The sequence below is a fragment of the Aythya fuligula genome, chromosome 5, assembly GCF_009819795.1.
Source record: "Aythya fuligula isolate bAytFul2 chromosome 5, bAytFul2.pri, whole genome shotgun sequence".
In the NCBI taxonomy this organism is placed as follows: Eukaryota; Metazoa; Chordata; class Aves; order Anseriformes; family Anatidae; genus Aythya; species Aythya fuligula.
In genome coordinates this window covers 29,070,212-29,142,300 of record NC_045563.1, presented here as the reverse complement: position 1 = coordinate 29,142,300, position 72,089 = coordinate 29,070,212, and the positions used below count along the sequence as shown (strand labels likewise).

The window sequence follows — 72,089 nt, the reverse complement described above, 5'->3', positions numbered from 1 at the left end:
CATTATTTTTTTTTTCTGTGCTAAAAGGCCACCCTAGATGCATAGCATATAAGGATGTTTATAGCACACACTGTAAACTGCTCTCGGACACATTCACCGCAAATGTATTTCCAAAAATGAAAAATGGCTTAGGACCAAAAAGAAATTTAGGGATTTGAGATCATTGTTTTTACATACCTCATAATATCCTTGGCATTATCTAAGCATGGGCTTGTGAGAAAACACTGAGGAAAAGCATATCAAATTTTAACTCTAAAAAATGATTTCTATCAGCTCATTCTTCACTCTTCTTCAGTTCTATTTCTTTCTAGAAAGAAAAATAAAAACTCTGTAAAATTCTGTCTTCTATTTTTAGCCTCTGTAAATCAGAGACCATAGAGGCTCAAGGAATGAACAGAGGAACTTCCCACGCTTGTTCTGGGAACAATTAAGCATCAAATATTCAAATAACACTGTTCAATTTAATCACAGAACCATTCAACAGAAGAGTTTTTCAAAGATTGGTAAATGACAGCTCCATTAGGTCTAGAACTTGTGGCAAACCCAGAGTGAGATGTATTCTGGGTGGGGGCAGAGTCATGCGGTCTGAAATGAAAAACTGGACTGTATTTGTGCTGGTGTGACACTTGTGAAGGGCTGTGCTTTTAGCACTGACTCCTTTTCATAAGTTTCTGTACTTGTATGACTTGCCAAGTCATATAAAGGCAAATAATGTGTACCATTGGGATAGCCATAAAAAACTTCTAAGAACTTTTCATTCCAGAATTCCTGAAAGCTCTCAATGACTTTGAAGACTGATGATCATCAGATGCCTTCCACAGACAATAGCCTCACGGATAAAATTCAGCAAGCACTTAGCAGACACAGGAGTTTGGAACAGGAGATAAAATGCACAAACTAGAGGGCCAGGGCAGATGGCTGCTTCTCTGTGACTTTATTCAGAACCTAAGATTTGACCCCCAGCTGTTGCTGAAATGCCATGGGCTTCCATCAAAGAAACTCAGTGCCTTTCTTCCTGTTAAGAACAGCTCAGGATCATGCCCCTAAGAAAAGCAGATTCTTTTCTGTCTATACATCATCCATGTGTTTTGTATTTCACTTTAGAGTACTGTGACTAGACTGCTTTTCTTACTAATAAAAATATATATTTTTTTTTAATAAAATTAAAAAAATAGATAAAATAACAGCGAAGTCTTTGGAAGTTCCTTGTATGAGGCTTCAACAACCACTGTTTTGTTAAATTCTGGTGGATACCAGATTATCCCACAGTCCCAACCTGGTGACTCATTTCATCATTGTTGCACATCAAAGTGCACCCCTGTTAATCAGGCTAACCAAATTAATGCAGTTGTGTTATGACTTGCCAAGTCTGGAATCTTTTTTATTTTTAATATATAGTGTTGTATTTATTGTGATTGAGTCTGTAGAATGCTTTTATTGTCCAAATACACAGTGTATTCATGAAATATGAAGAAAGAACCTACATGAATATTAAAATTTATGATATTAAGAAGGAGAGGAGAATTAACATAGCAAAATCACTGTAGTAAAATTTTTATGGACCATTTAAAAACTGCATGTTATTTCATATTTAGAGTTGTCCAGAAATGTACATGAAATGCCAAGCTCCTAGATATTAATATTCTTCTTAACAGTCAAGATTTTCATTTCTCAGAGCTGCTGTGTTGGTATAAAGAAATAAAGAAATGGTACTGTTGACATAATTTGTGGGTAATGTTATATCTAAAGATTCTAAAACTTCATAAGGCTGATCTCGGGACAGGCAGATATAGATCCGCTAAGGAGCCTAGGCAGTTTCTGTTTTCCTCCATATGATTATAAAAAGGATCTCTCTGCAAACTTACCCTTTTGACATTTTTACTCTTTGGGGGAGTTGTGGATCTGACAGAGGGTCACACTCGGTAACCTGTACACCAGATGATCCAATTAATGCTGCCCCATATGTTGCCTGTTTACTCCTGTTTGCATGATATAAGTATCTGAGTACACCATAGCCACACAACCCTAAATACATAACCAATATTGGTGCAGGCCAGAGCTCACTCCACATTATGTGAGTGTGAGCTGGTTATGATTCCTAAAGAACTACAACCCAACCCTGATTTCTCCAAAGACAGCTTTCTTCTCTACCAGCATGATGGCTTTCAGCTTCAGGACCAGAAGCGCATTGGAGAAGCTGCACTATAATTGTTGATAAATGTATGTTGCTGTCACTGAGTTGTGAATCAGAAGCTATCAAATGAAACACTTTGAAGGAAATTAGGTTCCCAAGCATAAACTCAAAAGTAATTCACATAACCATTAGATTAATCAAAAGTTTTTCCATCTCACTGTTTCAGACTGAATTTAATCTCTCCAGGTTTTCTCAAGACCAGTGTTTGTTCAAGCCACATGCAGTGATATTTTCTCAGTAACTTTCATTTATCCTGGATCCTGTCCTGGTTTCAGTTAGCACAGAATTAATTTTCTTCCTAGTAGCTGGTGGAATGCTGTGTTTTGGCTTAGAATGAGAAGAGTGCTGATAACACCCCGATGCTTTAATTGTTGCAGAGCAGTGCTTATACTAAGCCAAGGACATCTCAGCCTTTGCTCTGTCCTGCCAACGGGCAGGCTGGGGGGTGCAGTAAGAGCTGGGAGGGGACAGACCCAGGACAGGTGACCCAAACTAGCCAAAGGGGTATTCCATACCATCTGACGTCATGCTAAACAATATATAGGGGTGGCTAGCCGGGGGGAGGGGGCCGGACTGCTCGGGGTTAGGCTGGGCATCGGTCAGCGGGTGGTGAGCAATTGCATTGTGCATCACTTGTTTGTACATACTATTATTACTTTCGTATTATCACCATTGTATCATCATTATTATTATTATTATTATTATTATTTTCCTGTCTTATTAAACTGTCTTTATCTCAACTCACGGGCTTCACTTTCCATTTCTCTCCCCCGTCCCAGAGAGGGAGGGGGGAGGGTGAGCGAACGGCTGCGTGGTGTTTAGCTGCCAGCCGGGTTAAACCACGACAGTCTTTTTGGCGCCCAACGTGGGGCACGAAAGGTTGAGATAACGGCAGATCTGACCAGAGTGTGTTAAACTAAAATTGGTATAAGTATTAGACCTGCTTAATAGTCACTTGTCATAATGCTGATTGCTTTAATCTCAACTGTGCTGCGCCTGTTTTCCAAATTGAGTATTATAGCACGTTATTTTCCGTATGTGCTCTCTGTCATGTTGTTTATCCTCTCCGGGCCCTGGTTTCAGACCATTATGGTACTGTGTGTTGTATCAGTGGCTTATGAGATGATGAAATATCTGGCCATGACTCTAACCTGGTATTTGTACTCAGTAACATCTTCGATTCTATACTTTGGAAACTGTATTTTGGAAACTATTAGCAATTGTATCTGTTGCCTTTTTTCATTAGGGAGTCAATCTGTGGAGGGGAAAGGGGAAGATAATTTTTCTTACTTGATCACTCTCCCTTCCTCCTTCACCACCCTCTTATCCTCCGAGTTTATTACAATAGCTCTCCAAGATATTGAATATCCTTGGGATACTCAGACCAGCATAGTCCTGTTGTTCTGCCTCCTGAATGCACTTCAGGTTCTGCTTAAAGTTAAACAACTACTTAGGAAGCTCATCCGGAGATCTGCCCGGAGGCAGTACAGTTGTGGGTGGCAGGGAGTATGGGAGGATATGGGCAGGCATCTAGACCAGTTGGCACCCCCAGTGTTTTGGAAATTCACCCCTGAACAAGTGCAAAATCCTCAAAACTGGCAGAATGCTTGAATAAAAGGTGTCGCGATTCGGGAAGTTCCAAAGTAACACAAATCATTGTAACATGCTGGGGCCTGGCTTACGCCTATCGAGCTGCCATGGATACTGCTATCAACTTAGTGACAGACCCTGCGGCCACTCCAAGTCCCGTGACAGATCCAACGGCCACTGTGACCCCTACGGTGGACTCTGCAGCCGCTCCAGTCCCAGCTTCTGCAGATGCTCCAGTCCCAGCTTCTGCAGATGCTCCAGTCCCAGCTCCTGCAGCCACTCCAGCCCCAGCTCCTGCAGCCGCTCCAGTCCCAGCTCCTGCAGCCGCTCCAGTCCCAGTTCCTGAAGCCGCCCCAGTCCCAGCTCCTGAAGCCACCCCAGTCCCAGTTCCTGCAGTCGCTCCAGGTCCAGCTCCGGCCGCTACTCCAGTCCCAGTTCCTGCAACTGCTCCAGTCCCAGCTCCTGAAGCTGCTCCAGCTCCAGCTCCTGAAGCCGCTCCAGCTCCAGCTCCTGCAGCTGCTCCAGTCCCAGTTCCTGCAGTCGCTCCAGTTCCAGCTCCGGCCGCTACTCCAGTCCCAGTTCCTGCAACTGCTCCAGTCCCAGCTCCTGAAGTCGCTCCAGCTCCAGCTCCTGAAGCCGCTCCAGCTCCAGCTCCTACTGCTGCTCCAGTCCCAGCTCCTGCAACTGCTCCAGCTCCAACTCCAGCTCCTGTAGCCGCTACAGCTCCGGTTCCTGCAACTGCTCCAGCTCCTGTAGCCGCTCCAGCTCCTGTGGCCGTGTCAGAGAAACGAGCTGTAGCAGTGCAAGTTGACCCTGCAGAGGGCATTCCAACCCCTGTGGCAGACCCTGTAACAAAGTCAGAGAAACGAGCAGTAGCAGTGCAAGCTGCCCCTGTAGAGAAGGTGAAAATATGGTATAGAAATTCAAGTCGTTTAGAATGCAGAGAGTCTTCTGCCAATCCAGGTAAGGCTTCTGCCAAAACTAAGTATAGAGATGACGAAGATGATGACGACGCTGGGCCGTCAAGGATTCAGGAGGAGGAAGATGAGGATGCCGAAAGAGCAACAGTAACTACCCGAAGCCTAAACGAGCGCGAGCTACGAGATGTGCGAAAAGATTTTGGTCGCTGTATAGGTGAGCAGCTTGTCACCTGGCTGCTCCGGTGCTGGGACTCTGGAGCCAATTGTGTGGAATTAGACGGCAGGGAAGCCAAGCGGCTGGGATCCCTTGCTCGAGACGCCGGCATTGACAAAGCAATTGCAGATGGAGCATGACCCACCAGCCTCTGGAGGCGTCTCCTCTCAGCTGTGAGGGAAAGGTATCCCTTCAAGGAAGATATTTTATGTCTACCAGGCAAGTGGACCACTATGGAGAAGGGAATCCAGTACCTGAGGGAATTAGCCGTACGGGAAGTGATTTATGAGGATCCAGACCTCAAACAAACATCCACAGATCCAGATGAAGTCAAGTGTACACGACCCATGTGGCGGAAGTTTGTACGGAGTGCACCATCATCATATGCCAGCTCATTGGCAATAATGGCCTGGAAAGAGGATGAGGAACCCACAGTGGGTGAAGCGGCTAAACAACTCCGGCAGTACGAAGAAAGTCTCTCCTCTTCCTTACAGGCCTGCGTCTCAGCTGTGGAGAAACTTTCTGAAAAGGTTCACCAACTTGAAGAGAATCTATTGTCCTCCCCACCTGAACCAACCAGTGCCCACCGACCAAAGGAGAACACTTGGGAGAAACTTTCTGAAAAGGTTCACCAACTTGAAGAGAGATTATTCTCCTTCGCACCTGTACAAAGCAGTGTCTCAGCTGTCAGGGGTAGGCGTTCACCCACACAAGGAAGACGATATGGTGGGTACTCACCCCGTGCCACCCTGTGGTTTTACTTACGAGACCATGGAGAGGACATGAGAAAGTGGGATGGAAAATCTACCGCGACCCTAGAGGCACGGGTACGTGAGTTGCAAAAGAAAACAATCAGGAAAAAGGGATTCTCCGAAAAGTTTGCTGCTCCAACTTCCAGCAGACAGTCCTTCAAACACAGAAATGAGGAAGATTCTGACCAGGATTAGGGGGGCCCTGCCTCCAGCCAGGGGGAGGAAAGGGACAATCGAGTTTATTGGACTGTGTGGATTCGATGGCCTGGCACATCACGCGCACAGAAGTATAAGGCTTTAGTAGACACCGGTGCACAATGTACTATAATGCCATCGAGCTATAAAGGACCAGAGCCCATCTATATTTGTGGAGTGACAGGGGGATCTCAGCAGTTGACTGTATTGGAGGCTGAAGTGAGTCTGACTGGGAATGAGTGGGAAAAGCACCGCATTGTGACTGGTCCGGATGCTCCATGTATCCTTGGCATAGACTATCTTAGAAGAGGATACTGCAAGGACCCAAAAGGGTTCCGGTGGGCTTTTGGTATTGCTGCCTTAGAGACAGAGGGCATTAAACAATTATCTACCTTGCCTGGTCTCTCAGAGGACCCTTCTGTTGTGGGGTTGCTGAGGGTCGAAGAACAGCAAGTGCCAATTGCTACCACAACTGTGCACCGGCGGCAATATCGCACCAACCGAGACTCCCTGATTCCCATCCATAAGCTAATTCGTCAATTGGAGAGCCAAGGAGTGATCAGCAAGACTCATTCACCTTTCAATAGTCCCATATGGCCAGTGCGAAAGTCTAATGGCGAGTGGAGACTAACAGTGGACTATCGCGGCCTGAACGAAGTCACGCCACCACTGAGTGCTGCAGTGCCGGACATGCTGGAACTTCAGTATGAACTTGAATCGAAGGCAGCCAAGTGGTACGCCACAATTGATATCGCTAATGCATTTTTCTCCATCCCTCTAGCAGCAGAGTGCAGGCCACAATTTGCCTTCACTTGGAGGGGAGTCCAATATACCTGGAATAGGCTGCCCCAGGGGTGGAAACACAGCCCTACCATTTGCCATGGGCTGATCCAGTCTGCACTAGAGCTGGGGGAAGCTCCTGAACACCTGCAGTACATCGATGACATTATTGTGTGGGGTGACACAGCAGAGGAAGTTTTCGAGAAAGGGAAGAAAATAGTCCAAATCCTTCTGAAAGCCGGTTTTGCCATAAAACAAAATAAAGTCAAAGGACCTGCACGGGAGATCCAGTTTTTAGGAATAAAATGGCAAGATGGACGTCGTCAAATCCCAATGGATGTGATCAACAAAATAACAGCTATGTCTCCACCAACTAACAAAAAAGAAACACAGACTTTCCTAGGTGTTGTGGGGTTTTGGAGAATGCACATCCCAAATTACAGTCTGATTGTAAACCCACTCTACCAAGTAACTCGTAAGAAGAATGAGTTTGAATGGGGCCCTGAACAACGACAAGCCTTTGAACAAATCAAGCAGGAAATAGTCCATGCAGTAGCCCTTGGGCCAGTTCGAACAGGACCAGATGTAAAGAATGTGCTCTACACTGCAGCCGGGGAGAACGGCCCCACCTGGAGCCTCTGGCAGAAAGAACCTGGGGAAACTCGAGGTCGGCCTCTGGGGTTTTGGAGTCGGGGATACAGAGGATCTGAGGCCCGCTATACTCCAACTGAAAAGGAGATATTGGCAGCATATGAAGGAGTTCGATCTGCTTCGGAGGTGGTCGGTACTGAAGCGCAGCTCCTCCTAGCACCCCGATTACCGGTACTAGGCTGGATGTTCAAGGGAAGGGTCCCCTCTACGCATCATGCAACTGATGCTACATGGAGCAAGTGGGTTGCACTGATTACTCAGCGGGCTCGAATAGGAAACCCCAGTCGCCCAGGAATATTGGAAGTGATCATGGACTGGCCAGAAGGCAAATACTTTGGGATATCATCAGAGGAGGAGGTGGGTCGTGCTGAAGAAGCCCCACTGTACAACCAGTTGCCAGAGAATGAAAAGAAATATGCCCTGTTCACTGATGGGTCCTGTCGTATTGTGGGGAAGCATCGGAGATGGAAGGCTGCTGTATGGAGTCCTACGCGACGAGTTGCAGAAGCTGCTGAGGGAGAAGGTGAATCGAGTCAGTTTGCAGAAGTGAAAGCCATTCAGCTGGCTTTAGACATTGCTGAACGAGAAAAATGGCCAGTTCTCTATCTCTACACCGATTCATGGATGGTAGCAAATGCCCTGTGGGGATGGTTACAGCAATGGAAGCAAAACAACTGGCAGCGTAGGGGCAAACCTATCTGGGCTGCTGCATTGTGGCAAGATATTGCTGCTCGGGTAGAGAACCTGGCTGTGAAAGTACGCCACGTAGATGCTCATGTGCCCAAGAATCGGGCTACTGAAGAACATCAAAACAACCAGCAGGTGGATCAGGCTGCTAAGATTGAAGTAGCTCAGGTGGACCTGGATTGGCAGCATAAAGGTGAATTATTTATAGCCCGATGGGCCCATGACACCTCAGGCCATCAAGGTAGAGATGCAACATACAGATGGGCTCGTGATCGAGGGGTGGACTTGACCATGGACGCTATAGCACAGGTTATTCATGACTGTGAAACATGTGCTGCAATCAAGCAAGCCAAACGGTCAAAGCCTCTTTGGTATGGAGGACGATGGCTGAAATATAAATATGGAGAGGCCTGGCAGATTGATTACATCACACTCCCTCAAACTCGCAATGGCAAGCGCCACGTACTTACAATGGTGGAAGCAACCACCGGATGGCTGGAAACATATCCTGTGCCTCATGCTACCGCCCGGAACACCATCCTGGGCCTTGAAAAGCAAGTCCTATGGCGACATGGCACCCCAGAAAGAATAGAATCAGACAATGGGACTCACTTCCGAAACAACCTTATAGACACTTGGGCCAAAGAACATGGTATTGAATGGGTGTATCACATCCCCTATCATGCACCAGCCTCCGGGAAAGTTGAACGATACAATGGCCTGTTAAAGACTACCTTGAAAGCAATGGGCGCTGGGACGTTCAAAAACTGGGATACGCATTTGGCAAAGGCCACCTGGTTAGTCAATACTAGGGGATCTACCAACCGAGCTGGACCTGCCCAATCAAACCTGTTACGTACTGTAGATGGGGATAAAGTTCCTGTAGTGCATGTAAAAAATATGCTGGGTAAAACAGTCTGGGCTACTCCTGCCTCAGGAAAAGGCAAACCTATTCGTGGAATTGTTTTCGCTCAGGGACCTGGATATACTTGGTGGGTAATGCAAAAGAACGGAGAGGTCCGGTGTGTACCTCAAGGAGATTTAATACTGGGTGAGAATAGCCCATGAACTGAATTGCACCATGTTAAATAGTATATTATACTGTATATTATCACTACCATGATTACTATAGGTGACTAATTAGAATGTATGGAAAAGAGTGTAACCTGAGCATGACATAAATGGTATGGAATAAGGGGTGGATAGATGTCCTGGTTTCAGTTAGCACAGAATTAATTTTCTTCCTAGTAGCTGGTGGAATGCTGTGTTTTGGCTTAGAATGAGAAGAGTGCTGATAACACCCCGATGCTTTAATTGTTGCAGAGCAGTGCTTATACTAAGCCAAGGACATCTCAGCCTTTGCTCTGTCCTGCCAACGGGCAGGCTGGGGGGTGCAGTAAGAGCTGGGAGGGGACAGACCCAGGACAGGTGACCCAAACTAGCCAAAGGGGTATTCCATACCATCTGACGTCATGCTAAACAATATATAGGGGTGGCTAGCCGGGGGGAGGGGGCCGGACTGCTCGGGGTTAGGCTGGGCATCGGTCAGCGGGTGGTGAGCAATTGCATTGTGCATCACTTGTTTGTACATACTATTATTACTTTCGTATTATCACCATTGTATCATCATTATTATTATTATTATTATTATTATTTTCCTGTCTTATTAAACTGTCTTTATCTCAACTCACGGGCTTCACTTTCCATTTCTCTCCCCCGTCCCAGAGAGGGAGGGGGGAGGGTGAGCGAACGGCTGCGTGGTGTTTAGCTGCCAGCCGGGTTAAACCACGACAATCCTACTTACAGACAAATGAAACCTGTCTAAACAGTAGGTACTGGAAAGCTGTCTGACCTTGCCCAGGTGGCATACTTCATTTTAAGCAGATAGATGCTTTAGCTGAGAGAGGAGTTTGTGTATTTCTTAAGATGATAAGAAGAGTATGTTTAAGACCCAGTTTACCAGAAAGTCGGTTTCATTTAGTGCCATCCTTGCCAATAATAAAACCATTATTTTTCAAACAGCAATGTGATATTTTCAAGTACTTAATTCTCTTCTTTTTGAAGATATCTCTTTAGCTGCCAGTCAACTGCTTTTTGAAGATATCTCTTTAGCTGCCAGTAAGAATGCTAAGGCAGTAGGACATCTCACCCTGAAAAATGTTACAGAAGAGTTTTTAAACTCCTAGACACGCAAATTTGAATTCTGGAATACTTCACGTAATAGTTCAGGGGAAAGCATTGTGCTAATCCCTAGTGAAATGAAAACCCCATATGAGAAAAAAACAACAGGAAAAATCCTTTTGTTTTCTAAATATATTATGAAAATCTTAATTCAATGATATTTGACTAGGCATATTTTGTCTCCATTTCTGCTGAATATAGTCTCAGTAGACTCCACATACTTTCACAATAACTCCATGATGATTTCCCTGCTATGGTTTAATATTTTATCCAGATTATTAAATACAGTATTAACTTCTGCTCATGTAAAATCTTATGCACAGTCTCTGCTTTTGTCTGTCTGCTTGCACAGGAACACTGATGCAATTTGACGGTGTAGTAATCAATATTTTGTTTTTCCATACACCTGTAAAAGCTCAGACTTCAGTTTAAACCAAGATGGTAGATGGCTGGAATCAGAGGACAGGAGGAGAAAGGAAGAATTCTATATTTGAAATCAGAACTAGATTAAATACATAAAAGGTATTTTCATTTCTTTATTACAGCCAACGGTTATTCTTGATGCTGATCACACACAAACTGTACTATGCAAAAAAACACAGCCAGGCCAGAATTTGATCTGGCACTAGTACAGCACTTACAAATAATTGAATAATCATTATCATATAATACACTATATTATTACCATTCATTAAGGGTGGATTCCAATTCAAGTTTTTGATATAGTTAATTCTAGTGCTAGAACACAATGCTTCATTTTAAAGGCATTTCAGGTGGGGTTATTTGTGTACTATTTTTGTTCTTTTACCCCAGTTATATACCCCACAAACCACCTACCCAATTTGACAGGCTGAAATGTGCAATTCCCTGTGTTGTTTTATTCTGACAAAGGTAGTCAAAATGCATTTCAATTTTTAGAAACAATCTGCCAGTGTCTAATTGTGGAGGTAAATTTTTAAAGTTATGGAAACTGGGAAAGATCAATACATGTCTTAATGCATTCACACAGGACTCTGGAGACTTGGTGTTTGGAAGATGAACATAGCAGATGCCAAACGTAAATTTTTAAATTATGCTTCCTAATTTGTAAATGTAATTTTTCCCTTGGTCTTCAGTATATGAAACAAAACATTTATGAAGCTGGAATAAGAAAAAAAAAAAAATAAAAAAATATGAGCTGCATAGTTTCTGCTTTGTTGTTATTTAATTACATGATCTCATTGAGCTTAAAATTATGGTTGCTCGATTTTGACCAAGATCGCATAAAGGTCATTACGTTTTAAGCTTTTAGGCATCTATAAATTGTACTAAAATACACACTTTAAAGATTATCTTCCAAAAACTTTAAACCAAACAAGACAAAATAGGAAGCAGGTTCCTGATCTAAATCTACCTTATATCCCCACCATCCCAAGATCATCAGCACCAGGCTCAGGGCTGTCAGGATAAACCCTTGTCTTTTCCAGAGTGTAAAATTTGTTTTGCAACTGGGCAATGTGTATTTTCAGACAACAGGGGAGATGGACTTGCACAAGACATTCAATGGGGCCATAGTTTTAGTCAAGTGCTGAAAAGCATTCAGACAAAAAAGCCTCATTAGACAACTCAGGTTCCTTTTTCAGGAGTGCAGTCAGCTCCTCGCATGAGACACAGGATACAAGTTTTTCTGACAGAGGTTAAATTTTTCTGTGTAACTGTATCACTTGTGGATTCAAATGGAAAAAGGAAAGGTATGTGAAATGCTGTGACAGAAGCAGAGATTTCCCAGGCCACTAACTATTCCTCAGTAATAGCAACAGTTTATGTTTTCAACTGGAGCTGTTCTAGTAAGATTCGTTCCCATTTTTCTTTCACACAGGGAATTATTTTTCCTAAATACTTGCAGATATAACATAAAATGTTAACAGCTCCAGTTTTAGTGTCCTCCAATTTGTTCTCCCAGTGAAATTGTAACCCAGATAATAAAATATCATGACTTTTCCCAAAAAGAAGAATTTTGAATGAGTCAAAGTATTATCCATCTATAAGAAAGAAAAATGGCTGAGCAGCATTCAGAAATGGACAATAGATTATTGTCTTATGTTTTTCTTGAGTACACTGTTTTGTTCCTAATATTTGATGCCTGCCAAAAGGAAATGGGAGCGCTGGTTTAGATAAAACATATTAAATAAGTCTAAGTTTTTCCTTGCTGTTGAACGTAAAATAAGATGAAATTTTTAAGGCTTAGAAAATGTGGGAATTATGTTAAAAAAATAAATTAAAATGTTCTAGTAATGTGCTCCATTTTGGAAAGGAAAACAATGCTTTGTTTTGTTTTGTTTTGTTTTTCATTACTACAGCACAGTCCACTATTTTGTATGGATGGGAAGGGTTCAAAAAGCCCGAAATACACTAAATAATGTTTTAAAGCAATCCAAAGTATGTTTAAAGAGTGGGATGGTACTGAAAAACAAGGGTAAAAAATTGATAAATCAGAAATTAGCCTAAAATGGAGACTGAAAGGGTAAGAGGGCGTACCACTGGGAAACTGGGAAAAGTGATCAGAACTAAAAGCAATTCTTGGAGGATCCTGTAGTGATGACACAACTGGTTTATCACTTTTCTCAATACTACATGTACTCAAAAGCCTTAAGAAACAAAATTTAAACCACTAAGATACTGAAGACCCCTGATAACCTTCATCAAAGAACAAGGATGAAATACATCTAATTTGTCTTCCTTTCTATTTCTTTCTTTGTTCTTTTCTATGTATCTTCTTCATATCCTCTTTATTATTTTATCAAAATTTTTCCTCTTTTTCTTTTTTTTTTTTAATTTTTTTTTTTTTTTTTTTTTTAATTTTTACACTGTTTTGAGAACAATTGCAAGGTATAAAACAAGCCTTCTTGAATGGGAATGTTCACTTCAGCCTAAAAATGCTCTCTAAAGGACAAGCATCCCAGTCAGCTAGGATGTCCTACAATGGGAAGTTTTGGACCTACTGTGCTTGTTCTATTTTGATCTCTACTCGTCCAGTAAATTCAATGTTTTGGGGAAAATATTAAAGTTGTTTTCTATTTTACACTTGCCTCACACCATTAAACTGATGTATGTGTGATCAATGCAGGCATCTGAGACCTTCAGATGGGCTAGAACTATTTTGCAGTAATTATACATCTAGAAATCCTGGATAATAAATAAATAAATAAATAAGGTCAAATTCCTTCAGACAGCATTTCCCACCAGGGAATGAGAACATGTCCAGTGCTATTGCAATTGCTTCTCTCCCTGGTTTGTCAGAAGCTGGAAAGTATTCTTACACTCAGTTGGCTGCAATAGAAATAATCCTCTGGTTTCCACAAAGATTCCTAGTTAAACAGGGAACTATTTTTGCACACTCTCTCTCACACACACGAAAAAAAAAAAAAAGAAAAAAAAGAAAAAAGAAAAAAAAAAAGCCTCAAAGATGTTTTGATAAAATTTCTCTTCGAGAAATTGTGTGTCTGTCTTGTTCTTAAGACAGAGAATTTGTGGCATTACATTTTTTTTTGTGTGTGTGTGATACAGAAACACCAATTACCACATAAAATTGAACTTTCTCTAACATTTTCCCAATGAGTTTTTCTGTTGCTAAGACCCAGAATTAGCTTTTTATTTATTTTTTTTTCTACAAAAACCAAATGTCAACATCATTTCAGGCAGCTCAACAGAACTGTTCTTTATCCTTCATCTTTCCTCTTTATTTTTTTTTAACTGCTAAAATATATGTCAGCCAGAATTTTAAAAATAATATGGTTTCTCCTACTCTTAATATTATTTAATGTTTTTTCTTTGTTCAGACAAGCACATGAGAAATTTTCTATAAAGTTCTGAAAATAGGCTTACTGGCTAAAAGTAACTGTGAATTTGACTCTTCACATTTACAAAACGCTTGACATAAAGCACAGAAGGCTGTACCCTGATGTGGTTTTTAGAATGAAGAAAGCAGCTGCAGGGGCTGCAGCTCTGGTTCGGAGTTTTTTTTTTCCAGCAAGGAAACCTGTATCACTGAGAATCTATAGGACAGTACCAGTTTCCTACTTGACTTGAATGAGTTCAGCTTCTTCTTATAAACTTTTACTTCCTATAAAGGGATTTCAGTAATGGTCTCACTTACTAAAACCTGACCAATCCTGTTCTTTTTCAGTGTAGTGTATCATTGTGAAACCGTAAAAACAAACTGACAGACACATGAGAAAAAAAAAAAAAAAAAAAAAACACTTTAAAAGAACAGATTCATAATGCTTATAATGCCTGAGGTTTGGGGAGTTGTTCTGTTCTCCTTCCAAGTCTTTAAATGACATTTTCAGGCCAGAAGGGTTATTAACAACTTAGTTCCAAAGCTCTTAAAAATCCAAACACTGACTGGATTAACTACAAGGGTGCAAAGGACACATTTCTGTTTCTGACTCCAGCCCCTCCCATGTCTGTCAGCATGTCTGAATTAGAGCTGAATCTGATTATTGTGTTAAAATGTAGAGTACCAATAGAAGCAGATGAACTGCTGGCTCCAGGTAGTCTCTGGAGTTACGTATACATCCACAGTCCTGCCATTGCATCTCTGTTTTTACAAAGCTCTGGCGATGTGAAAGAATCAAAAGTTCTGGGCCTACAACAATATTAGTGTCTTGTTTATGCTGACGCTCTCCTCTGACAGCTAGGTAAATCACATATATCAGCAGCACTACTATTTGTCCAGTGATGGGATCAGATAGAAAAAAGGCACCCTCCCTACCACCAGCTTTTAGCAAATTGTGTGCAGTGTCTCACAGAGTTATTAAATTATAAGCCAGTATGATGGGTTTGTTGTTTTTTGTTTTTTTTTTTTTTTTTTCAGGAGGTTTTAACACTTCATAACTTGTCTTTCTAAGTATACTGTAAGAGTACATTTACACTGAAAAGAAAAAAAAATAGCAGGATTTTGAAGTTTTAGTGCATGCTAAAATCAGCACAGACTGGAATGTAAGACATAACCCTGTACTCCATTCCTGCAGTGGAGAAGTAAATTTAGATTAGAAATTAGCAAGGAAGGACAGCTAAAGAAAAAACAAACAAACAAACAAACAAAACATTCTGGCAAATGTGATAAACCACAGGTAAGCTTTTTTTTTTTTCCTTTTTAAGTATTGAACTGTGCCTATGTACGTGTAAGTGAGATAAGGTTTTGTAAGGTGAAGTGATCAGCAAAATGCAGGAAGGACAGATATTTTCAGGTACACAAAACCCTCTTTTCAGGTTTGAAACAGCAAAGAGTTGAGGACTGTGAAGATATAATATATGTGAAGATATACAATTGGGAACAACTTCTAATGTGGTTATGTTACTTAATGAGGCAGGCTGACACAAAAAGATGTCTGGCACCTAGGGAGAAGATGGTGGTGTTATTTAGAGAAGAAATGATAGGGTAGGAATCTACTGCGTGAGAGTTAGGCTGTGCACAGATATTAAAAACAAAACACTTTAATAGGCAAAAACTTTAAGTGGTTAGAAACTCAGAATTTGATTCAGTTGCTTGACTGGACCTAGTAATCTAGAAAATGGGCTGTAACCAAAATCCCTCTACAAATACCCTTTTAGTTCATTTAAGGTCCTGGACATATACACATCTTTGGTGACTTACAATGCCTCTGTTGAAAATGGAAGAAGGAAGATAAGCATCTAAACGACAATTAAAATTAACATTGGTGTCTTAACATCAAGCATGGGATTAATTGCAAACTGAACACTGTGGGTTAGATTTAGTTAGATAAGATTAATTCATTGGATTTGAAACATCAGTGAGGTCTCCTCGCTGATGGTTTCTTTGTGATCTAAGAGAGAGGAACAAATCTGTGCAGGAAGCTTTGGGGATAAACTGCACCTAAACTAGACTTTGAAAAATATGCTTGTTTCCCCTTGTTCCCACCCCCTCTAACAATTTGTGACAAGATGATGTAAAGCAGCATTTACCAACAACTTGTAAGAGATTAGGCAGTTGTCAAAAGAGACGTCAATACAGGCTTCAATGATTGCTTCCTGAGAGATTTCAGAGAACCATTAAGCTGCAGTTGGGTTTTGATAGCTCTCTACAGCTGTGCACAGCTGGTCAGATGCTATGTTTACCTGAATCTTTAGTGCTGGCTTGGTAAGTGATGGCTGGGTTGACAGTGAGGTATAATAACCATCCTTTATCTCTGTATATTATGAATTAGATGTCATCCATTATGAACCACCTCATCCCTCTCTCTAATTTTTCTTCACAACCGTATGTCGTGATTCCCACAAATAAAACCGTAATTACTGCTGCTTTTGTTTAACATGATTTATAATTGCCATAATGGTAAGGTCTCCCCTGGTAACAGTCAGTGCTCACCGCTGACTTGCAGTACAGCTTTTCTGCAGCAAGCTTTCCCTGCTTGAGACACATTGTCTCTAAAACAGACCTTTTTCTATTGTATGACAACACCAAAAAAAAGTAGATGACCAATGCAGTTTAATTTTTCCAGATGATGACAATAGTCTCATAAATACTTTGGTTTAAGCAATTAGTCTTAACATGGGATTGTTTGAAGTGAATGATACAAGATACTCTTTGAGAGAAGGACAGTTATTTACAAGGGAAGCACACCAGGTTCAATTTCCCCCAAAACAGTAGTAAAGAAGGACAGCATGGGGCTTACTTTCTGATTTTTATTTTTTTATTTTTGTCTTGCTTATGATTTCCAGCTCTGCACAAGCTTGTACCTAAGGAGGTCTGGACACAGATAGGATCACTTGTGCATCTGTAACTCCAAATTGCCTTCTAGTTTTCTTTCCAGTTTCCTAGTTCCTAGTATTCACAGCTCACCAAGGACTCCCCAAATTCTGGGATTCTCAGCCAGTCTCAGGAAAAAAGAAAAAAAGAAAAAAAAAAAAAGGCATCTAGAAAACACAGCTAGGCTGATATAACTAACCGTTAGCAGCCATCTAAAGGAGGTCCTATTTCCCTCACTCCCAGCTTCCAGCTGTCTGTTCTCATCCGTCCTTTACACTCAATCAATCATCCATCCAACCACACTGTGAGACTGTTCAAGGAGTCAAACCAGTAGAAAACTCTATTTACTTTCCTCTTCTACTTTTCTGCCATTTTGTGTTCCTGAATCAGTTTACAGCATGGCTAGATAACTATCAAAGGTGGCAAAAGGGAATCCATGGGAACACATGGTTACAGTTTGAGGGTAGACAGGCTCAAAGTTAACATAAGTAGTATTGCCTCCCCGGGCAATAGACATTTTGTAGCTTTCCCTTTCCACAACACCCATTTCATTTAACAGAAAGAATATTTACCACTATTCCCAGTTTCTGAAAAAGCACTGAGCATTGGAGGTCAGTTGGTTTTGCTGTTGCTGCATTATTTTTTGGCCAGCTCAGTTGTCAGCCTAGTTCATCACTACTCCACACCAATGTGCTGGTCCTGGGACAACAGAGAAGGTGAAGCAATAGAGGTAGTCAGTGGGAAGGAGGACAGAGGGAAGGGACTTATCTTTTCATGAGCGCAGCCCAGGAGAATTAAAGGTGAAGTATTATACCCAACAAGGCAAGTGATAATATGAAAAGAAAATTTAAGAAATAGTTTGGAAAGTTCACTGTAATCCAAAATTTTTGGTGTTGAGTATAGATAGGACCAGACAAAATCACCACATTTGCAGAAAGAAAAGTAAATTTTATGATTCAAGCATGGATTCAAAGACTTTTTTTTTTTTTTTAGCCTGTTTTTATTATGTACCCAACTAAGATCCTTAAATTTCTCATTCTTCGTGTACAGAGGCTTGAAAGTCTACCAGTGAGCAAAGAGACACAGAAAGGAAACACCAAAGATTTTTCAAAGGAAAAAAACAAAACAAAACAAAACAAAACAAACAAACAAACAAACAAAAATGGGTGGAGGGAAGGTGTAAGATTCTTTGTCACAATACTAATCATCAATACTATTGCATCATTATATGATGCAATTCCATAAATTTATTTGGAAGTATGGCTATGGATAATCTAAACGGGAAACTGACACTTGCTGAGGCTTTGTCATTGCTGTACCTCAGGCATTTATTTTCAGTAATTCTTGACTTGAGTAAGATTTCAAAGAATGAATTAGATCCCACCTTCTCAGAGGATGTATTAGCAGTATTTAAATTGTAGGACATTAGAACTTTTTAGCACATAGCCCTAGTTTTATTCCTTCACATTTTTAGTTTTCCCCTTATTTTACCACCCTACTTGGAGGAGATAATGATGAAATTAATCCTGTTATTGAGTTGTCACTCTCTGGAAAGATCATTTCACATTTGTGGAGGAGTGGGAACAAATCAATCTGCTTATCGATTGATTAAAGGTGGGTTTTTGTAAGCAGAATTTTTAGAGGGCAGAGAAGATCAGAAGGACTTTGGGGAAGTGTCCTGGTTTCAGTTAGCACAGAATTAATTTTCTTCCTAGTAGCTGGTGGAATGCTGTGTTTTGGCTTAGAATGAGAAGAGTGCTGATAACACCCCGATGCTTTAATTGTTGCAGAGCAGTGCTTATACTAAGCCAAGGACATCTCAGCCTTTGCTCTGTCCTGCCAACGGGCAGGCTGGGGGGTGCAGTAAGAGCTGGGAGGGGACAGACCCAGGACAGGTGACCCAAACTAGCCAAAGGGGTATTCCATACCATCTGACGTCATGCTAAACAATATATAGGGGTGGCTAGCCGGGGGGAGGGGGCCGGACTGCTCGGGGTTAGGCTGGGCATCGGTCAGCGGGTGGTGAGCAATTGCATTGTGCATCACTTGTTTGTACATACTATTATTACTTTCGTATTATCACCATTGTATCATCATTATTATTATTGTTATTATTATTTTGTTATTTTTTTTTCCTGTCTTATTAAACTGTCTTTATCTCAACTCACGGGCTTCACTTTCCATTTCTCTCCCCCGTCCCAGAGAGGGAGGGGGGAGGGTGAGCGAACGGCTGCGTGGTGTTTAGCTGCCGGTCGGGTTAAACCACGACAGTCTTTTTGGCGCCCAACGTGGGGCACGAAAGGTTGAGATAACGGCAGATCTGATCAGAGTGTGTTAAACTAAAATTGGTGTAAGGATTAGACCTGCTTAATAGTCACTTGTCATGATGCTGATTGCTTTAATCACAACTCTGCTGCGCCTGTTTTCCAAATTGAGTATTATAGTACATTATTTTCCGTATTTGCTCTCTGTAGTGTTGTTTCTCCTCTCCGGGCCCTGGTTTCAGACCATTATGGTACTAAGTGTTATAGCAATGGCTTATGAGACGATAAGATATCTGGTCATGACTCTAACTTGGTATTTATACTCAGTAACATCGTGGACTCTGTACTTTGGAAACAGCATCTTGGGAACTATTAGCAATTATACCTATTGTTTTTCTCCATTAGAGAGTCAATCTGTGGAGGGGAAAGGGGAGGATATTTTTCCTTACTTGCTTACTCTCCCTTTCTCCTTCACCACCCCTGTATCCTCCTGGGTCACTCTGCCTTCCTCCTTCACCACCCTCTTATCCCCTGAGCTTGTCACAATAGCTCTCCAAGATATTGAATATTTCTGGAATACTCAGAATACCATAGTCTTGTTGTTCTGCCTCATGAATGCACTTCAGATTCTGCTTAAAGTTAAACAACTACTTATGAAGCTCATCCGGAGATCTGCCCGGAGGCAGTATAGTTGTGGGTGGCAGGGAGTATGGGTGGATATGGGCAGGCATCTAGAGCAGTTGGCACCCCCAGTGTGTTGGAAATTCACCCCTGAACAATGGCAAAATCCTCAAAAACTGGCAGAATGCTTGAAAAAAAGGTGTAATGATTCTGGCAGTTCCAAAGTAACACAAATCATTGTAACGTGCTGGGGCCTGGCTCATGCCTATCGAGCTGCCATTGATACTGCTGTCAACTTAGTGACAGACCCTGCGGCCACTCCAGTCCCAGCTCCTGCAGCCGCTCCAGTCCCAGCTCCTGCAGCCGCTCCAGTCCCAGCTCCTGCAGCCGCTCCAGCTCCAGCTCCTGCAACTGCTCCAGTCCCAGCTCCTGAAGCTGCTCCAGCTCCAGCTCCTGCAGCTGCTCCAGTCCCAGTTCCTGCAGTCGCTCCAGTCCCAGCTCCTGCAGCTGCTCCAGTCCCAGTTCCTGCAGCCGCTCCAGTCCCAGCTCCTGCAGCCGCTCCAGCTCCAGCTCCTGCAACTGCTCCAGTCCCAGCTCCTGAAGCTGCTCCAGCTCCAGCTCCTGCAGCTGCTCCAGTCCCAGTTCCTGCAGTCGCTCCAGTTCCAGCTCCGGCCGCTACTCCAGTCCCAGTTCCTGCAACTGCTCCAGTCCCAGCTCCTGAAGCCGCTCCAGCTCCAGCTCCTGAAGCCGCTCCAGCTCCAGCTCCTACTGCTGCTCCAGTCCCAGCTCCCGCAACTGCTCCAGCTCCAGCTCCTACTGCTGCTCCAGTCCCAGCTCCTGCAACTGCTCCAGCTCTAACTCCAGCTTCTGTAGCCGCTACAGCTCCGGTTCCTGCAACTGCTCCAGCTCCTGTAGCCGCTCCAGCTCCTGTGGCCGTGTCAGAGAAACGAGCTGTAGCAGTGCAAGTTGACCCTGCAGAGGGCATTCCAACCCCTGTGGCAGACCCTGTAACAAAGTCAGAGAAACGAGCAGTAGCAGTGCAAGCTGCCCCTGTAGAGAAGGTGAAAATATGGTATAGAAATTCAAGTCGTTTAGAACGCAGAGAGTCTTCTGCCAATCCAGGTAAGGCTTCTGCCAAAACTAAGTATAGAGATGACGAAGATGATGACGACGCTGGGCCGTCAAGGATTCAGGAGGAGGAAGATGAGGATGCCGAAAGAGCAACAGTAACTACCCGAAGCCTAAACGAGCGCGAGCTACGAGATGTGCGAAAAGATTTTGGTCGCTGTATAGGTGAGCAGCTTGTCACCTGGCTGCTCCGGTGCTGGGACTCTGGAGCCAATTGTGTGGAATTAGACGGCAGGGAAGCCAAGCGGCTGGGATCCCTTGCTCGAGACGCCGGCATTGACAAAGCAATTGCAGATGGAGCACGACCCACCAGCCTCTGGAGGCGTCTCCTCTCAGCTGTGAGGGAAAGGTATCCCTTCAAGGAAGATATTTTATGTCTACCAGGCAAGTGGACCACTATGGAGAAGGGAATCCAGTACCTGAGGGAATTAGCCGTACGGGAAGTGATTTATGAGGATCCAGACCTCAAACAAACATCCACAGATCCAGATGAAGTCAAGTGTACACGACCCATGTGGCGGAAGTTTGTACGGAGTGCACCATCATCATATGCCAGCTCACTGGCAATAATGGCCTGGAAAGAGGATGAGGAACCCACAGTGGGTGAAGCGGCTAAACAACTCCGGCAGTACGAAGAAAGTCTCTCCTCTTCCTTACAGGCCTGCGTCTCAGCTGTGGAGAAACTTTCTGAAAAGGTTCACCAACTTGAAGAGAATCTATTGTCCTCCCCACCTGAACCAACCAGTGCCCACCGACCAAAGGAGAACACTTGGGAGAAACTTTCTGAAAAGGTTCACCAACTTGAAGAGAGATTATTCTCCTTCGCACCTGTACAAAGCAGTGTCTCAGCTGTCAGGGGTAGGCGTTCACCCACACAAGGAAGACGATATGGTGGGTACTCACCCCGTGCCACCCTGTGGTTTTACTTACGAGACCATGGAGAGGACATGAGAAAGTGGGATGGAAAATCTACCGCGACCCTAGAGGCACGGGTACGTGAGTTGCAAAAGAAAACAATCAGGAAAAAGGGATTCTCCGAAAAGTTTGCTGCTCCAACTTCCAGCAGACAGTCCTTCAAACACAGAAACGAGGAAGATTCTGACCAGGATTAGGGGGGCCCTGCCTCCAGCCAGGGGGAGGAAAGGGACAATCGAGTTTATTGGACTGTGTGGATTCGATGGCCTGGCACATCACGCGCACAGAAGTATAAGGCTTTAGTAGACACCGGTGCACAATGTACTATAATGCCATCGAGCTATAAAGGACCAGAGCCCATCTATATTTGTGGAGTGACAGGGGGATCTCAGCAGTTGACTGTATTGGAGGCTGAAGTGAGTCTGACTGGGAATGAGTGGGAAAAGCACCGCATTGTGACTGGTCCGGATGCTCCATGTATCCTTGGCATAGACTATCTTAGAAGAGGATACTGCAAGGACCCAAAAGGGTTCCGGTGGGCTTTTGGTATTGCTGCCTTAGAGACAGAGGGCATTAAACAATTATCTACCTTGCCTGGTCTCTCAGAGGACCCCTCTGTTGTGGGGTTGCTGAGGGTCGAAGAACAGCAAGTGCCAATTGCTACCACAACTGTGCACCGGCGGCAATATCGCACCAACCGAGACTCCCTGATTCCCATCCATAAGCTAATTCGTCAATTGGAGAGCCAAGGAGTGATCAGCAAGACTCATTCACCTTTCAATAGTCCCATATGGCCAGTGCGAAAGTCTAATGGCGAGTGGAGACTAACAGTGGACTATCGCGGCCTGAACGAAGTCACGCCACCACTGAGTGCTGCAGTGCCGGACATGCTGGAACTTCAGTATGAACTTGAATCGAAGGCAGCCAAGTGGTACGCCACAATTGATATCGCTAATGCATTTTTCTCCATCCCTCTAGCAGCAGAGTGCAGGCCACAATTTGCCTTCACTTGGAGGGGAGTCCAATATACCTGGAATAGGCTGCCCCAGGGGTGGAAACACAGCCCTACCATTTGCCATGGGCTGATCCAGTCTGCACTAGAGCAGGGGGAAGCTCCTGAACACCTGCAGTACATCGATGACATTATTGTGTGGGGTGACACAGCAGAGGAAGTTTTCGAGAAAGGGAAGAAAATAGTCCAAATCCTTCTGAAAGCCGGTTTTGCCATAAAACAAAATAAAGTCAAAGGACCTGCACGGGAGATCCAGTTTTTAGGAATAAAATGGCAAGATGGACGTCGTCAAATCCCAATGGATGTGATCAACAAAATAACAGCTATGTCTCCACCAACTAACAAAAAAGAAACACAGACTTTCCTAGGTGTTGTGGGGTTTTGGAGAATGCACATCCCAAATTACAGTCTGATTGTAAACCCACTCTACCAAGTAACTCGTAAGAAGAATGAGTTTGAATGGGGCCCTGAACAACGACAAGCCTTTGAACAAATCAAGCAGGAAATAGTCCATGCAGTAGCCCTTGGGCCAGTTCGAACAGGACCAGATGTAAAGAATGTGCTCTACACTGCAGCCGGGGAGAACGGCCCCACCTGGAGCCTCTGGCAGAAAGAACCTGGGGAAACTCGAGGTCGGCCTCTGGGGTTTTGGAGTCGGGGATACAGAGGATCTGAGGCCCGCTATACTCCAACTGAAAAGGAGATATTGGCAGCATATGAAGGAGTTCGATCTGCTTCGGAGGTGGTCGGTACTGAAGCGCAGCTCCTCCTAGCACCCCGATTACCGGTACTAGGCTGGATGTTCAAGGGAAGGGTCCCCTCTACGCATCATGCAACTGATGCTACATGGAGCAAGTGGGTTGCACTGATTACTCAGCGGGCTCGAATAGGAAACCCCAGTCGCCCAGGAATATTGGAAGTGATCATGGACTGGCCAGAAGGCAAATACTTTGGGATATCATCAGAGGAGGAGGTGGGTCGTGCTGAAGAAGCCCCACTGTACAACCAGTTGCCAGAGAATGAAAAGAAATATGCCCTGTTCACTGATGGGTCCTGTCGTATTGTGGGGAAGCATCGGAGATGGAAGGCTGCTGTATGGAGTCCTACGCGACGAGTTGCAGAAGCTGCTGAGGGAGAAGGTGAATCGAGTCAGTTTGCAGAAGTGAAAGCCATTCAGCTGGCTTTAGACATTGCTGAACGAGAAAAATGGCCAGTTCTCTATCTCTACACCGATTCATGGATGGTAGCAAATGCCCTGTGGGGATGGTTACAGCAATGGAAGCAAAACAACTGGCAGCGTAGGGGCAAACCTATCTGGGCTGCTGCATTGTGGCAAGATATTGCTGCTCGGGTAGAGAACCTGGCTGTGAAAGTACGCCACGTAGATGCTCATGTGCCCAAGAATCGGGCTACTGAAGAACATCAAAACAACCAGCAGGTGGATCAGGCTGCTAAGATTGAAGTAGCTCAGGTGGACCTGGATTGGCAGCATAAAGGTGAATTATTTATAGCCCGATGGGCCCATGACACCTCAGGCCATCAAGGTAGAGATGCAACATACAGATGGGCTCGTGATCGAGGGGTGGACTTGACCATGGACGCTATAGCACAGGTTATTCATGACTGTGAAACATGTGCTGCAATCAAGCAAGCCAAACGGTCAAAGCCTCTTTGGTATGGAGGACGATGGCTGAAATATAAATATGGAGAGGCCTGGCAGATTGATTACATCACACTCCCTCAAACTCGCAATGGCAAGCGCCACGTACTTACAATGGTGGAAGCAACCACCGGATGGCTGGAAACATATCCTGTGCCTCATGCTACCGCCCGGAACACCATCCTGGGCCTTGAAAAGCAAGTCCTATGGCGACATGGCACCCCAGAAAGAATAGAATCAGACAATGGGACTCACTTCCGAAACAACCTTATAGACACTTGGGCCAAAGAACATGGTATTGAATGGGTGTATCACATCCCCTATCATGCACCAGCCTCCGGGAAAGTTGAACGATACAATGGCCTGTTAAAGACTACCTTGAAAGCAATGGGCGCTGGGACGTTCAAAAACTGGGATACGCATTTGGCAAAGGCCACTTGGTTAGTCAATACTAGGGGATCTACCAACCGAGCTGGACCTGCCCAATCAAACCTGTTACGTACTGTAGATGGGGATAAAGTTCCTGTAGTGCATGTAAAAAATATGCTGGGTAAAACAGTCTGGGCTACTCCTGCCTCAGGAAAAGGCAAACCTATTCGTGGAATTGTTTTCGCTCAGGGACCTGGATATACTTGGTGGGTGATGCAAAAGAACGGAGAGGTCCGGTGTGTACCTCAAGGAGATTTAATACTGGGTGAGAATAGCCCATGAACTGAATTGCACCATGTTAAATAGTATATTATACTGTATGTTATCACTACCATGATTACTATAGGTGACTAATTAGAATGTATGGAAAAGAGTGTAACCTGAGCATGACATAAATGGTATGGAATAAGGGGTGGATAGATGTCCTGGTTTCAGTTAGCACAGAATTAATTTTCTTCCTAGTAGCTGGTGGAATGCTGTGTTTTGGCTTAGAATGAGAAGAGTGCTGATAACACCCCGATGCTTTAATTGTTGCAGAGCAGTGCTTATACTAAGCCAAGGACATCTCAGCCTTTGCTCTGTCCTGCCAACGGGCAGGCTGGGGGGTGCAGTAAGAGCTGGGAGGGGACAGACCCAGGACAGGTGACCCAAACTAGCCAAAGGGGTATTCCATACCATCTGACGTCATGCTAAACAATATATAGGGGTGGCTAGCCGGGGGGAGGGGGCCGGACTGCTCGGGGTTAGGCTGGGCATCGGTCAGCGGGTGGTGAGCAATTGCATTGTGCATCACTTGTTTGTACATACTATTATTACTTTCGTATTATCACCATTGTATCATCATTATTATTATTGTTATTATTATTTTGTTATTTTTTTTTCCTGTCCTATTAAACTGTCTTTATCTCAACTCACGGGCTTCACTTTCCATTTCTCTCCCCCGTCCCAGAGAGGGAGGGGGGAGGGTGAGCGAACGGCTGCGTGGTGTTTAGCTGCCGGTCGGGTTAAACCACGACAGGAAGTCAGCATCTTCATCGCTGTCAAAGTGTCTACTCTTGTACCCTGACAGACCTGAATTGTTAAGGAGCCAGTGCTCCTGTTTGTTTATATTTTTTTAAAATGTCAGGGTTTCCTATTCTTTTATTAAAGTTGTGGGTTAATACATTAAAATTAAATGTATCTGATTTTTTTTCCCAGAAAAGACAAATTTTCTACTGAACAGACTTACAAAGTATTTTTTTATATCTCAGCAGAAATTCATCATTTAAAGAGAAACTGAATTTTAAACACCTAGACTCTGTCTATAGTCATAGAAAGAGACAAACAGTCCATAAGTTATCTAAGACCTTCGGTGAAATGTATTAATCTTTGGAAGGGCATTATTAATTTTTTTCCTTTCAAAATGTGAAAGAAAGCTAACTCAGATTAGCATGGCTCTTATAAATGCTCCAGTAAAATATTTAATTCTGATGAATTGGTACTTCATGATTTGGCATCACCTCTTCCTTTTCTCCTCATTAGTAAATTATTTTCTATTTCTAAAATGTGATTGCTACATGATGTCTGAGCATGTGTATCATTTTAAAGGACTCCACCATTTGAGCAGTCATTTTGATGCCATGCTGTACCTGTTATTGACCACAATTTTTTTTTTTCTGTGGAATTTTAACTAACTTCTCAGAAAACTGAACAGTATTTTTATTCTCAAAGAACTAAATTTACAAAATATTTAACATCAAGTTTTATAACTAAGTTTAACAACTGAAAAAAAAAAAAAAAAAAAAAAGGGGGGTTGGATTGTTCTATAATGATCCTCAACTGATACTATGGTGATATTACATTTTTGTCTCAGACTTGTACAGATTGTTAATATGTGTTGAAAATGAATGATTTGGTGAACAACCAAGATGAAGAATTGCTTGCTGAGTAAGGAATTGAGTAGAATTGTTTTGGTCTGTGAAACCAAGATAAATTTCAAGGATAATATTATTTTCAACAGAGGACAGTCTATGTTCCACATAATCAATGCTCACAGGAAAACTCTGGATAAAATACTTACCTTGTTGCAGCCAGTGAGACTTTTTCTACAAAGTTCTGAGATGCATTCATTCCCTGACTCTACCACAGACTTCTAAGGCAATTCTTCAATAAGTCACTGAAGCTCATTCAGCATAAAGCAGACGTTTAGCTGCAACAACACAAAACTTTCATCATCTTCCTTCAGTATTGTTGTTTGTTTATGTTGATCTTACTTGTACATGATGACACAGATTAGAATACTGATCAAAGAGAAAAATAATATCCCTTCTCAAAAAAAAAAAATAAAAAATAAAAAAAATTAAAAGAAATCCATATGTGTGAAAAACATAGAACTGATTCATGACATGGGTGCACAAATTACTGTGCCAGCACAGTGAAGACTTTGATGTAAAGGGAGAAGAGGAGTGCTTATTCTAGGAATGTTATCTTCAAAAGCAGGTAAAATTATAATCTAATTTTCTCAAGAATAGCTTTGTTCTTGTCCTGATTTGAGGTCATCTCTCAATAGGAGCTTCATTTTTTACCCATTCTGGATGGCATTTGAACTCACACTTATCTTTCAATATGTGGCTAAATACTATTATATTCAAATCCTGAGCCTTACTCCCCAACAAATCTTAAGTATGTGCTTTAAATATTGTCATATTTACAAATACTGTCTTGAGGGGAAAGCTTTTTTCTTACATGTCAGTTGTAAGAGAAAAGATTTTTTTTCCCTGTCATCTTTGTAGAATGCTTTGTAAAAGGCAACTGATAACTGTATTTGGACTTTGGACATCTACACAGTGCAGACTGAAATATGAGTAACACCACCATTTACAATCAGCAACAACAATAAACTTAAAAAGAAAACATACAATTAGTATTACAGCTTAATATAAAGTACTGTAATCTTCAGAACTACACCTTTCTTCCTAAAATGCACAGCAAATATTCTGTCAAGAAAATATATTACAGAAGACATAAAGGGAATATGCAGAGAAAGAACTGAGAATTACTGATCAAAGCAAAAGGCTTTACCTGGAAGTTGATGACTGGTAGGGAAATCTGAATGCTGGAATTTTTGCCCCAGGCCAGCAACCTCCTCCAAGCATTATTTCCCTCAGGAAAGGTCCTGTTCCAGAGGATGTCATTCCTAGAGTGCACTTGGGCTTGCTTTTTTGATCTAGGATAAAACATTTATATGAATGTCTTTGAGTTGGTAATGGCAGTGACACAAGGTCACCCACTCATGACATGAAGTTTCTGGGGAAAAATTTTATCTGAGAACACATCACTTCTCTTTATAATAAAATTAGCAAAATTGATTGTTTCAAAGAGAATGAAATAAAAGAAAACGAAACATTTATCAATGTCTAAGCACTATCAGAATCCTTCTGGTGACAGAAGGGGATGTGTGGTTGATTTTACTTTGAAGTAAATGTGATCAGAATTGCTAACTTCTGTGCAACAAATCTGGAATCCTGCTTTCACCAACTGAGGCTTTGAAAATATGTGTGTACATATACATGTATAAAGGTTCCATTTTACAGAATAAAGTGCACAGTTCTGAACTAATTTTGCTATGTAATAAGAGGTCAAACATCCCTGATCATTTCAATAAATGATCAGTTGGCTGCAAAGGGCTTTTTCTCCTTTTATCTTTCACAGATTCCCCACTAATGACTCTGAAAGTGCCTTTTCTTGGAAGAATGCTGCAATATGATGGGTAACAGCAAACTTAGATTACTCCTGCAGAAATATGCTGCTTGGGAACAGAACTGATTTATGGTTTTGGATTGTGATCAAATTTGCCAGTGGAAATACATTTTATATAAAAACACTACTTTTTGACACGGAGTTTTCATATGTCTCTATTAAAAAAATAAAACAAAACTGTAGTTAATCTCAATACATTACTTCAAAATGAATGGCCAAAAGATTTTGCCTTGAAAATGTAAATTCATTATCCAACCCTTTTTTAGCCAAGTTTTAGTAACTGATTCAATGAATTGCTAATGCCATAAGTTCCACTCATTAACTATAAATCATGAAATGACCAGGCTAACAATGTTTTGAACCTGAGTTTCAAACGTATTTATAGCATTTCAACAACTATAACTTTCAGCTGCTATTGAGAAGGGGAAAAGTTGTGGTGGGCAGGCAAGACAGAACAACAAAGATCTTTTCATCTCATTTTCAGATTTCTCTCTTCTTTTCTTTTTTTTTTTTTATTTTATTTTTTAAAGTGTTTTTTTTTTTTCTCATTAGAAAAAAAATAAAGCAAAATTTACTACCTAAAAAAATAAACTGACAAGCACAAAGTTGAAAACACTGTAAAAAAATGCTGAGAAAAGATAAAAATAAAAGGATATAAAAGCCGTAGGTACCTCATGTAAATACTGTTAGCAAGAACTGCTAGAAGTGTTATTAGCATAGGTAATGTTAGCAAAAAAAAAGTAATATGTCTAAATTATTTTATTAAGATATGAAATACATACTATAACTCACTGTATTTTTTTGTAACACATTAAGAATCATTATATAAATGTAAGTTATTGTTTACTGTAGCAACATAACCTCTTTTAAAGCTCACTTTTAAAAATATTTCCTATTTTAAATAGAAAAATCATTCCAGAAAAATTTTAGTGGTTAATATTAAGTAGAAAACCATCTCCCCACACTGGCTATTACATAGAATTAACTTTGGATACTATTGTGTTTAAATAGCTTTTTCCTAGGATTTTATGTTTCTTTTGCCCCACTGAACCTGAACCATATGCTGGATGTAATTAAAATTGGGGTGTCCTGAGGGGGGTGTCCTGGTCACAGGAGACGCTGAGAAGGCAGAGATACTGAATGCTTTCTTTGCTTCAGTCTTTGCTTTACTGAACACTCCCCCGGGACTCCTCACCCCTGGCAATAGGACAAAGGGTCTGGGAAATGGAGGGCTCCCCCCTGGTGGATGTGAGAGAGGTTCAGGAGTGTCTGAGTGGGCTCAATGCATACAAATCCATGGGTCCTGATGGGATGCATCCACGTGTGCTATGGGAGCTAGTAGATGTGATCGCTGAACCGCTCTCTATCATCTTTGAAAGGTCCTGGAGAACAGGTGAGGTGCCTGAAGACTGGAGGATAGCCAATGTCACTCCGGTCTTCAAGAAGGGCAGGAAGGATGATGCGGGAAACTACAGGCCAGTCAGTCTCACCTCTTTCCCTGGAAAGGTATTGGAGCAGCTTGTTCTGGATGGCATCTCCAAGCAATTGGAAGAGAAGAAGGTTATGAGGAGTAGTCATTGTGGACTCACCAAGGGGAAGTTGTGCTCGACCAACCACATTGCCTTCTATGATGGTATCACCAGCTCGGTAGATGGGGGGAGAGCGGTGGATGTCATCTACCTTGACTTTAGCAAGGCTTTTGATACTGTCTCCTATGACATCCTACTAGCAAAGCTGAGAAAGTGTGGGATAGATGAGTGGACGGCAAGGTAGGTTGAGAACTGGCTGAGGGGTCGAGCTCAGAGGGTGGTGATTGGTGGAGCAGAGTCTGGCTGGAGACCTGTGACTAGCAGTGTTCCCCAGGGGTTGGTGCTGGGTCCGATCTTGTTCAACATCTTCATTGATGACCTATGTCCTTGACAGAAGGACATAGCCAACCTCTTCTCAGTGGTTTGTGGGGATAGGACAAGGGGCAATGGCTGCAAGTTAGAGCACAGGAAGTTCCGCACTGACATGCGAAAGAACTTCTTCACAGTGAGGGTGACGGAGCATTGGAACAGGCTGCCTAGGGAGGTTGTGGAGTCCCCTTCTCTGGAGATATTCAAGGCCTGTCTGGACACCTACCTGGGCAGCCTGCTCTGAGGAACCTGCTTTGGCAGGGGGGTTGGACTTGATGATCTTTCGAGGTCCCTTCCAACCCCTACAGTTCTGTGATTCTGTGAAAATACAATGCACTTCAAACTGAGATGTAACAACCAGAATTTAGTTACTGGCAATAAGGGATGGTGTTACTTCTATTTTATGAGGAATTTTGTTTTAATTTCAAGTCACCTGTATACAGGGGAAACGTTTTTATGGGTAGTCCTGGAGAGGGAAAGCTTCTCTCTTTTGCCAGAACAGACACAATGTACGAAGTGCAGTATAAATATTGTCCACATCATCATGTTTCCCTTCAGGACCACTTCTGAGTTGAGAAATTTTATCTTTTGGGCTTGATCTTGATTTTTATGCCAGATTTTCCAGAAAAAAGCATTTCCTGCTGGATGCTGGCAATGGTGGGGTCCTTTCTTCCCAAGTATGGATCAAGAGTACCAGTTCCTAGTTCTCAAATTAACATGCCTCAGGCTACACCTCCCTCTTCTTTCAAATCCATCCCAAGGAGAGCACTGAAAGAAAAGAAGACCCTCACTATTGAGAATATGGAACATACTTTGTTCCTGCCTCATTTAGATAGTAAATGTTTTTAGAAAGGACTATCTTTAAATGTCTTGTTTACAGTTTAGCATGCAAGCAGAGCTTAAACCCAAGTATTTATCCTATATCAATTACCCACCAGGTAATCATGAATGTGGAATAGTGGACTTGATTTCTTGTCCACTGGACAGGACAGATTTAGCCATGCTGTTTTAGGAATCTGCTCTCTTCCTCTTCTGGAGGCCACCGGGTCACTTTCTGATCTGTATGAGAATATTTCAGCAGGTCTCTGTCAGATTATCTTTATAATTCTTCCTGTGTAAATCTTGAATATCACCAGCTGCATATGGCAAAAGATGATTTATAGCATTAGGCATCAACAGTATGATACCAACATGAATTTTCTTCTGTCAGAGACTGATGATCTCAAAGCCACACAAAGCATGGTGCCTAGTATCTACATGAAGACACCATACCTCAAAAATATCAGAACTACATGGAGATATCAAACATTTTCAAAATAAAATATCTTTCCTGTTTAGACTGCTCAGGTAACTATCTAGGGATGGATCCCTGGATTAGTTGTATTATCTATGTAGAAACTGTGAAAGGATAAGTGCTGACTTAGAAGAAATACATTAGGCACTTGAGAAATTTAGACAAAGCTTCCTAGGGAGAAGATTTCAGCTGCTGCTCTTCTTGGCCTCCATTTTACATTAATAAATAAATAAATAAATCCTCCTAAGCATGTTTGTAAATTGAACAGTTACCAAACTATTTTCACATCAGATTATATCTGAATCATCTACCACAGTTTTCTAATACCATCATATAAAAAAAGTTATACCTGCCAAGTCCGAGACTATGCTTTTATATTCCCAGGTCAAAGGTGAGGTTTGGAAATTGCACCTTCTGTGTAGAAACAACACTGAAACACTCATCCTACATAACAGGCAATAAACTAGCTCATGCAGAAGACGTGTTCCACAGCCAATACCGCTGTATTTTGCAATCTTTTTACCAGGAGTGTAAAGATTTCCCCAGGTGTACACTGCAGACAAAATTATTTGCAAGAATATATTGATGTTAAATGAATTCAATTCACATCTTTGTCACCACTTACAAATATAAAATTAGTTTTAAGTGTTCTTACTGCAATTATTATTTTAGTATCTCCCATATTTCATGTATGAAATAGTTGCACGCTCTTTCATATCACTTACTGACTTTTTAATAATAATCTTTGCAGCACTCTGTAGTTTTTATTTTCCTGGAATGATGATCTGCTGCATCCTCCAAATTAACAGGCAAATACAGGAAATAAATTTGAATAATTATAAAAAAAATGAAGTATTATTTGTAAAAATAAGCCATATCATGAAAGAGAAAGGATCAATTTGAAAAATGCAAATACTAACAAAGAATCTGAGTGACATGCAACGCTAATGATTTTGGCCATTCAGTGAGTTCAGTGAATGTTTTCCAGTAGTCTCAAGAGACCTAAATTAGGACACAAGAGATCTATTTTTTTTTTTCAGTCACTCAGTGGCTACACAGTCAAGATAGTCTGAAAGTGGTGAAATACTGGTGAGCCATGGATACAGTGGTTTCTCAGTAACCCAGATGCCTTCACAACCCAGTCAGCTGCACAGCCTTAGTGCAATGCTGTGATGTGCATGTAGACGGGAGCTGACAATCACAGTTCAAAGGACACCTAACAGAGGGAGTCCTTACTCCAAGGACTATTCATGCAGTGTTGCATAACACATGAATATTTTTGGACCAGGGTAAATATGCACAACAACTCTACAATTAGTCTGCACAGTATTTCTCCTCTTGTCTCACTGAGCCTCAAATACCTCATGAACAGCTTCCCACGGCACCACACAGGGTGTTCTCCTACTAGAATACAGCCTGGGAATTAAGGCACCACTGAGTAGATGGAGGTTTAATGTGAATAGGAACCCTCACATTGAAAAATAGCTGAGCCTGAATGTCTCACATCCTTTGCAAAAACACCCTGAGCAAGCAAGTCATGAGCATCAAAGTCTGAAAAGGACATTTGCAAACTCAAAGCATGCTGCTTCATATCTATTGAATGAGGACAATCTGTTGATGTAATAAGGACTTTTTTTTTTTCATGCCACTATCATCAGTTGCACAAGAAAAACTCTCCATGTAATTTTGCTGTGAATACAAACCTCCTCTGACTCACGTTACTCTGGAAGAAAAGAGAAGAATCCCCAGTTCTCTGGGACTACAAAGGGAGGTAAACTTCCTCAGGAAAACTTCATCAGTATTTTCAAGGATTAGATTTTAAACTTTGTTGCCTAAATCAGATATAAATTTCATGTGAATGTTCTTGCAAATCCATGTCAGAGTCCACCAATGTTACCCAGGGACTCTACTGCACAGCCAGTAACTAAATCCTAAGCTTCTAAAAAATGTATGAAGATAGTAGCTGGAAAACTTAACATATGTTTCAGTTTATCCTGATAGTAAAAATAGTTATTAAAGACTTCCCGGGATACAGAGGGGTGTGCAGCATGTATGTTGAGATGGAGCATGTCCTTCATTGACCTAAACCTTTCTCTCAATGGAAGACAAATTTTTCTGCCAAAGAAAAACCTATTTACCATGTTTTATGACTTCAGCTAATTTTAAAAGTCAAAACAAAAATATCATTTTAAAATGCCAAAAAATTTTGTTTGAAAATTGTCAGAATGAAATATTTTGACTTTTTTTTTTTTTTTTTAATTTTGTGAAAACCTATTAAAACAGGAAGCTGTACCCACAAACACTATAATTTCCTACAACTGATTAATCATTAATTTGGTATTCTCTAAAGAAAATTCACTGTTCTGTGAGTCCAAAGACAGCTTCCTACTCATTGAACCATTCTTTGTCTCTAACAAGTTGTTGATATTACAGTTATCCTCCCCTCAAAAAAGTTCAGCTGTGCTTCCATCACTAATATTGGCCTTAAAGGTCTTTTAACTTTTAAATTAAAGAGAAGCTTTTTGAAATGAAAAAGAAAATCACTCTTTAATGCATTTGAAATTTTTCTCGAGGAAGCCTTGTATTAATTAAGAGGAAAGAGTTCTTTTTTTTTCTTTTTTTTTTTTTTTTAATTAAACCTAATTATAGTATCTGAAAGTATAGCTTCTTTGAACTCTGATTTCATACAGGAAGGGAGGAGGAGATCCTTATTATTTTTTTTCATGTGAAAACAAGTCTTGATCTATACACGTTTGGTTAACCAATTTTAATGGAGTTTGTGTTTCTTGTGTGTTCCTAAAGAGGCTCACAAGAAAAATACTTGCGTAGCACAAATGCCATCAAGGTGCATTATCCTAAAGGGGTAGAAATGCAGTATCTATGAACTTTAAAGACTCAAATACTGTATTCAAACAAGTACTCTGAAGTTTTAGCAGACTTCTTTGGCTAGATATCAAGGGGATTATCTCAAAGAAAAAATGGTTACTCTTTTCTGAAACTTCCAGATCTAGTCAGAACTCAAAGGTGATTGGAGACTTCTTCTGCTGATACTGTGCTGTGTTTACAATGGACATTATCTTGGCTTGCAGCTCCCCACACCAAACAATGTGAGTTTTCATTGTTCCAGTGAAAAGATAAATTTTAGGGGCAATGGTGCTATGCAGTTTGCCCACCTCTGTAGAAAAAGTACTGCACTCAGAGCTCCACTGCAGCACCAGGCAGCAGTGAGGAGAAGGTGTTTTATGATAGTCTACAAAACTTCTTTCAATCTACAAAATTTCTTACATTCAGTGCCAGAGCAATACCCCTGTCTGCACAGTTCTTTGACCCTGCTAAATAGCCTATATTACCACTTCCTACCCCAGTGCAGTGATGCCTGTCTCTCTCCCAGGCAGGAATGTTCTAAAACCACCAAAAGAGCTTCACACAGATGTCTTAGAAACCACCACGTGTTCATAATAGCATCATTTCTTATCTGTTAACATTGTGGGTGAAAGCTATTACTGAAAGCCAAAGACTTCCACAGAAAGGAGCTCTGTGTTGAAACTCAAAAGGTGCTGAATGAAATGAACAATTAAGTCTGAAATGCTCTGCTGAGCAGGAAGTGTGCTTGGTGGCAGAGGAGACCCTGCATTGCTGAAAGTTGGTGGAGTCCTTTGGCTCCTGTGCCTGACACATTCAAAAGTCACCTTGGATCAAGGCAGCAGTCTGTGTTCCTAGAGTGCCAACAGCTATAGCCCAGACAAGAATTTAAAAGAGAAAACGCAGGGCAATCTGTATAAGAATTTATAAGCTAGGAGGTAGCAAAGTGTGCTCAAGAAGTAGACTGTGTGTAATTCTCAATGTGTCAACATGTCATTACCTCAACAGGCCAATACGACTGTGCCATAGTTCTGCTCCTGCTCTGGGTGAGGGCTGAAAAACCTAGGTACCATTAGCAAAACCATTGCAGGCAGTGGGGTTTTGGGGGTGGCTATGCACCTGTGCTGTCAGTGATGTTTCTGTGGGTGTCCCCAGCTCCTCTTCCACAACCAGCCAGGTCTGCAACAGGGACATGTCTGCATCCACCAACAGTGAGGATCCTCCTCTGAACTGCAGATAGGATTTCAGTGAGAAACAGAGAGACATGCTGGAATAGCCTTCAAATTATAGACTTATGTTATTAATGAACTTGAAAGGTAATTAACTTATTTTAAGCATGGAAAAAAATATTACATTTGAGTTGGGAAATCCCCAGATGAATTCTTTCAGTGACTTTTTCTGCTGTAAGTGTGCTGTTAATTCACATATGCCTGAGCTTACTCATCTCTGTCATGAGGTTGATGGTACTTAGAAATATATCCCCCAACAGCTTGGCAAGGGTCTTTTAAAATGGCACAATGCTGAAAAATGCTAATTATAATCATCCCCATCACTGTGCCCACCCCGAGTAATTAGTACATTGCAGAAACAAAGTAATTCTACTGGAATAATGGCACAATCTATTTACGTAGGGATTGTTTTCTACATATGTCTCAATATTCTCCACATATAAAAACAATGTGAGCTGAAATTATTCCTTATTTATCCAGTTTTGAATTTTAATGAACAAGAATGCCACAAGTTTATGAAATTTTTAAAACCAAAAGATGAATTAGATTAATAGGCTTCATAACCCTCCATATTCTGGCAAAAGCTACTGTGGAAACTTTTAGGTAAATAGCATTTAATTTAATTTAATTATTTAACAGTATAGTGCATCCATTCCAGCTCAAAAGGGATAGTGGTTAAAATACAGAGGCTGGGAATTCTAATATCCCCATGCAAATTTTCAATATATTCTTAAGCAATTCAATTTTTAAAAGGGTATAAACCAACATAATTTTGCTGCAAAGCCTGATTTTATGCCAATTCATAGATGCAGAAGCTGGTCTTGCAACACATACATAGTTCTTTCTTCTTTAGTGTTGTCCTGGAGAGACATGAAACTAAACCAATATTGTAGCTTTCCTAAGTTCATCATTTAGAAGAGTTGTGAGCAGATTCAGTTGCTGATAAAAGTAATTAAGCTGCAGATAAGGGGACAAATTCACTGTCTGAACTGTGTGCAGACCCTACGGCTGGAATAGCAGAGGATACTGAAGGTTAGAAGCACTCTACTCCATTAAATGTGTCTGGAGCATGAAGGTCAAAATAACCTGTGCTTTCAACTAGTACCAGATGTGGGTTCACTGGGAGAAGCGTGATGGGACTGCAACTACCACTGGCACTGCCCAGTGTGACGAAGATGCTGTCCAGGGTGCAGCTGCTCACTGCCTGCCCACTGCTGATGTACATATATCATGGGCACGAATGGCAGGCAGGCTGCCACACTCATTGCCTTGTGCACCAGTGCGAAAAGCAAGCGGGAGCATTTAGCATGAAGCTGCTGTAGAAAAGCTGTTTCAGGGAAAGGGGTTGTAAAATGCCTGGGGTCTTGTGCAGGAGGTCTGAGCTGCTGGGGAAGGTGGATAAACAAAACTTTCCACTTTTTGTCTTCTGTCACTGTAACTGCCTCAGCCCAGTCCTTTGCTTCCATAAGCATAATGCCAACTCATTAAGTTCTAATTAGAATTAAATGCCTTAACTCCTTCCTCACCACTCTGACCCTCCAGCTGTCTGTTTCTCATGTTGTTTTCAGCCCTTCTTGGCTCCTCCCTAGATTCTCATCTTCTCCTCAGCAAGGTGAGAGGCCAGCAGGCTTTGCTGTTGAAAGCCCTCTTTACCAGAACACTTCTAATAATCTTCTCATGTGCTGGTATTTTTAGCTGCCAAGCCAGAAGTTTCACTGCACAAGAAAAGAAAGCAATTTACAGCTTCGTGTAGAAACACAGCCACTTCCAGTTCATTTGTTTTTCATCTTGATTATCAATACGTTTGTCATATCTCTGTAATTTATTCATTATCTTTAGTCGAGGAATGTGAAAGGGAGGGGTAGGAGCAAAGGAGGAGATAAGTGCACTTGTCAAAATTTGAAACAGATGCTCTAACAATGATTGGAGACAATTAATGTTCTCAGTGAGCATCAACAGCCAAGGTCCATGGATTGCCTCAAATTTCTGCAGCAAACAGCCTTTTGGAAAATGCAAATACGGAGCCTTTATTTTTCCAGGCACGTGAGAGGATGTCTTGCTGGTAATGAGCTGTCCCAAGGAACTTCTTCACATTGCTGCTTGACAGTGCGGCTGTTCTGATCACTGCCGGCCTGGTTATGAGCACAGCACCAGGAGGGGGCTCTAGAGCTGGTATCAGAACTAACGAACATGTCACCACTCCCTCCCTCTGGTTCAGGCACAGCATGCAAAGCAAAGCACTTAGCACGTGTTTAACCTTGGGTTACTCAAGGTCAATAGCACATAAGAAGCAGGTAAAGCCGGGCACATGCACTGTGATTGCCAGGCTAGCTAGGATAGCCAGGATAGCAAGCAGCTAGCAAATGTCTTTGTTGTGGTCAGGTCTTCAGTTACTCGCTGGGGAATGACCCCATTTTCAGAGAGCTCTAAAGGGAAGGTCACTCATTTGGTCTTGCATACAGCACCAGAGAAAAATTGGTATAGCCAAGGAGTCAGAGTCAGATTTCAGCTTATATCACTTTGGGGAATTGACAATGAATTCCAATCACAATAAATAACTATAACAAGAAAGGGGAAAAAATCAATAACAAATAGATGTGATCTAATTACTAACATTTGTAGTAATAGTTTATTGTTCTACGCCATGTGTAACTTTCATCTTCCCTCTCTGCACTCTGTCAATTTAATTTTCCCTTCTGCTGTTCTGCTATATAAAATGATCAAACACCTACCATGCCCTGAAAAGTATACCAATTAAGAGCTGCATTTAAATCTGCCTGAATGTGGCTGTCATAAAGTTAATTGGAATAAACACATATTTGATATGATATTGTTTGAATTCTGCTCCAAGCCAGAGTATTGCCCATCACAAACTTTCTTTTTATTGGTTTATATTCTTCTTCTCAGTTTTCCTCATTTTATTTCATTCTTCCTATTCACAAGATTTTTTTTTCTATCATTCCACAGCCCATAGACAACATCTGCATTTTGAAGGAGCTTTTAAAAGGAAGCTTTTAAAACCTGAATAATGGTTTATTTATAATACATTCAGTTACTTCTCTGCTAAATTTATTTGTAGTTAGGTCAGTAGCAAATGGATGTGTTTTCTTTTTTCCATAGAAGAATAGTGCAAATGTAAGGTAACTCAGACAGGGACCAAGGGTGAGAGGCACTTTAACAGCATCTCCCTAGGGACTGAAGAGAGAACCCTTGGTCGTGCTTCTTCTGCCTACTCCTCCACAGCATAAGAGCATGCACTGAGCTACTCATGCCATCATCCTGTGTCCTCTCAAGTTCCCACATTGCTTAGGGAATGAAAGGGGTTTCTTCATCAAGGACCACACTCAGCCAGCACATAACAGCCAGCAGGGGACCAGTCCTCCAATGGCCTGCTACACACAGTATTGGCAATGGCTTCTGGGTCATACATAAATCAGCATATTTTTACATGCTATGTAAAAGAACACTATTTTTGTTTGCCTCAAGCCTGCTACCATGTCTATTATAAGAAGGAAAAAAAAAAAAAAAGCATACATAAGCCAGCTAAAACTATAACCAGAGTTTACTTAATGGCTGTCATTTGTAATTTTCTTTTCAATGTTCAATGACTTCAGTCCAGCTAAGTACCAACATTACAGGAATTTAAGGCAGTGTGTATGTTAGCCTATGGCCACCATTGCATAAACTCTGGATAGATGCACAGCCAACTGATAAAACAAATTGATGCCTGCAGCAATGGGAGCACACAGATTTGATCAGCAAGTAAATCAATCATTGCATGAGAAAAACATGTCAAAAAGAAATCCTCATCCCTTTGCTGCTACTGGGTTTTGAGTCTTGGGTGTTTCATAAGCTTACATGATTCAACCAATTTAAAAGGAGACAACACACTAATTTTTCTCTTCAGCACCTTATCTTCTGGAATGAATCAGCTACCCAAATGCATGGATTAAGCTGCATTGCCATTACTGGACCTATATTAGGAACAAAGTTGATTCAGGGATGTATCATTCATGTAAATGCTGAGGTATGACATTTTTAACCATGCAGATGTGACTTTAAAATATTTATAGGGAACCTATCTAGGAAAGAGTAGAGGTTTCCCCAGTCATCAGGTGTATGTAGCAACCAGGCATGACATGCAGCATGAATTCAGTGTGAAAAAAAAAACACCTCATCGTTTGCAAAGGGCATGGCAGTTCCACTGCATGCATGAAATGTATATTTCTTCTCTAGCAGTAGCTCACGTTGAGGTAATCTATTTATCCTTTCCAGCACAGGCACATTTATTAGCAGAGTTAATAAGACAGTCTTTGTCAGAACATATTGTCTGTTGTCAAAAAATCTAAGGATTAACACTGTATTGCATGTCTAAATAGAATTGCTTTCCCATAAGATTTGTTATACCAAGGTAGTTACATGGTCCAGCAGGTCTGGTGCCCTGCCAGATGGCAATAAATAAATGGCAAACAAATAAAATTTCACAGAAAAGTTTAATTCTGGGATGCCATCTCACTCCAACATGTATTACTGATAACTATTGCAGCATAGCACGTGGGAGGAAACATTTCCTTCTGACCTCCACAGGCAATTAGTTTAAGCCCTGAAACCTGGCTTTTGATTACCCTTATCATAGCTACAAGGACCATTATCAGAGATTCTTCCAGGATTTCCACAGCCTTATCACATCTCCGATTATGATAAGGCAACAGTAAAGCATTCAGAAGCCTCTGTAGTAAGATGAATTAGATGAAGTACATTTCAGTACTAAGAGCTTGATAACGGAATATGTTCTCCTATGCCTGATCATTTGTAAATATGTAGACTCTAATAACTAATTATATTTGATTTTCAGGAGATTATTTTTCTGGGATTGTGTCAACAAAGATTTTCTTTGAGATGTGCTCCTAAATTCTTGGAAACATTCAGTTCATAGTTTCCAGACATTCGGTAAATGCCCGGAGGAAGGTCTTTTTTATGTGATGTGTCCTCCCACAGTCTGAACTAATTAACTGATACAAATGTGGAAAATATCCATTTTGCCATGGTGTTGAACTTTTCAAATCTTTCCATTTAGAAGATCAGAAACAATCCAATCAAACTGCTTGCCACCTGGCTTCTCCACATCACTTTTGCAGTGGAATTAAATAAAATAATAATTTCCAATTTGAAAATAGAAATGGAAACTAATTATTCAACAGTGACCTGGATGGCCCTTTAATTAATGCTCTATGTTCGCCCAAAACACAACTGGTTTGAATTTTATGCCGTGTTTCTACTCCTAAAAGTAGCAAGTGCTTTGTGCTCTCATGCAGAGGCCGGGAGGGAGCCGGTGAGGGGGGGCGGGGGAAGCAGGGAGGATTGTTTTTTTACCCCACAGCATCCCCTACTGTTGCTTTTAGGAATGGTATTGATTCATTTAAAAGGCAATTTCACGCGGTTCTCATCCAGGAGGAAGGCAGCCCAGACCGGTCACAGGCTTTTCAGCAGAACTGCAGGAGCGGGAGTGGAAAAATAGAAACACTTAATATCCCCAGGAGACTCACAGGTGGTGCTTCAAGGGAAAACTACCGCCCCAAAAAATTATGTTTCACTAACAGAAAATCTCAGTGGTTAACTGGAGCAGCAATTTCCTAAGGGACCTTGACCATGACAAGGGACAATTTTTTGTTTTGTTTTGTAAGTACCTCTACAGTTATTAAAAAATTTGGAACATTCCTGAGTGTCTTAAAACTGAAATGTACTCTCAGTAAATCCTTTTCTCCCAAAGGAACCAGTAAATACAACTTTTAATTTTAATTTCTATGTTTTGGGGTTTTTTTCTTTATGTATGAACAAAAATTTGCAAAAATCCAGGTGGAGGCAGGGGTCTGAATATGCAACTGCTGATTTCTCTGCATCTTTCTTTCCTTATCTATTAAATTGGGTTAACAGTACTTCTGCACCTCCCAGGAGTGTTGTGAAGCCATACTCATTAAAGTTTGTAAAGTATTTTGAGATCCTTGATTGCTGATGTTACACAAGTGCAGAAATACATCGCTTGATAGATATGAATGGCAATTCACCCTCAGATTCAACAGTGTTCAGTAAGGGAGCAACTGAAGAATATCAAATGCTGCAGGCTCAGATGAAAGGGAGCTCATCAAAATAAACGTTTTACCAGAGGCTTCCAAGCACCTTGCTTCCTACAGATGAGATGAAGAGTTCATCCCCTTCTCTGCTTGACAACAGAGAATAAGCCATAGCACTGCACATCGCAAACAGTAGCTTTAGCATTCTTCCCTGCTGGAGAGTTTCACTTTATTGTAGAGCCCCATTAACTGATGAATTGAGGTCAGAATGGTTCATGTTATTACTGTGAGTATAGAAAAGAGATAGGCCCAAACATGGAAACAAAACAGACTTTCATCACAAAAAAGGAATCAGGTATAGTGATATCTGTGAATATTGCCTTGCAAGAGGGTCCTTTTTCCCCATTTGCTATTCTAATTAAAAGAAGAAGCTTGTGAAGAAAACACTTTTGAATTTGGTTGGAGAGCTCACATACATTTCTATCTGATCTACAGAAGAGAGATTTCTGCATCTTCAGTTCCAGGAACACAACACAAATCCACAAACTCTTCTCTAATTTTAGGATTTTATATTGACACAGCAACCTGTGTCCCTTCTGGAGATACTCTAGACCTCTGGAACAGCGAAGTGCATTCATGAGTCCCCAGTAATCCTCAGTCTCTGGAATAAAAGGTGTTCATGAGATAGGACTTCTTGTTTTTGACTAACCTATTCAGATTTCCTGTACCTGCAAACTTGAAACCTAGATCACACAAACTGACTCAATTTGGTTTTGGTCAAAAGAAGTCTGATGATGAAATCTCTTGCACATACTTCAGCCAGACAAGAACTAGTTCAATCATAGTCTATTTCAAGACAAGTCAGCTATCTTATATTTGAGCTCAAGGAAGACTAAAGGAAGCAGAAGCAGTTAGTCCAGCTCCAGATGAGCCCTGACTTTCTCCTCATACTGAACACTACTGCACCCATCTAAGAGGGAAAATGCTATTCTATACCTTAAATAAAGATGCTGTGCCCAAAGCCTGATCCAAACTACTTTTACAATCTGAAGCAACATTTCAAACACTTTTGAATCAGCACTGTAGCTTGTAACAAGTTTGCTAAGTCTATGGAGGTTTAGAAGCCAAACTGACAGATGAGAGACACAACTTACCTCCTAAGCACCTTCTACTCCATTGATTTACCAGGCCAGACTGAATGAATGCTTTTAGCTTGATTCTTACTCAAAATGAAAGTTGCCTGAATGATGGTTTAACTAGCAAGTTGACCGAAATGATCTGTAAACAAAAGAAAGTAATCTTGAAAACTGAGGAGGAAGATGGTATTTCCTAGCTTTATTTTTGAGCCTGTTATTTATTTATTTATATATATATATATTTATTATTTGAACAATACATGAGCAATCAAACTATTCCTTTCTAGTCCTTTCTTTAAAAGAGATTAATTATTTCCATTGTTAACTAAAAGGCTTTCTTCTAATTAAACGAAATTATAAGGCATTCACCAGTGGCATTACAGTAGTCAATAAACTAATTAGGGTTGTGGCAAATTAGGGAAAAGCCATCAACTGATCTTAGGACCATGATTTAGAAAACTTTAAGAATGTGATTTTCTCATTCTTTGAGAAAACAAGGAAGAGCTTACACATACTTTTAGTTACTGGTTAGAATGCACAGAAAAAAATATTTGTCCTTTGAAATGAGCATAGTGGCTCCAGAAGTTTCTAGCTGCGTTACCTACATTCACTTGGTGTATCTTTATTATGTCATTTGTTGTTTTCACAGTAGAAGAAAAAGAAAGGGTTGAATTTCCGTTTTCTTTTCTTTCTTTTTTTTTTTTTTTCTTTTTTTTAATTGCACTATTGCTTCTCTAAAATTCTATTTCAATTGAATCAAAATCATTCCAAATAATAAAAGTAGTATTTTTTTTTCCTTTCATAATAGCAAAAAATAAATTTCAAGTGCTGTGAAGAGTTCCATGATTTCTCCCTTAGAAACAATATTATTATCATCATCATCTTTACAGCAATGAAACAGATTCTTCACAATTCAGTGATGAGCTAAGAAAGTTGCATTAACTCTGCTTTGCAAATTTTGCATTTTGACAACTAGCACTGTGTGGTTTCTTGCTGGAAATGGGATGTAAAGTCACTAGCCAAGTTAGGCTTGAATTCAAAGGCAAAGACTTTACCTGCTACTTGCCTTTTCTCTTGTTTTTGTCCATCTTCAAGACATTTTTGTCACAAGATGAATGAATGAGAACAGATTACATTATATAAAAACTTTTGATTCAACTCAACAGAGATGCATCAATTGCTCAGACGTAGGTTTGTAGTCCACTGCCATGCGTAGCAGAACTGGCTAACTGCTGGGCTGTGCAAATGCATTATTTTCCTGTACTGTAGTGCACATGCCAGCCTAGTCTATTACTGTCTCTCATTTGTGGTGGTACTTCCTGTTTAAAGTCATTTTGATAGGGTTACAAATGCTGACCAGATCATACTGTCAACCCTGGGGAAAGAAATAACTTTAAAACAAGATGTGATGGAATAATAGAGTGGAAAATATCTAGTCTGCATTTTCAAGACAGACACTACAACCCAAATTATTGCTCATAATCCAAAGTATTTCAGCCGTGCCACTAATACTCTTGTATCCCTTTTTGATAGCTTACCTTCTCCATGACCTCATGAAAAAATGAACTGCTTTGAAAGGTATTTTAAGGTCATTTAAATTTTTGTCAGAAAACAGTAATAATATTTGAAATCATCGATAACACTTAATTTCTATTTGGTAATTTACACCATCAAAGCAACTTTCACATGTATCATTGGGGTTTTCTGCTGAAGTTTTAGCATTTCATTTTGAGACAACTAGATATTAGAATGAGGTATTAAGGTTGTTAAAGCATTTCTGAAAATCTGTCAGGGTATCTAGAACAATCTTTGACCCACTAACTGATTCTTCATTCCTATGCAAATGCATGGATTTTTTTTTTTTCTGCAGTCATTATCTAAATTCTACAGTCTCACTCACCTCAGCTCTTGTGTTTGTGAGTAGAGAGGGAGATTTCCTGCTGGTTGGCAGTGGACAGCTGGGCTGGACAGCTAGGGAGATCCTGGCAAATGTAAAAGATGCAGTCCTGAACTTGTGGAGTCACAGATTTCTCTTCCTCCTTCTCCTCCAACTCCTCATATAGCCATCCCTCCCTGATTGAACCAGTGTCTTCCAAGTCTCTCTAGGGCAGTGATAATGAGGAAAAGATGGAATGGGAGATGAAGAGAAATAAAAAAGGCTGTTACATTGGGGTAACAGTGAAGGGATAGAAAAGGAAAGTGAAAGAGGTTACAAAACTCTTGCTGGACTAATGCAAAATAGAAAGAGTGGAGTAGAGAGGAAACCCAAACAGTTACTAGCTGAAGAGGGTATTTATAATACCAACATTTACATTTTCCTGAATTTTCCAGAAAATTGAAAGGAACAGAATTTTCCTTCAGCCCCCTCAGTTTTTCACTGCATTTGTCTTTCATTTTGTGTGGATTAATCCTTTCAATATTTATCTTATGCACATCAAACTTGCAGCAATATTACAGTGTCTTTTCTGAAGTTGTTCATGTTGCTCTGAAGTTTATCTTTTCTTAAGTGAACCAGGGCCTGTAATTTCAGTCTGGATTACTGGCCTTATTTATGGGGCAATGCCACACAACGTGGCCTTTGATATTAAGTAACCTCTTTGGAATTCTGTCAGTGAAAGTCTTTCTCTATACTTATTGGCTTTCCTTGTTTTCTTTCTACCTTTAAGTCAGAACTCAGTTCTGACCTTTTCTGTACCTCCGCTCTCATCTATGTTTTTCTACTCCTTCCTACTGTTTGCTCACTTATTGTTAATCCTTAGTCTCTTCTTATTCACAATCTCTCACATCTTACTTTTATACAGTCTCTCTGACCCTTTGACAAAAACCCATCAACTGTCCTCAGGAGTTACAACTTTAAATCCTATCTAATCTAGTTCCCACTGACATATCAGATCTCACCCCTGTTCTGACACAGTCACAATTCTTCTCCCTGTTGTGTCTTGATTATTTCATTCTAGACTTCAGGGGGGAAGTGCAAGGACCTCACTTGCAGGGAGAGAAGATTAGTGGGGATTTACATGTTTAAGTTCAGACATGCTTCCCAAAATACCCAGTCAGTTTGGACTGAACTTTGGAAGAACACAGTCTCCTTTGGTGCCTCTGAATTAAATTGTGGAGATTCCCAATAATTTCAAGCTTCATGCTACTCAGCTGAGTGGACTTGTCAAAAACTCTCAGGTAAGTTTAGGAAGATTCACATACTGGATTTTTTTGTCTTACCTTTCTTCCTCAAGCAATTCTGATCTACTTGAATTTCTGAGTGTCTACTGACCAGATCACAAATTCCAGGTTGCAATACTTTATCTTAAATAAGGAAATTCTGACTTCTCCTAGCTTTTACATAATAACAACAGGTAGAAGAAGTAAATTTAGCTTTGTACTCCATCTTAAGGAATCCAAAGCTACAGTTCCCAACCCGCAGAGACTGCCCTTACAGAGCTTAGCATATTCAGAGATTAAGAGAAATTCATTCCTGCCATTGTGTCAATCTGTTATACAATTTGAGAGATGATTCAAAACTTTTCCAAACAAAGCCTGAAAAGGCAAAGATGGAGGTTGTTTTGAATACTGGTCCTATTTGCAATGCAGCCTCATTGCAGTGCACCCCCTTAGAGTATCCAGCTGAGCAAGACAGACCCTTGTACTGAAGAAACGAAAAGGAAATGGTGGAGAAGTGAGAAACTCCTGAAGCCCTGACACCCCAGAGCTATGGTTTCAGTTATACTTGCACAATGCCAGGTATCCTTTAAGATCTTTTATGCATATATTGACCAGTTAATTTGATTTTCCAACCTCTGACTATGCAGTTCCCTGCCCGCATTTGTGTATGAGATTTCTGGTAGGCATCAGAGTGAGTATGAAAGTGAAAGAAGGCTGTAACAGCAAAGGATCTGCTGACTGCTTGAATTGTTCAGTGGACAAGTAGGAGAGTAAATGAAAGCACAGATGATTTTTTGTGGTTAAAAATCAGACAATCAAATCAGTATTAAGGAGCTATGCAAACTAGTAAGAGGTAAGATGGGTGACAAGGCAAAAGCAAGATGGGTTTCAAAGGTTAGGACAAGAGGCTTAAAATCACACTGGAATATGGCCAGTCAGTGAAGGGTGTGAAGAAATTACATGATCTGAAAGACAGCACAGTCAAAATGTCCTGGCATCTCAGAAACATTATTATTTGTATCATACTCCCACCCAGAGGCTCCATGTAAGTATCAGGGCCCCATTGTGCTACATATTGCACAAACACAGCAAACGACAATCAAAGCCAAAATCACAGGAACAGCAGAGAAAAAGCATCAGCACTGCAGCATATAGGAGGCAGAGCTCTGGTTGAGTGTGGAGCAAAGTGAAAAGGTTTCATGCCAGAACGACTCTGGGTTTGCTCCAAAGGATCATGAACCTCTCAATGAACTTGCAGCCCGGTGAGTTCTGTGTAGTTCCAGGTGCTGTAATGAATGTTTCACAGAGAGATAATTAACCCCCCTCACCCCAAAGCTCCACAGAGCTGATGCTTTCCAGCACAATCTGTCCGTGACACCATAGTAGAGTGCAGAGCCAGCTTTATTATTTTGGTTTGTTCTGTTCCTTTTTACTGCTACTGCTCTCTAAGGTTAATTGTATTCCCTGTGCTGATGCACAGTGGTATCTATACATAGACCTTGCTGTATGGATTCTTCTTTTTTTTTTTTTTCTCCCTGATTTCTAATCAATAACAAGTTCAAACACTATGCAGCTTTCTCAATAAAATGCCAGGAGTCAACCACTGAAGTGGGAGAGGGCAAAAGTAAAGGAACAAACCCTTGACCCATTCTCACTTAGCCCACTCTTTTCTTGGTTTAGAAAAGGACTCAAAGGAGAGGAAAAGAAAACAAACAAACAAACAAACAAAAAGAGAATCACCCAAATGCAAACTTTTTCCTTTTGAAAGATAGGAAGTAGTAAATTGTAGCATGCATCATTGCCCTTGTTCCTGTATCTCAGTCTGTTTCTAGACTGCAATCTGAGGAACAGATTGCCCAGAGAAGCTGTGGATGCCCCATCCCTGGAAATGTTTAAGGCTAGGCTACATGGGGCTTTGAGCAACTTGTCTAGTGGAATGTGTCCCTGCCCATGGCAAGGGGGTTGGAACTTGACAATCTTTGAAAGTCGTTTCCAACCCAAACCATTCTATGATTCTATGATCCAGCTAAGTAGTTAGGCTATTCCTTCCTTCTTCAGACTCCTAAGTTCATATCCACTTCAGAGCTATTTTGGGAGACCAGACCAGTGGAAGCCTAAAAGAGTGACTAGGCAATATATTGTTTCTGGGATGGACTGTGACTACATCCATACCAGCAGTAACACACAGGCAAGATCTTCCTCTGCCCTAACTAATGCTGCAACCACAAGTATGGATAAGCACAAAGGACAAAACAGGTCCCTTACAAATGTGTTTCTGTTACATTATCTCAGTGAAATTCCAGCCCTGTGTCTAAGGTTCATCACATGCTAATGTAACTAACCCAGTTGAGTCTCTGCTGGCTCAGCTATCTTCTTTCAGTGATCTCATGAATGTGCATACATGATCATAGTATACAAAATGAAAGAATGAATAGTGTCTCAAGATTATAGGCATGAAAAACATAGAAAGACAAACAAGTTAATATGCCAGCGTGCAATGTTATTTGAAAGTCCAAAAATGTAAAGATTATGGCAGATTTTCAGTACAGTGACTACTAGAGTACTTTTATGTGTCCTGTTTGGTCAGGAAAAAATATCTTCCTCTTACTGTTATAGCCCAAGAAGGTGCATTGTGAGAAATTTGCTCTGGTCTGTAATAAAACTATCACTAGGGTCTGATGGAGGCTAAATGGAGCATTACACTGTCCTATTCTGATAACTGTTACAGTATATTTCCAACATAATTATTTAACACTGTTCACCATTAGCAAGAACCTTTGATTTATATTTTAATTTCCTTTTTGTGGGGGAGAAGATGATTGTAATTTAACAGAGATCCATAACATATTCATGGTGTTAAGTGGGGAAGAGATAAATCAGATGATTCATTTCATACTGAAATCAACCCAAACTGAAAGTAAATAACCACCCTTGCCCCCTTCTGGATGATCAAGCTCCCTTGTTTTGGAATAGTTAATACTGAACTTGAACAAATCTCTCCTTATTTAAAAGTTTAGATTTGAGGAATGGACCAAGATAGATGGTTTCTTTCTCTGTAAGGTATTGATTAATGGATTGTACTAAATGGTGTGACATGCCCTTTAAATGGAATTTACAAGTAATATATTGTATGGCAACTGCATTATTAATGATTTTGATACCCAGTATTTGTGTCTTCCTACTCTGAGCTCTTCTTATTTATACTGGCAAAGGTGGAGGGCAAAAGCTGGCTCTCCAGGTTTTCTGGGCTTTGCTCTCACAATCATATATATTCGTAGGCTTATTCTCATTATACACATTACTTCTAGCCTGACAGCTTTACTGACTATATGCCAGCACTAGAAGGAGGGGAAACAAAAAGAAACAAACCAAAATAAAATTCTTTTTCAAGAGAATCACCAAACCCTTTAGATAAACATACATGTATATATCAGTAAGAATTGAAGATGGCAGTAGGACTCATTCCCCTCATTATTAAAAGATGTTTTCAGTCACAAATAAAGGAATCAGAGAGAATCAAATTTTACTTTTTTTTTTTTTTTTAGTTTAGTTTATAAATTTCTCTGCTTATTTTTCCTGCACTTTGAGAGGCAGCCTGTACTGCATATGTACTGATGTGTTTACCAAGAGGTAGACTTGTGCATGAAAAACTGAAATGAAGAGCAAAGGCAAATTAAAAAGCAATTATACAAGAAGGCAAAGTCAAACAACAGTATTGTTCAGTTTGTATTATTCAGTCTATCAAGAAGCAGAGAATCATGAACTCCCAGAAATAGAGGGATAATTTACAGAAAATCAAGACATTGCAGGATATTTTTTTTTTAGTCCTTGCCAGAGAAGGCATCAGGGAGATGTTTCTGTCAGACCTTTTCCTTTCATAACAGTGAAAGATGTTGTTAGCAGCTGAGATTTCAGAAGAGAAAATATACTATCAAACTGAAAAATTAAACAACAACGAATCATCACAACATAGTAGAACAGAGCTGCTGAGGAAACTGGCAAAAACTGACTGAAGCATCTGGCAAAAATATCAGGGGCATAACCTTCTCATTAAGAGATTTTATCGTCACCCCATTAAAATCAAGAACCTGGCTTGCAACCAGTTGGCAGTTTTACTGAATACTGACTGATATCAGATATTGAAATCTGTCTTTGATGCTAGGAATGACAGATTAGAGTTGCCACCTGTTCAAAGCATCCTAAATTCAGCATAGGTATCAAGAGGAACAGGATGTTATAAGAACTAGAGGTAACTGAAAATCACTTTTCCATTTTTGGAAAGCTGTGGACTTGTAAAAATACCTTATCTAACTTCAGAATGAATGTTATAGCTTTTAGAATGAGAGAAATGGAAGTGAAGTCCACAACCAATGGTTTGAAATAATCAAACCACTCTGTGATGCGGTTTTCCAGAGGGACCCAGATTCGTACTTGGGCACCCTCAGTTCACTGCCATTTCCCAGTTTCAGCCCCATTGGACCTAGGGGACAGACTGGGACCCAGGTGTGCACAGACTCAGGGAGCCATATCCAGAGATGGATACCACAGTCAGAAAGTCAGAGCTCAGCTCTGAAACGGGGAGCCAAAAAACCCTAGGCCTTGAGCCAGTTTGGCAGTGACTCTGCCTCAGAATGGAAGGTTCTTGAGGCTCCAGGTAAAGCAGCCAGACAAACTACTTTTTTTTTTTTTTTAATGAAAACAATCTTTCAAAAAAAAATCAACAAATTATTTTAGATGGAAATAGCAAGTGTTATTGAACAACACGGCATTTTTTCACCTTTGCCAACCTCCCTGCAGTGCTTCTTTTGTTTTTCCAATAGAGAAAGGGATAATGAGGAGAGAAATAATTACCATTTCTGACCAGCTAGTGTGAAAGTATGAGTGTGCTTTCTGCTGAGCATGTCAGTATACAAACTTACATCCTATGTAATAATTACATTGTTCTATCTTTTGACATGGTGTGACATAAAAAATCTCAGGACGTCAAAAGACCGCTAGAAGAAGAATAAATATTGAACAGGGCTGAAAAAGCTTTGAACAAGGCAGTAAAAATAGGTAAAATTCAACATTCATCTAAGTAATTTCAGGAACAATTGCTGCATTCCAAGAATAAATATTACTTACAAGCATTTAATTTGTCTAGTGAGAATTTTTAAACATATTATGTCTTAGCAAAACTCATTGAAATTAAATCATTTAAAAATTAATCCAGAGAAGCTAGATTTTTCTCAACCAGTTTTCTGCCTCCAAGAGTTTGAACAGTCTACTGAGTACATTGGAAATGTTTCCATGAAATACAGTGTGCTTCTTTACCATGTGTCACTGTAAACAAAGAAAGTTTGATAGCTAAACTAGTGGAAGATGTCTTTTTAAATCTAATTGGCTTCCCATGTACATTCATGCAAATTTGAATTTTCTTGAATCCATTTATTGAGTGATATGTATTGAATTTTCTTAAATTTGAGATTATTTTGGTCTTTGTTTTTGCATCATTAAGAGTTTTTTGTTTTTTTGTTTTTTTGTTTTTTTTTTTTTTCTGTTTAACATAGATTTTATGTCACTTTCAACAGCATTTTAGATGTCCTCTTTGTTCTGGTGCAACATCAAACTGCCTGAGACATTAACTTTGTTTAGGTTCAAAAAACTTGATCTTTAAGAGATATACACACCATCAGTCCAAATGAAGTGTTATCACCAAAGCCACAGTGTACATGTGGTTGTAGAGAAAAAAAATATATATCACATTTGAAAGAAAGTTACAGTTCTTGTAGACTCTGTAAGCACTGAGTAAAATAAGAAATTATCTCATATGTATGCCCAGGCTGTTCAGAAACTGACTCAAACACTTCTTTGAGTTTTGAAAAATTGGTTAATATCTATCTGCAAATTATTTTAATTGGTCATTTGTTTACTTATCTATAAAGAAAGAAATTCTTAGGATAATTTCGTTCTGCTTGGAGACAGCAGGTATGAGAAGTCTTATAAAAATAAATCACAGGATTGAGAGGGGAGTAGAGGGGAGGACTTGTAAAACATCCTATGAATGCACCTAAATGTCTAAACTTCTTGACAAGCATGTGAGTTTTTTAGTGTTTATCTACTTATTTGCATTTTTTATAGTAACTCGTTATTTTGAATAGATTTCATTGATCTTTGAATAAAGATAAATGGTGGAGTTGGAAACCTCCTTTTCCATTCTTACACTAAGGTAATAATACTAATTGAGGAACATGATCATTTTCCAAAAGTGTGCTATTTCTTTTTTATTCAAAAGAATGGTATAATAGTAACTAAGCTGACAAAGAAAAACATTGCAAAGCAATAAAGTTAAATTGCCAATGGAATCACTTTCTGAAAGAAGCATAAACAGTCAGGTGTTTCTAATTGCTTTTTTCAAAGTCAGGTAACAGAATAAAAAATTTCTTTCATTAACCTAGCCAGTCCTACACTGCAGATTACACCTAAACAGAGGCTACTGTAAGTATATGTGTATGTTGATTTTATAGCTTACAAATGGCTGCACAGAAAGACAAGAAATAGTCTCCTCTACCCCAAGTTTTCTCATTTGCTTATCAAAACAATATGTGAAAAGTCAAACAATTGTCTTTAATGAGTTACTGGTTTAAAATTATTTCTAATGCTCCTGGTATAGCAGCAAGTTAAACATGCATGCATATAAAACAAAATGAAGTTTACTATAGATCTTGCTGAGATCACATTTCCATTCACCTATAATCCACTCCTTTGACCCAAATGGCCTCTTTCTAAACTGATTTTCTACAAACTATCTAAATACTTCTTTTGGAAGGAACTGTACCTGTAAGGAAATGAAGTTTCAGAGGCAAAGATTACACAGCACAGTAATATAAATTCTACACACACACACACACACATATATATATATATACACAAAACCACATATATATACAGTCCTTCTGTGGACAACCCCAATGGCTGTGAAAATGGAAACCCCACTGTCATCACACCACTGGTAAATGTGCCACAGAGTAACCACAAGTCTCACTCCCTGATAATTTTTGGTGGAATGTCTGAAATGTGTACATAGTACTATTATAGTACTATCATGGTAATATTCCCACTATACAGGTATATATCATAGTAAAGCATGACCATTTGTCAGCACCCTGGTGACAAGCCATTCTACACTATTAAATGGCCGTCACAACTGGACTATCTTTCCAATTCTTCCTTTTACCTTGCCACAAAATTCTCATCAAAGCATTTAGTAGAAAATGCTGTTCTGTGATTCTTTTTTTCTTGGTAAAAAATGTTGATTTAAACAGGATTCCATTCTGAAAGGAAAAGAACCAACACAGTTTGATATGAAAATACCCCATTTCTTTCAGCATCTCCAGAGGGAAAAAGTTCATAATTAATATATTTTTGTGTACATTTAAAAATTAAAAATAAAACAAAACAAAAGCTACTAAAATTAACCTGAGAAAGTCAGCTTCTCTCTCATGGAACAAATAAAAACAATATAAATTTTATTCCCTTTGGGAATGAGAGAAAATTATGAAATACAATCAATGCATAGCTAGCCATGATAATGTAGGAATGAGATAACTCCTACAAAGCAATAATTCATGTAGATCCAAACATGGTAATGCCAAATATGTGAAATAGGTGGTAAGAATTCACCACAAGAGCCAATGGAGAAGATAGATCTAGAGATCCCATGCAGTGCAGTCTGTGGAGCACAAAGGTACAGCTCTGACAGGACTGGCAATCCTCCCCATAGCAGCACTGTTTAAAGGCAGCTTTAGAGATTCCTGACCTCAGCTGGCTCCTGTGGAGGTGACACAGAGTCATCAGCATCCACCATATCATTCACACCCAGGCTAGATTATGAGCCCACCTGTAGAGAAGAGAGGATGAAGTACAGCAGAATCTCTGACAACATGGAAATCCTTCTTTGCTTTTCACTTGTCTGCTGCAAGCGATTAGTTTCTACATTAGGTCTGAGAAAAGTTGTAGGTAGAGGTAGATTAAATTCTGTATGTTATCAAGCCATGCTATACCAAGATCTATATGTAACAAATACTGTTCTTCAATGCATTTCAATTGGATTTAAAATATAAATTCAGTTCCAGCTATTTCAAGGCCTGAGGCAAAAGACATTTGGCCTTTCCTCTGTTCCACTACAATGCACTCATGCTGACCATTCAGCCACTGGCTTGTATAAACTGTCAGAAAGATATCCAGCAAATTACTGAAATACCATCACAATCAACATTGCATTAACAGTGATGTGCCTACAATTGCTAATTAAAGCTAGGAATTGTGCTCTGCCCAGCTTGCCCTCAGCACTGTCCAGCCTTGTCAAAGTATTTGCTCTTTTCAGGGGAACATGACACGGCATGGTAGGGTGAAAATGGCCTGCCACATGGTGCTCTGTGCACAAGGACAGACTTTCTCCTTCCTTTGACTTTTATAAGAAGGAGTTATCTCCCTTTCCACAGGAAGCAGAAGGTCAGGGAACATCTGCATCTAAATGGAAAAGAGTGCTAACACCAGGAGCAGCTCATAATTAGGGATTATTAGCCCAGCAATATGGAATGATTGATACAGAGTTAAAACTAATGACTTTAAAATGATTAGACCATTTTGTCATTTGTTGTTTACTCTGTCTATAGACACAAAAATCTGTTTACTTTAACCACTGAAGAGCTCTATATGATGCCATATGGGGTAGGAAGAGAGTACAAGCTGTGAATCTGTAATACAGTCTATGATATATGGTAAGCATGTAGGATATGTATGTTGAAACTGAAGAGAAAGCCTAACATTTATTTAGGCAAGCAAGCTGCAGCAAAACTGAGGATTGTTTTGACTGTTTATTTTAGGAATTCCTAAAACAGGAATTTCTACAGCAGACTTGAGTGCCACATCTGAAACCTGTAAGAGGTCTGAGATGAATTTACAATTTTCAATGATTGGAAGAACTTTTTTTTATTCCATATTTGTTTTTGAAACAAAGTTCAGAAAATACTTAGAGACAAAGATATGAAATTAAAAAGATAAAAATCTTTTCTCAGTAAAACTATCTGAATGTGCATAAATGAGGTGATGCAAGGCTATCACCTCTGTTGGGAATCAAGAACCTAATTCACTACAGAACCTGATTCACTACAGAACAAGAGCACCCACTTGTAGCTTCACATGCAGCAGGCCTTAATCACTTGCTTGAGATAAGTATGCTCTTAATATGCTTCACTGAATAGAGAGGGAAAAAAATTTACTTCTTCAAGTGCCATTCTAAATTAAATTTTCAGTAGAGACCTTTCGGCAATTGCAAGCAGCTCCTGAGTGAATGCAGAGTCAGAAGAACTGCTGGGAATCCCGGGCCTGATGGCAGCATCCCACAGGAAGGGGTCTCCAGCCCAGCAGTGGGAGAACAGTCAGAGGGAGATGGTCCACCCAGGGCAGCCCCAGGGGAAGAAGGGAAGAGGCAGGGAGGGAACACAGAGCCATGCCATAAGCCATTCGTCATTGCTGCAGCCGCCTTGCAGGAGACAACCCTGTAATAGTAGCTGGCTAATTTCTTTAGAAATATCTCATTAGTCCCTCCCTTCCTGAGCTGCCTCTCTATTAAAATGTGATAAATGAATTCTGCCATTCCCAATTCCAGCCTGTCCCCTTAGTGAAATGAAGATGTGTCACACTGGCCAGGGCTCAAGACAGAGATAATTATACAGGGACCCAAGCAAGTATCTCAGTTGCAGACTGCAGCGCTGCTGTATCAGCTGTAGAGATGGACTCCTCCATCCTTCCGAATGCTTGAGGAGACTCTGGGAAAGAGTAAGGGGGTGGAAAATACATGTTACCTAGAGAAAACATCCTATATACGTTCCCCGTGCAACACTTCATTGTAACCTACATGTGACTGATTGGGAGAAATGGGTTCTGATTTTAGTGCTGAGTAGACCTTCCCATTTCAATTCCATGCTGTGTGCAGGGCTATGCCTACTAAAGCTACCCAAAGGTGTATGCACTGGCATGGACTCATGAGGGTTCCTGGCCACTCCAGCTGTGCAGAAGAGACGTGCTGAAGGTTTGCCGCCAAGGCTTGGATCACCCAAGCAACTTCTGAGAGGACAACTTACCTGTGCACTGTGCAGGAGGCTTGATGAGGCAGTTGGCACAAAAGGAGATGGCTTCTGCATTTCTGAAGAAATAAAAGAGGATAGGTATTAAAACCTTCAGGCTAAGTTGCTTAAAACACTGAGATACAATAAGAAAATCACCATTCAAGATTAAAGATACCAGATTCTACCCTGCATATAGGATTGTCCTTTCTACCTCTCACCTGGCAACATGTAATCTCTCTTTCTGGTAATAGAGGGGAAGTCATGACTGAAATTTCATCTTCTACTTTCCTTCCCCCACTTGTATACACAGAAATGCACTTCTGACTCCCATCACACACACACACACACACACACACACACTGCTGACTTCTACCAGGTGTTTCATTTCTGGCAGGCAGCTTATGGGTCATAATGAATCTGAAAATTTGACTGATTTTTCTTTTAGCACTTTGCCCTCTTAAACACAGAGAGCATTTCAGAGCCTCTGCTACTTTTCACAGACAGATAAGTAATGCACTGATATCTCACCAGCTGCATTTGAATTCTGTTTTGTGCAAGACAAAAGCATTTTCTACATGTGCTGGATTTTAATTTGGTAAAGAAAGAAAAACAGAAAGTTATGAAATGAGTGATTTGAGAAACAAATTGCCATATTTCATCCACCTTAACCTAAGTCAGTGACAGCATAAGTAAATCAACCATGCTCTTTCCCCTAATCTTTATACTCACTTCTTTTCTCAGAACAAGTACTACCTGAGATTAAAATTAAAAGATACATACTTTTATTTTTATTGCTTAAATGTATATGCTATGTTTCATCTCTATCAGAAAGGCAGGCACCTCAGGGAAGGTTTTGATATTTTCCACTGTTCCGCAATGTAATAGGTGAGAAAAAAATTAAAATAACACCAAATAAAATGCAAAATGCCATATGCGCTTGAATAATTCCAATTCCCCACACTTCCCACTCCCCAAACTTTGCCCTTAAGCAGAAGCAGAGTGTCATTCTGTGCATGTACAGCATGACTAGTAGGCAGAGACATACCGTGTGTGTCAAACAGCATACACTGGCAGAATATCCCAAAGCAGAGTCTGCCCAGGAAACCTGGGCTTGTTGCAAAACTCTGGTAGAATTAACAAGCAGCTTTCAAGCATCTGCTTAGAGAAACCAAACCAAACCAAACCAAACCAAAAGGGAAAAAAAAAAAAAAAAAAAAAAGCAAAAGCAAACAAAACAAACAAACAAAAAACAATAGCACTGGTATCCCTCCTCCTTTCTGACCTCCTCTGTTGTTATTATTATTTTGTTATACTGCATATATTCTTCCATAGAGAAAGAGTATTTTCACACTAACAAAGTCGCTGCAATAGAAAAAAAGATCAGCACGTGAAAAGCAGAAGTGAGGTCTCTGTGAGGGAGCTCAGGTGGGTGATTCATAGAAAGAAAGAAGAAAAACTCGTAAAGGTAAATGTCTCTCATCATCTCTCTGATACTCTCAAAGACATCTCTCCACCTGTCTTTTAGTCCTACTCATTGCATTTACCATCCAGACAGCTGCTTCAGAGAGCAAAGAGTAATTGTGCAGCTTGCAAAGAGTAACTGTACAGCTTGTCCAAGAATATACAAAGGTCAAACTCTCCCAAATATCCCCAAACTGGCTGGGTACTGCCTGGCTGACCTGGGGTTACAGCAGACAGATCTCATTGCTGCAATCTGTAGAAGAGAAGACCTGGCCCGCAAGTCCCAGGGAAGGGAGGCACAGGAAACAATGATATCATTTGTGAGCAAATATAAAATGTAAAACTGCATAAATGATATCCAACACTGAGAACAGGAAGGACACAACACAGTTAGAGGAAGAGTAGAAAAGAAGTATCAGACGAAAAGAAGTCAGTACCATGAAGATGGCTCATCTTGCTTAGATCTTGCTCTCAAGATAACCCTTGAAATATGCACAGCCCAAACAAATAGTTCCAGTGGCTGAGAAATTATTGACCTATGGTACTCAGATGCAAAGTTGAAGCAATGCTCTGCTGGTTTCAATTAAAGACTTGAAGATAGCTTCCATGCCCTTCAAATTTAATAAAACCCTGGATTCTAGAAGAGCTCAATCTCATCTCTGAATCTGTTCTAGACTGGATGAAATAGCCACTGTGGCCTGGAAATGAAATCTCCTTGTTTCAGTTTGCTAATTCCCAAGCTGCAGAGCTATTCACACTCCTTTCTGGCTTTTCTTTGATATTCTCTTTACAAAGTGCTACACAATATGGCTTCTCTATGGATATTTGAAGGACTTGTTATCTTTTTGAACATGCTCCAAACTGAGGCCCATGTATTCACATTTACAAGAGAATGAAGGAAGTGTAAAGTGATGCATTACTGCAAAGCGTTCTCTAACTTGCATGTACATTCAGCTTCGAAGGGGCTGTGTTCAGAGGTGTTCAAATGTTGCTGGCTTCTGAGTGCAGTTGGGAAGTTTGCAACAGACAGTTACTGTTTGATCTCTCCTTAACATGTCTTTTCTGTACTTAATAAAAGCAAAGCTATGTTAAGAATCTAGGTAGGTGATTTTTCAGTATACTGCTGCCTCTGTCAAAACTCTACAAGATCTTTACTTCTAGGTTCTCTTCTCGTATTAACATTCCTGGGTATACAGCATGACCCACAACTCAGTTTTAATTTAATGGTTTCACTCAATCACAGAATCAGAGAATCACAGAATAGCTTGGGTTGGAAGGGACCTTAAAAATCATCTAGTTCCATTTAGTTCATCTATATCCCTGTTTAAAAGGTTTCACCTAAAAGACATGCATACACAGAAAACTGCACAGAGATTCATTTATCTGTCTCAGGAGGATGAAAAGCCAAGAAAATGATGACAGAATATGAATCAGTACTTCTGGAGTGGCTGAATATTTCAAATCTGATTGCTGAAATGGCTGCAGGTGCCAATACCTTTATTCAAAAGAGAATCTGCGCATTGCATTTGGGTTGTACATTTTGCTTTTATCCTCAGCTGCACAGAAAATATAATTGGAGAGGTGTGGAATTGAACACTTTTGATTCAAGCTTTTATAAGAATTCTCTATAAGAATTTGAGAGTTGTTTTTCCCATGTAGTGCAGTGGTCAAGAACATCCAAGTCCTGCAACCCTCTTATCCTCCATTCCTGTGCAAAAGACCTGTGACACTGAGGAAGCATAAAGGAAAATGCTTATGACCAGAAAGCTCTCCCAGTGTTACGAACCCCCATTTAAGTCACTATCATCACAAGCTGACTCTTGCCCTGGGCCTCAGGAAGTGATATTTCAGGGCTAGAGGTCATGACATAGAGGAGTTATGATGCACATTTTTCATTGTCACAGAGTCTATTAAGGTTTTTCAGCTAAGTAGTGGAATTAGCACAGCCCAGGTAACTGACATCTGAATTTAGGCTGGTACTCTTTATGAAGTAAATGCAAGGTGGTTTAGCAACATTGCAGTAAGATTACAGAGGGTGCGTGACATGAGCATACCTTGATATGTCGAAGGAAATCCCTTGATTTCCATTTTTTTGCCCAGAAATTGCATCAATATTTATAAGCAGTTCCATTTTTTATTATCCTAAAATACTGTGACTAATATGGTCATGTTGATTTTATTCTACCTCCATGCCTCCCTATGCTCTCATTGAATAAAATTTAATCCTCAAGTGGGCATGAGAACAGAGAACGGGCAGTGAATTAGAGGAGAGTTTCAAAACAAACAAACAAACAAGCTGATGTTCTGCTACATTTGTCATTCTTACTCTTCAAATATATGCATATGCAAGTACTAGAAATGATACTTAGATCCTGAATAGAAAGAAACCTTACATGTGTATATGTAGGTGTGTTTATATGTATGTATGTGTACATTTATATTATAAGCAAAGCTGCCATCATTTGCACTAAACACAGCCGTCCTGGGTGGAGGTCTAAGTTGTGGCCAATCCCACTCCAGGACAGGCTGCAGCTACTACCACCTTGAGAAATTACCATTGCCACAACCACTAACACATTTTTCCAATTAGTTTGAGGGAGGAAATGAGACATTTTTCTTCTTTAATGCCTCTCTCTTTTCCTCTCCTTGCCCATCCATTTTATGCTTCCTGATGGTGCTCAGGAGGCCGTCCGGTTCCCTCCAGCACACTTCCTGCTTCCACCCAGCAGGAATAAACTGTTACTGCTTTGTTTGAAATGATTCCTGAGAAGTCTGATTCCTCTCACCAAAATGTGAATAATTGTAGCATTTGACTCTTGGCTTCCTCCTCAGGGATCCTTCTGAGTTAAACAGTTATTGAATTTATCCTGACAAGGATTGCCAAAGAAAACTTTATTTGAAGGACAGAGGGGGGAAAAAACTGTTTGCTGTACTGAAAAAAAAAAAAAAAAAGTCTGAAATACTATAAAGGGAGAGAAAAAGTCCTGTAATGGAAGGTGGAAATCTGGGACAGACAAATCAGGCCATAAAGTGTAAGATAAACACAGCAGTGGGAAGCAGGAAAGCATACCCTGGGCCAAACATACCAAGGGAGACTGTTACACACACTGACCTCAGATGTCATATACAACAGGTATCTGCAAACCACCTCATACTTCAAAGTCCAACATTACCCTAAGCTCAACAAGTCCATGCTGGAAGGGAAGAGGGCCTGAGAAACCCTGTTAAATGTTCAGTGTATGAATCTAAGACACAGGTATCTTCAAGCCTATGTCTTTCATTTCTGAACTAAGGCCACTGCCTTTTCCATTTTAAACACAAAGAACATGGTTCTAAATCATAAAAATGGGGGTCATTTTGTTCAGCACATCTGTTCAAGTGCATGCCTTTTAACCACACCATGCCTTTTTACCTACAGACTGATGAAGATGGCAAAAAAAAAAAAAAAAAAAAAAAAAAAAAACATCAAAGAAGCAACAAAACTGAGAAAGGGAGCTTGACTCTCTTTTGGCCCATGCACCATGAAGTAACTAATAAGACTCCTTGAATAACAGCTAAAGTGCTAGTGAGTTCCATCAAGACACACGACTTTAAATTTCACCTTCACTTACAAGTACAGAGCTCAGATGTGATTTTCATCCCTTCTTGCTTCCAGTTGAACAAGACAAGCAAAAGTACATGAGAGAAAGTTGCTCTCCAGGTGTTCCAGCAACACCTGTCTGTACAAGGTGTCAGAGATTTTACTACAAAGCCTGCTTTCCATTAGATTTTTGGCTTGGTTGTGAAATTGGTAGGTGGTCCCCTACACTGAGTAACGTCACACTTTGGCTTGCACATAAGCTGAGTGACACCTGCCAACAGTAATGACGCAGTAGCACAAGCCTGCTAGAGGATCCCTTTTTTCAGGTGAGATGGTCAAACAATAGCAGGTAACATACAGTCTTCTTGTTACAAGTGACTGGGAAGTGCAAGGCTTTCACCTTTATCTCAGTAGCCCATCTTTCTGGGTGTTTGCTATTAAATCAGTTACAAAATGTGCATATATACAACACAGAATCACAGTATCACACAGAATCACAGAATTTCTAGGTTGGAAGAGATCATTGAGTCCAACCTCTGACCTAACACTAACAAGTCCTCCACTAAACCATATCACTAAGCTCTACATCTAAAAGTCTTTTAAAGACCTCCAGGGATGGTGACTCCACCACTTCCCTGGGCAGCCTGTTCCAATGTCTAACAACCCTTTCGGTAAAGAAGTTTTTCCTAACATCTAACCTAAAATTCCCCTGGTGCAACTTTAGCCCATTCCCCCTCGTCCTGTCACCAGGCAAATGGGAGAACAGACCAACCCCTACCTCACCTTGCTACAGCCTCCTTTAAGGTACCTGTAGAGAGCAATAAGGTCACCCCTGAGCCTCCTTTTCTCCAGGCTGAACAAGCCCAGCTCCCTCAGCCACTCCTCGTAGGACTTGTTCTCCAGACCCCTCACCAGCTTTGGCAACACCTCTCAGCTTTTGCAGGAATACTATGATTCTTATATACATTCATATAGTAGCCATGAATGGGAGGTACCCTACTGAGATATTTCAGACCCAAATCAGCACAAGATGTGAATGGCTCACAAACTGATTGCAGTATGTATCTTCATAATTCTCTAGTAACAGAAAGAAATGCCACTGCCACCCTGGAACTTAGTCTAATGAGAGAGCAACAAATCAAGTATGGGCACAATCATCTGCCCCTTTCTACGTACTAGAATATCAAATCTCTCCCCATACCCTGTTTGCAAGCATGCACAAGAACCCTGACCAATAACACCTGGGTCTCTGCTGGCAGTCAGATATATTGTGTGATAAGAACCAAACCAACCTGGTGCACTCATTACCAGGAGAGCTGCCAAGTTCACCATTGCCCTGCTCTGTTCTCATGGCTTTCCAGAGACCTGACCTGGGCCACTATCTTCAAGCCAATGTCCTTCCCCCTGAACTCACAAGTGAGCCACTATGAAGAGTTATATTTGTGCATCAGGAACACTGGTGATGGTGGTCAGAAAATGGAGGCCTTTGGGCTACTAAGAGAAAGAAGGGAGGTAGGAAGATGGTGAACCAGATTTTGGCAGTCTGGTGGTAGGAGTCATATGAAATCAGGATCAAACCTTTTCAAAAGAATCATTTCATTATGTACAAGGGTTATACTCTGCTGATAATCAGGTGATTTCCACAGAATAATCTTCCAGAACATCCCTTATAATTTGGAGTTTTGTTTCCATGTTCACCTGTGAGAATGAGTTAGAGTGCCAAAGTGGGCAAAGGCAAGGGATTAGGTCTCATCTATGTCCCTAGTGAGTTTAGAGAATTCATGTTAGGGACACCCTCTTACCTCCCAGATATCCATGAATGAGAAGCACCTCTTTTACCAAATATGTGTGTTAAATGTTACTGTAAACTCTACTAACCAGGGTTGGCAGATGTCACCCTGGCAGCTGCAGGTGCATATTCTGTCTTTTTCCATGCTAGAGGTTGCCTTTGGAAGTGTCGTCCCTTCCTACTGCATCAGAAGAGAACAACTGATCATTGTCTGCAGATTAATCCAATTCATGTAATTATGCACAGCATCAGTTGATATATGCAGTATCTCATGAAACCTGCCAGCTGCCCACTTCTGTTAGGTTTGGCAGACTGTGCACAAACACTGATTTGATAAAATACAGAACTGCCGTAATACGTGGATCCTGGCATTTGTGGGCCACCTCAGCTGTAACCTACTCCCTATGTAGCCTTCTTCCTGTATGGCTCAGCTCTGTGTTCCAAGGATTCAAGGCCCAACTCTGATCCAACATGTCTGTGTCACCTTGGCTTGGACTTCTCAGCAACTTCTGGAAACAGCCATGAGAATGGCTGTAAAACAGAGCCCTGCAGAATAAGAAAGCTAAAATTACAGACAGAAGTGGGATTGTTGAGACATGGACTGCAGGTAGTTCAGAAATTTAAGAAAAACACCAACATGAAAAGTTATAAAATCCTTAGAGAAAAAAAGAGGGAAATGGCATCTCATCAACACATAGGACTGGCTTCAGGGAGCCACAGGAGCTGACCCTTCTCCTGCAGACTGATGTCTGCTTAGACAGGAAAATGCTTTTCGTCCTTTCTCAAGGTGGAGAGCATGCTGACATTTAGCCTAGTACCTCTGTAAACCCTATCTATCTCTTATGTGGGTTATCCATAAATATTTCTGTATATCTTGCTTGTAGAGTATTTTTGATCTCAAGTAAGGTGCCAAAAAAAAGTGTCTCAAAGAGGGAAGGTTGCATTGTTTGGGGTATCAGTAAGGCACTCAGAGATACATGCCACACATTGGCAGATATACATGGAAGTAAACCAAGCATTAGCACTTGGAACTTTTTAAGTGGATGGTAAAATCTTCCTAACCCAGGATTTTTACCCAGTATCTCTGTTATTTTTATGTACAGCCACAGTGCACAAATCGCATATTTACTCTTGGGCCGCTATCAAGACTGAGAACAGAGATGCACAATACATTCAGAATTTAAGGTCAAAATCTGTTTGCAGTGAACCAATACTGTTATGTAAACAAATACAGTATTTTTGAGAATGAACACTACTTTCTTAAGGAAGAAAAAAAGAGGTAAGACACAGGGCAACTGTCACTCTAATGTACCCGCATTCATCAGATGGAATTATCTCAGTCATTTGGGATAACATCATAATACAGCACTGTCAGAGGATCAGTGTCTGCTGTTCTGACAATAAATGCTTTGGCTGTTATGTAGCAGCAGGAGATGATCATCTGCCTCAGATACATTAATGCCTTAGTCCATTCTCATTATCCCTCAACTCATAAAAACATTAGAGCTCTCCTCACGGCAACACTCATGGTGAAGTATCTGTGGGAGACAGAGGTGCACATGGGGCATGGTGGCAGAGAGAGGCAGGCACTGTTTCGTATGTCAGTAGGGAAACTACTTAGTCACATATGCCTAATGCATGTGGTAAATGTTGCTATAAATGTCTTTCAGTAAGTAATTTTCCAAATATCTGCATGTTTTCTTTTTGTAAGATAAATGACGGTGTGCTCCCTGGAAAGCTCAAGCCTACTCAAAGCTTCCCCTTTATCATTCTTGTACATCTTCTCCATTGGAAATTTCTTGTAGCAGCAGCCTTCAAGCAAATATCCCTGTGCTGCAGTTGTCTGTATGTACACGGAGGATCACAACCAGCTGTTAGCTGTGGAGGGCACATGTGATGTAGGGTAGGCATATAAACACTTGCCAATTCATTATGGTACCTGCCAGCTTGCTTTCATGTAATTCTCCAAAAACAATACTTCAAGATGTCCCTGGATAATCACTGTAGATATTCAACAGAAACCCACAGAAACATTAAATGTTAGCCTCTGTACAGGCTTGGAAATGTTGTTACTGTCAGTACATACTATTGGTAATTCCAGCAATAAAAGAAATAAAATCAACATGGTATTTAATGAGCTTTTGCCTTGTACAAACATATTGGAATGCAGATAGTGGACATGGGGAAGTATGTGAGACAAGCCACAAGCCTGCAAGCCCGTGGCAACCCACTTGGGGTTTCTGACTTTGATGGAATGTAATGAGAGCTTGGCAGCTTTGGCCAAGCATCCAAGTGCTCTTGTAATTGCTTCACAACCCCCCAGTCAATCTGCCTCAAATGTGTGTCTGGAACAGCAGAGTCCCAAAGCTAAAGCAACAGGGTTGATGTTAAGTCAAAATTGATTTTCACAGCTTCTGGCTATGCTGACCCTCTTTCTTGCAGCCAAGACTCAATGCCCTACCAATAAAAAGTACTAAAATTCATCTTCAAAGTGATAATACAAACTGAAGGAAAAATGCCAGCACAGTAGACCCTCAGCATCTTTAAAGAACACAACTTGCTTGACAGACTCCATGTTATTCAGCTAATGGTCTCTTAATAGTCATTCTCCTGTATTTACGTTATGGAAAACAGAGTCCAATTATAAGTTGTCAAACATCATGACAGTCATCTTGAGTTCAACAGTTTCATTTACAGATTTGATTCACCTTATGTGAAGCATCTGGGTATCCTCTGGATCATGTAGTCTGAAGCAATGTTGAATCAAGGCTTCTTATTAGTGGTCCATCCCTCCTCCCAGAATGATAAAATGGAGATCGTCCAGGCCTCTTCCTTTAAAAGACAGACAGAGATTATGCAATATGAGAAGAGATGAGGGAGAACTGGTATAGGATGGGGGGGGCTAGGAGAGCAAGGCTTGCTGGTCCCCCAAGAGCATGGTGGTTGTCGCTGTGAAAAGTCACCAGCCTACCAGGGGCCATTTAGTCTCTCTCAGCAGGGACATTTTCAGGCATCAAGCACAGGCAACACAAGAAGCTGGATTATGCTGTTGTCAACAAGTGTTGCATTAGCAATTGCCAGTTTTTTATATTCCTTCTTTTGATCCCGAATGGATGTGTTTCTAACTCATCTGGAAGCACTGTTGAGAAGTAGCTGAGTATTATTTCAAGTCCATGTAATATCATTGACCAATGAATTTTTGTTGCCATATGAGGATGCTTAAGTTAGTGACAGAAACACAGGCTGACTAAGGTGCAGATATAAGCAGAAGACCTGGCAGACAACTAAGCTTGCTTATTTGGGTCCATAGAGTTCACAATTCACAAGTCATCCTCATTTGAAAATTAATTTTATTTTCTACTGTTAATTTTCAGCCAGAACACTTCTGGTTTCCTGCTGTGGCCACAGTAAAACTATATGCCAGCAGAGGGGAAAAGGCAGGAACACATGTCATAAGTGTACTAGGAACTGCAGCAGCACTGACTTGTTTCTGCTTAAGCTGCCATAGACATACATATGGTTACATACACAGCTTCACCTAATCGCTGTACTACAGTCTTAGATCAAATTTAAAAACATTCCCCACTGAAGTGGAAATCCCCCTTCTGCTCACCAGCACCAACAGGCCTCAGACTGCCTGACAGAGAACACATACTTTAGAGAAATGAAAATGTTTGTACACTCGAATATTTGATGAAACTATGCAAATATAGACCTTTAACTCTTGCAATCATTTCCATTTCAGAGCTTTATTAAGGGACAAATTTATTCTTAAAAATGAATACAGAATGCAATGTAGCATATTGGGTTGATAGATGAAGGTATCTGAGCCTGTCATAGGTGTTCAGTCTGTGCTCTGCTCCTGGTGAATTTTGTACCTAAATAATTGGGGGGGGGGGGGGGGGGAATCACAGATTTTTCATGGTAGGAGAATGTGAGACAGCTTAACTCTTCTTTTCTCAGAGGAAGAATACTGAGAGAAAGAAATAAGACTGAACTGCAGAAATAAGATTGAAAAGCAGAAGAAGCTGCTTTTTATCAATAGAAAACCAGTATATACGGTTTGTAAAGCCTCTGTGTACTTAATAATTAAAGACACCATTCTCTGTACAAATCACTATGCTATCTTTCTTTCTGCTAATATGACCTCTTTCCACATACAATATGTTTATTAAAGTAACATAATTGACCTGAATACATTAACTGGCCAAGGTAGGAACTTCTTTCTTTTTAAACTGATTTCAATTTCCACAGATAAATCTGCACCTGAGTTGTACATAAGTTTTCCTTGATGCTTGTCATTCACAAGATGTGGTGGGTTACTTGAATCTCACGGCATTCTTTCTGATCCTTGACTGAGTGAAATTGTTTAAATACATGACAAAGGAATATAGAAAAATTTATATGCACACACATGCTCTTACACACAACCCCATCAATGACACTACCAATGATCACTGTAAGAGCAGGCTTTCTTCAGACATCCAGCTGCCTGAAAATTCATGAAAAGCGAGAAGTGATGTGAGTGAGCTAACCTGCCGTCGTGAGTTTGAACACTTGTGACCCAGCTGCCTTGACTGGCATTGCATTTAACGGTCTCTCAATCTCATCATTTTCTAACATGCTTATCACTGTGTTATGCAAACCATTTTGGCATACTGCATTGCTGTGGAGTGAGTACATTCCTTGTTATGAAAGCCTTGCTGACATTTACATTTTTGCATTGAGTGGAATAAGCAGGAACATTAATAGCCAGATCCTAGTCAGGACATAACAGGAGAGGAAATCTCTCTTCTTACAAGGTTCAGCTCTCTGGGAATTCATTAATTTCTTCCAAACCTAACCTGAAGCACAAGCAGCTACTTGAGGCTTGTAACAAAAATGGTTTGCAAATAATGACCCAGTTCTCCCTTTTCAACTTTTGGACCAAGTATAAGTGTGAGTGAATGTTGTTTCCTACCTCTTTTGGCATAGCATGGCACTACAAATCATAACTTTCCTGCTCCCTGTCTAAGCCCTCTTGTAGGCTGCTGGCAACAGGAATAAGAATCCTAGGACTCTTTACATAATTTCTCACAATGTCAAAGGAGCATTAACAGAGACAGAAATTGTAATGGACTATGCTTTACCAGCTGTGACGGAAGCCTATATATCCTCTTGATGCATTAACTGTGGAGCAAGAGGATACTAAAGAAATCCATGGATTACAACTGTCAGAATGAAGCTGCTTTTTGGAAACGAAATGGCAGATCACTAAAAGTGGCTAGACTAGTTAGGCCAGAAAAATAAATTACTCAAACCTTCTTCACAAACCAACTGGGCTATGTACAGGGCTTTAGCAGGTTGGGAGACACTAAAAATAGGGAATGTGCATTAGGGCTGCTGGTGCATCACAGCTTCTATGCTCCAGGATTGGTCCCTGCACAAGACTCCCTACTGTATTGGGAAGTCCAGTTTTAAATAGGCCAAGTGATGGGGCTGCTGGTGAATCATTTGGGGAAATGATTTTACAGTCCTAGTAAATCTTACCATTAAGAGTTATTTCTAAACTTCTTACTGAATTTTCACAGGCTTTCACCTTCATACACGAAAGTAAGTGAACTTGCTTTTTTTCTTTTCTTTCTTCTGCAAATAGCAGTCAAAACAAGAAGTAGAGATTGTAAAATCTTTATATGAAGGCTTGGGGGATTCTTTTTTTTTTTTTTTTTTAAATCTCTAAACCAACAGAAATGGAGGAATTATGTCTGACCATCTCCACTCTGTCGTCTCTGCCTTCAAAGTTTAGCAAAGCTATTGCACATTTTATCCCCATTTTCTAAATGATGCTGCTGTCAGCAGCCCCTTACTTCTTTAACCCACTGTTATCAACACAGCTTGGCTTTAATATCCAAATAATTATTTATTCCCAAAGCTCTGGGCCTTCATCAAATACCATTCAAATCCTTCTTAAAGATTTATTTTCTTGTAAGACCGTAAACCATTATCTTCATCATCATATGGCATGTACGTAATTGGATATGACACACAGATCTATAGCATCCCAAGTAAACACCTCCCCAGGGACCTTCCCATGCGGTTTTCCTGTTTGTATGCACTGATTTTAAATTCTCTTGTGTGCAGCTTCTCATTATTTGCTACTTGCAGGGGCCCAATAGGAACAGACTTTTACTACAAATGGATGCATCCAACTTGTTGTGTAAGCAACCAGTATTTGTCATGGGTGTCATGTTTGTCTCATTTCTTCTGTCTTCTAGAAGGATAAAAGTCACAAGCGACAATAAAACCAGATATTTCAGTTGTAACTGGCAGAAGAGTCTTTGCATTTCATGATCAGAATCTCTCTTCCCTTCCTGTTATTAAGAATACAAAAGATAATGATCTGCCTGTTGGGGAATATTAAACTGTTGTCACCCAAAAGTATCTGGTCTTACATGCGTGCTATACTCTCCATCTTTCTGTGTCTTCTCTCTCTGCGCCCAAGGAATGTGTTTTGTGACTCCAGTGAAGTGAAACCCAAAGTGTCAGATGGAGGGGGGCGGGGGGGGGGGGGGGAAGCAACACTGCCACCTACTCAGAAAGGCATATCTGATCCTTCATTTAAAATTTGTCAGCAAACATAAAAGCTTCTCCATCATTTTGCAACTTTTCCTCCTGTACCTTTCTCAGTTGTTCTGTTCTGCTCATTTTCATGCACTTCTTTCAGTGAAATTGGCAATGACTTTAAAATAATATATCTATTTGATGTTCTGTGCTGTTGTAACACAAGAACAGATGGTAGCAGAGACTAACACAAGACCTTTGAAGTCAGTTCTGTAAAAGAAAAAAAAAAAAAGGGGGGGGGGGGGGCAAAAATCCTGTTAAAATCACCAGGGAGAGGAGAGGAGGGGAGGGGAGCGGAGGGGATCCTATAATCTGCCTCTAAAATAGATTGTTCACTGTAGTAGCACGTTTCCATTGTATTACCAATAGTTTCATGGTGGGCAAAGCTAAATGATCTCTGATTTGACACAGACCAAAAGCAAGAGTTACCATGGCTCAGATAATTTGTAGGAGCTTGTTCAGCTGCACTAAATCATGAGTTTAAATTCCAACACATGTTAGCTAATTCAATTCAACATTTTAATGCACACAATTGTGTTGGATTAGAACAGAACAGAGGGAAAAGAGTTCTGTTGACCTCTATGACTTATCATAGATTGTTGATCTATGATAAATACCTTTAAAATTGTCTGCTTAATTTCTTATACTGTGCACTACAGCTCAGAAACTGTTGATCCTAAGACAGATTCCCATTTTATTATCTGAATCTAGCAAGAACATTATCACTACAGAAAAGAAAAAAAAAAAAAAAAAAGAAAAGAAAAAGAAAAAAAAACCACTATCTAACAAAAAAAATTACATTTGCACTACATATAGTCTGATTATTCTTCTTGTATACCCATGCTCATTTCTGCCATATTATTCTGAAGTGACTTCTTCTCAACCTTATTTCTAGTTATAAGTATCATTTTAGACCTGGGAAGCTTCCCATTCCAAATTTCAATGAATCAAATAACTTTCTATGAGAACTTATATCTAAAAGAACAAGCATTTTCTGATCATTGGAAGATTTGTATTGGATCAGCTGTGTATCGGTGTCATAACTTCTCAGCCCTAAACTGTGATGAGGTGACATATCAGACCTTACTCTGTGGATAACCACAAGGCTGCTAGGCATAACAGGTACACTAAAAAAGAAACCTCAGAAACTGACAGCCTGGGAGTAGCTCTCTGAGAGAGAGACCAAAAAGTGTATAAAGTATCATGCCATAAAGACCTTTTCTTTCCATCTTTGGAATGACCTAAAAGAACATAACCTTCATAGATAATTTGATTGTATTATTATTGTTTTGATTTCCCCAAAATAAATTATTTTGCAGAAGATATTTAATCACACACAGTGACCCAAGATGCTCCACTTTCACTCCCTGTCAACTTCCAATCTGCACTCATATTACCAGCAAATACAACTATTTGCACCTGGCCAGAAGAGAAAAATGATGCTTGAGATCCTCAGAGGTCACTTTCTTTGAACTTTACTAACAGAGACCTAGGGAAACAAATGTAAAGCAACAAATAACGTCCAAATTCCACAGAAAAACTCATGAATAGGTAACCTCCAGGTAACTAATGACTTCCAGGTGCACATCTCCAACTAGCTCATCCTTAATTAGCCAGCTGGCCTGGTTTGTCAGCAGCAGTAGAACGTTACAAGCACAACTTCAAGTCGGGTTGTTTGGTTGATCTTTCAGCTCTCAGATCAGAGAAAGCAGGCAAACTCTGGCTATGGAAGGTGCATGTCCTGCAAATACAGTCATGTTAAAATCCAGTTACATAATAAATTGAGCATTATACTTTAAAAGTACAGCAATATTTTTGGTCAAAGACAAATGCATTACTTTCATCTTTTTGTCTCAGTAATCAGAACAAGAAATACAGAAATTACAATAAAAGTAGTGGAATATCTTTCAATAAAAATAAAATCTCCCTGCAGACAACTCAATTTTGTTTAGAATGTGATTAATGAGAACATTTGTTGAGTATCTTCCTTGCATAGTTTTTTTTTCTTTCGTTTTAAATGTTCACATTGTGATACAAGCTGAAACTAGAATGAAGTGATTACCACATTCACTAACATTAGCAATGATCCACTAAGAACAGAAAAATATTACAGATCTTGCAAGTAAATGTTTTCTAGGATCCACTGCAACACAACCATCTGAAATCAGAACAGAGAAGAAGCAGAAGTGCAATCAAAGTTTTCGGAGCATCCATGC

The 72,089-nt window shown here is 40.4% G+C and overlaps 1 long non-coding RNA gene across 1 annotated transcript; it reads right to left on the bottom strand.

Annotated features, from left to right (window-relative positions):
• Positions 1 to 31,597: 31,597 nt before the first annotated feature.
• On the bottom strand, positions 31,598 to 66,096 carry LOC116489332. The gene is made up of 6 exons (XR_004253277.1): positions 65,982 to 66,096; positions 56,459 to 56,520; positions 45,073 to 45,274; positions 43,191 to 43,314; positions 35,856 to 35,966; positions 31,598 to 31,639 (listed from the first exon to the last, which is right to left on the bottom strand). It is a non-coding gene; the product is annotated as an uncharacterized LOC116489332 (long non-coding RNA).
• Positions 66,097 to 72,089: the final 5,993 nt, after the last annotated feature.